The following is a 63083-nucleotide window of genomic DNA, read 5'->3' on the forward strand; positions in this document are numbered from 1 at the left end:
TTTTTTAGGGTCGCACCTGTGGCCTGTGGAAGTTCCCAGGCTAGGAGTCAAATCAGAGCTGCAGCTACAACATGGGATCCAAGCTGAGTCTGCAACCTATACCACGGTTCACGCAACTAATGCCAGATCCTTAACCCACTGAGTGAGACCAGGGATCAAACCTGAGTCCTCATAGATACTAACTGGGTTCGTTACTACTGAGCCACAAGGGAAAGTCCCTAGAAATCTCATTTTTAATAAATATTTAAGGTTTGACCTCATTTTTATATAATTTAATAAATGGTGATACAGCATGGGTATATTTAAAATGAAAGAAGGAGATAACAGATTTTTTTTAACCACCTAACGTAAAACTAGAAGAAGTTTTGTTTCCTAAATATATGTGAAATAGCATTTTTTAGTCTTCATCTGGAACCTTTTTTCCCCCTAGGCTGGAGGTAAAGCTGGAAAGGACAGTGGAAAGGCCAAGGCTAAGGCAGTGTCTCGCTCACAGAGAGCTGGGCTACAGGTAATGGATCCGTGCTGCTCCAATTCGTTATTACATTATTTTCTTTACTGTTGTAATTCATGACTCGTGAGTGTTTCTGTAATTACAAAAAATGGACTTGTATTACCTTAAATAATGACATTAGTTGATCAAAATATAAGTTACAGAGCAACTGTCTTTTAATTAGTATTCTCTTCTAATTGAAGACAAGTTATAAAAAGATCTTAAATGAAATTCGGTGATTTCATTCTCTTAAAATCTATTATTCTACATTATAATTGTATTCCTAGTTCTTTTATAAATTATATTGAAGTGAGTATGCTTTTGCTTTTATTTTTAAGAAGGTGTTTGTAGCAATACATCAGCTTTCAAGATGAGATAGAATTTTGCGTAGAATAATGTACCGTCTATCCACCAGTCCTCTGAATATTCTCCCAATATCTTCAAATGTAGATTGAATAATATACTCAAAACACTAAATCATTTTCAAATTTCATGTATTTGAATGGTTGCAGCTTTAATCTACAAACTCAGAAATTTCTGAATAAGTTAAGAATTATTCCCTACAGAGTTCCTGTCATGGCTTGGTGGAAACAAATCTGACTGGCATCCGTGAGGACACAGGTTTGATCCCTGGCCTTGTCAGCGGGTTAAGGATCCAGCATTTCCATGAGCTGTGGTGTAGGTTGCAGACACTGCTCAGATCCCGAGTTGCTGTGGTCGTGATGTAGGCCAGCAGCTGCAGCTCCGATTCAGCCCCTGGCTTGGGAACCTCCATATGCCATAGGTGTGGCCCTAAAAGAAAAAGAAAAGACAAGAATTATTCCCTACATATGAGACACTTTTTTAAATAGCACAGTTTGAAAGTCAGACTCTTGAGTTTTGGATTATTATCCTCTTGGCAGCAGTGAGCCATTGAAAGTTTTTTAGCAAGAGGATGAGATGATGCAGATGGTATCAGAGGAGGGGGGTGAGCACTTAACACTTGATGAATTGTTCTGTATTTTGGAGCCATTTTGGAAATCTCAAAATTTATTTGATGTGTCCTTAACTTGAAGGGGGAAGTAAAAAAGAGATGCAAGCTATTATAGTGATTTAGGACTAAGGTAATACATACTTGAATTTGAGTGGGATGGAAAGGACTAGAAGGCAAAAGTATGCTCCCAAAAAATGGGGGGAGAGGTATAGGGTTGAGAAGCAAGTCAAAGAGAAGTTTCTCTAAGACTTAGAACTTAAAGGGTGGAGGATTTTGTGGTAGGGACAAGGTATGAAATAATAAATTCAAGTGGCGGTATTTTGAAGTTCCACCAAAACATTCAGAAGTTGTAGGTTTGAGTCCAACTTTCCAAGAGAGGTGATTGAAAGAATTACAAATTTAAGATCACTTAAGTAAAATTGATGGCTTTTGCTGTGGGTGAATTTCCTAAGTAGAGCATGGCGAAAGAACAGAGGATATCAGTGGACCCCTCCCTTACTGTATTTGATGTGATATTTGAGTCACAACAAAAAGCCTGGGGAGGAGTTCTCGTCATGGCACAGTGGAAATGAATCCGACCAGGAACCATGAGGTTGCGGGTTTGATCCCTGGCCTTGCTCAGTGGGTTAAGGATCCAGTGTTGCCATGAGCTCTGGTATAGGTCGCAGACACGGCTCAGATCCTGTGTTGCTGTGGCTGTGGTGTAGGCCGGCGGCTGCAGCTCCCATTCAATCCCTAGCCTGGGAACTCCCATATGCCACGGGTGCGGCCCTAAAAAGCAAAAAAAAAAAAAAAGTGAGGAGTAGTCAGAGTTAGTGTCGAAACTGTGTACTCACTGCAGCCTGAGGAAGAGTGGTTTTTGAACTGCTCTGTATCAGACACCAAGCCAGTCGCTTAGGGCACGGAAGGGAGTTAGTCCTGGGCCCTGACCCTGGGGGGCTTAGAGTTAGGGAAGGAGTGGGAACAAAACAAAATAATCACGCCTTTTCTCCTAAGGGTGCCATCTAGAAGCAGCGGATAGATTCGGTGATTAAAATGCTACTACTGGCCTTTAAGAACGGTGTTCAGGAATCTGCGTATGGTACAGCAGGTTACAGATCTGGTGTGGTCACTGCTGTGGCACAGGTTTAGTCTCTGGCCAGGGAACTTCCACATGCCGTGGGTGAGACCGAAAAAAGAAGCAGTGGTGTTCAACAGAAGCCAGGTTTAGAGTGGGAGGAAATGGTTGACAAGAAAGTGCAGGGTTTAAAGTTTGCTTTTTTTTCTCTTCGCTTTTTAGGGTCCCACTTGCAGCGTGTGGAAGTTCTGGGGCTGGGGATCCAATTGGAGCTGCAGCTGCCAGCCACAGCCACAGCTACGCTGGATTCAAGCCACATCTGTGCCCTTCACCATAGCTCACTGCAACACCAGATCCTTAACCCACTGAGCGAGGTCAGGGATTGAACCCTCATCCTCAAGGTTACTAGTTGGGGTCATTACCACTGAGCCACAATGTGAACTCAAGGTGCGCTTTTAAATTTTGCCTAAAGGAGCCAGCAGAAAGGAAGTTATTGGAGCTGCTGAAATGATAGAGCAATGACAAGGTGAGGCAGGGTCCTTAAGAAAGTTGGGGGAGCGGGTAGTCGGAGGCCCAGACAGGTGGGATTAGCATCCTTCTGCAGTGAGGAAGCCCCTATTCTCAGAAAGTAGAAAGAGTCACCATGAGAGAATGGTGTTGGTTTTCTTGGCTTTTAGGTCACCTCTTGAACCTGAGGAAAGTAGAATGAAGTTGAGGCCTAAAGAAGGTGGTAGAGGTTCATGGTCACGTGAGCCTGTGAGGCCGAGGAATAGCACTGTGGAGTGTGTAGTTGGTGACAACTGAATTAGCTTCTCTTCCTTTTATAATGACGACACACTATGTAGAAATTAACTCATAAAAACCCCAAGGTTTGGTTTGGTTTGGTTTTTAAACTTATTCTCTCCTCAGGAGGGGTCAAAGCAGGCATGAAGATGTGGGACTGATTACTAGGACATGACAACATGTAAGACCCTGAGGACTGTTTATTGCCAAATAGATTTGGCTTCTGATATGTGTAAACAAATCTTGTATTTCATGCTTTACTCATATTATTCAGCCTCTGATACACTCAGTAGTGTGACGTTAAGGCTTCATTGCTTCCCATTTGGATGGTCTCTCTTGCAGTTTCCCGTGGGCCGCATCCACAGACATTTGAAGACTCGCACCACAAGCCACGGAAGGGTTGGTGCCACCGCTGCGGTGTACAGTGCCGCGATTCTGGAGTACCTCACCGCTGAGGTTAGTGGGGTGGGATATGTGGGACTCCCCGGGCTGTCCTAGACGCAAATGCAAGAATGGAGAATGGGCTTGAAACAAATAATAGCGGTATTAGCGGAATCTTAGCAGCCCGTTACCCAGTACCAGTGTCCCACGGAACTTGGGTATGCTTGTTTTTGAAGTCAAGCAAGGGTTGCCTTGGGTGCAGCTGAAATGGGGGAAAAATAGTAATAATAAAGTTAAGCAAGGGTCAGCAATCCTTATTTTAAAATGATGTGACGAACAAGTGTAAGACAATTTAAACAGTGCACTCCTCTAATTAGACTGAAGTATCTATGTGATCAATAAGCGATATTTGCAATATTACAGTGTAACTGTGAGTTAATAAAGATTTGAGATGGGATGGACTTTTTTCCATGATTCAGTGAGTTTTATGTATAGATGTGCAGCCATCATCACAACCTAATATTAGAACATTTCCATGAAGATGGGATAAATTTTTGCCAGTGTGGTGATCCCCCTTTTTTTTTTCTTTTCTTTTATCTTTTATTGGCTGTACCCGGGGCATGGGGAAGTTCCCAGGCCAGGGATCAAACTCCTCCACAGCAGCAACCTGTGACGCCAGATCTTTATCCCACTGAGCCACAAGAGAACTCGGGTTTTTTTTTTTTTTTTTAAGACAGTGCAGGAGTTCCCTTCATGGCTCAGCGGTTAGCGAACTCGACTAGCATCCATGAGGACGTGGGTGGCTTGGATCCCCCGTTGCTGTGGTTGTGGTGTAGGCAGGCGGCTTCAGCTCCCATTGGACCCCTAGCCTGGGAACCTCCATATGCCGCGGGGTGCGGCCCTAAAAAGACAGACAGAAAGAAAGACACAGTGCAAATAGCTTTTATTTTTATTGATTTATTTATTTATGCTTTTTATGGCTGCACCCTTGGCATATGGATGTCCCCAGGCTAGGGGGTGGAATCGCAGCTACAGCTGTCAGCCTACACCACAGCTTACGGCAACACCAAATCCCCGACCCACTGACCCAGGCCAGGGATCGAACCCGGATCCTTTTGGGTACTAGTCAGATTTGTTTCTGCTTCACCACAACCAGAACTCATGACACTTTTTTTTAGGGCTGTACCTACAACATATGGAAATTCCCAAGCTAGGGGTCAAATCAGAGCTGTGGCTGGCGGCCTACACCACAGCCACAGCAACTCGGGATCTAAGTCTCGTCTGCCACCTACACCACAGCTCATGGCAAGGCCAGGGATCGATCCTGTGTCCTCATGAATACCAGTCGGGTTCATTACCTCTGAGCCATGTTGGGAACTCTTAATACTTTTTTTTTAAATCACAAGTTTATTACGATGATACGAAATTTGGTAAAAGATCTAACCGGGCCTTCTGGTTCTCTGCGTGCTTGTGTGCATGAAATGCTCTACCTTGCTCAGTTCAACAGGTCAAGAAGGTAAGTTAGTGGGGCCATAGTTCCTAATTCTTGGGTCATGGACCACCACTTCTTCCATCCTAATTAAGGAAAACGGAAGGGAAGCCGTGAAACTCCTTCAGCTCCCTTCCAAGCCAGGGAGGTAATTTGCGTAGCACGCAAGCCAACCTGGTAGAAACAGGGACGGTTCTTACTTGGGAAAGATGTGGCTGGGAGCTGGTTTGAAAGATGTAGGTTTCACCTGTGTGTTAATCATCAGTGTTGCCATTTCATTACCCTCCAAGGCATTGTTCTCCCATGGGAGAGTTCACATTAAGAGTTGTAACTTTTCTGTGTCATGAGCAGGGATTTTGTGTTGATGATATTTTTTGTGTTGGTACTAGTCGAGAGTCTTTCTCCTTTATTACGCCAGTTTCTATTTGCTTAGGTAACAGACTTTTCAGAAGGTGTGCATTTTGTTCCCTCATGTGGAGGCATAGGCTTCTGGCTCAATGTTTAAATTCCATCTAAACTCCCATTTCCTTTATTCTTAGGAACTTTGATTGTAATTTTCTAGGTTGAGATTAAACAAGAAACATATATATATAAACAGTCAATGTGTACTCTCCACATTTTTCAGTTTGAGGTTTTAGTCATTCACAGAGGTAAGGAAAATACTGAAATCTAAGTCGGGGTAACCACTTTTCAACGTTGCCTTCACACGAGGGTCACTTGGGGAGCTTCAGAGACCGTAGTCCTGGAGAGAATGGAATGAGGTACTGCTGGTTTTCATAGCTTGCTTATTGCTTCAGATGTACACCAAGGCTTCCCACCACTCTTTTTAAGTGAGGAGACTCGGAGTCCCTCGGGGGTTTTTTGGTTTTGTTTTTGCTGCGCCTATGGCACATGAAAGTTCCCAGGCCAGCAGTCTAGCCACAGCAGCAACCCAAGCCACTGCAGTGACAACCCTGGATCTTTAACTTGCTGTGCCATAGGGAACTCTCTGGAGTTATTTTTCTGTTACTTCTATCAAAGGTTTTATAATGGCCAATATAGTCTGGAGGCTCCAAAAAAGAGAAATGCAGTTTTACGTCCAAGACGAATGTTGAGATTTCGCTAGTTGAAAATTCCCCTTATAGGAGTTCCCATTGTGGTGCAGTGGTTAACGAATCCGACTAGGAACCATGAGGTCGCGGGTTCGATCCCTGGTCTCGCTCAGTGGGTTAAGGACCCAGCGTTGCTGTGAGCTGTGGTGTAGGTTGCAGACGTGGCTCAGATCCCGCGTTGCTGTGGCTCTGGTGTAGGCCAGGGGCTGCAGCTCCAATTCGACCCCTAGCCTGGGAACCTCCATATGCCGCAGGGGTGGCCCAAAGAAATAGCAAAAAAAGACAAAAAAAATAAAATAAAATAAAATCCAGCTGTTAAGGGCTATGAAAAAATAGATTACATGAGTATATTAAAATATATTAGTATTTTTCTAGATCTTCACATTTAGAGTCTTGACTAAGGGATAGTATTAGCCCTTGTCTTTATTTCTTTCCATAAAAGTCATTTGTTTTTCTCATGTCTCTAGTTCTCCTGCAAAGGTTGAATATAAAAGGGCCAAATGAAGTAAAAAGAGTTCTGTGCGAGTATTATAGAAAGAGGAAAAGGGGAGTTCCCGTCGTGGCGCAGTGGTTAACGAATCCGACTAGGAACCATGAGGTTGCGGGTTCGGTCCCTGCCCTTGCTCAGTGGGTTAACGATCCGGCGTTGCCGTGAGCTGTGGTGTAGGTTGCAGACGCGGCTCGGATCCTGCGTTGCTGTGGCTCTGGTGTAGGCCGGTGGCTACAGCTCCGATTCAACCCCTACCCTGGGAACCTCCATATGCCGCGGGAGCGGTCCAAGAAATAGCAACAACAAGAACAACAACAAAAAAGACAAAAAGACAAAAGACAAAAAAAAAAAAAAAAAAAAAAAAAAAAAGAAAGAGGAAAAAAATGTGTAGGTTTATATGTATCTTCTGTTTTATGTGTAGATACTCTGGTGATCTTTTTAGCTTAATTGCAGGTCCGAATCAAATCCTTAAACACTTTGTGTGATGTGCTATCTCACGATGCCTTTCGTAGGTGCTGGAGCTGGCAGGTAATGCTTCCAAGGATCTCAAAGTGAAGCGGATCACTCCACGCCACTTGCAGCTTGCGATCCGTGGTGATGAAGAGTTGGATTCGCTTATCAAGGCCACCATAGCTGGGGGTGGTATGTAGTTTTCCTCTTCAGCATAGGACATAACTGGTCTTTTGTTTTTTCCTTTTGTTCTACCCAGTGGTGTGGAGGGTTTCTTGCCCTTTTTGAAGGTCCAAGGTCTCCTGCCGGCCTTGAGTAGATATGCCATGCCAGTCGTTCTACACAGAGATTTTTTTTTGATGTGTTCGTGGGAGAAGGCGAGCGCCATGTCTCACTGCTCCACCATCTTGATCTTCCTTGTAACTGGTCTTTCTAACTAATAAATAATTGAGATCAGTGATCCAGAACTTTTCTGTGGCCCACTAGAAAACTTAAATTCCAAAAGTGTTAAGTCTGTTACAATTCTGCTCTTCTTTTCATTATGATTTGAATAAATATTTCTTCTCCTTGTAGCCATATACGGTGCTGTTTCGATTTTAGCAAATTCTTGTCTAAATTTCCCATGAGACTTAAAACCTGGTATTTAAAATATTTCCCGTATCCTTTAAACTGTTTGAAAGATGATCTTGAGAAATGGCTTAATATGGTGCTCTGGAAAATTAAGACTAAGATAATTGAATGAGTCAGGATCAATGAAGGTGAGAGATATGCTTGGTGGTTCTTAATGCTTTTTGGATCACGTTTGGAGAACCTCTTGAAAGCTGTGGTTACTCTTCATAAAAGTATATAAAATCATACCATTTTAGGAGTTCCCGTCGTGGCGCAATGGTTAACGAATCCGACTAGGAACCATGAGGTTTTGGGTTTGATCCCTGGCCTCGCTCAGTGGGTTAAGGATCCGGCGTTGCCGTGAGCTGTGGTGTAGGTTGCAGACGCGGCTTGGATCCGTGTTGCTGTGGCTCTGGCATAGGCTGGCAGCTACAGCTCTGATTAGACCCCTAGCCTGGGAACCTCCATGTGCCACTAGAGTGGCCCAAGAAATGGCAAAAAGAAAAAAAAAAAAATCATACCATTTTATATATAGTTTTAGAGGGGTTTCCAGACCCCAAGATAGAGACCCCTTGGTATAGGTACTTTAACAGAATCCGAATATAAAAGGACTTGGCAAGTAAATTTCATTCTTTGTGTAAGCGCTCTTTTGGGTTGAGGCCCTGAGGTGGGGTGCTGTAGCCAGCTTAAAGGTATGTGTGTGTGTTTGCTTGCTTTTAGCTAATACTGTTTCTTTCCATTCCCTTCTAGGCGTGATCCCTCACATCCACAAGTCTCTGATTGGAAAGAAGGGACAGCAGAAAACTGCTTAGAGAGTTGTCTTAACCAACCCTCTTCCTCCCCGTCATTGTACTGTAACTGGGACAGAAGAAGTAATGGGGATATGTGGAATTTTTTAAAACAGTTCAGTGGAAAAGCTTAGGCAGTTACTGTAGACATGATAAACATTTGTACGTTCTTTGATAAAAAGTACCTTTTCATGTGGCAGCAGTCGTGTGTTGATTGGCTAGGTTTCTCCCTTGTGTTTTATACAAAAATGTGATTGAGTTCCCGTTGTGGTTCAGTGGTAATGAACCTGACTAGTATCCATGAGGATGTGGGTTCCATCCCTGGCCTTGCTCAGTGGGTTAAGGATCTAGCGTTGCCATGAGCTGCAGCATAGGCTGCAGATTCGGCTTAGATCTGGCATTGCTGTGGCTGTGGTGGAGGCCAGCAGCTGTAGCTCCAATTCGACCTCTAGCCTGGGAACTTCCATATGCCGCAGGTGCGGCCCTAAAAGGAAAGAAAATGGAATTGATGAACTTTTTTTTTAATTTGTTTCAGAACTTCTGTTTGTGCTGTATGTTGGCAATATTTTGCTCACACTTTGAAATTTTTAAAATTTCAATTGCTTATATATTCAGAAAAATCTTAAAACAGAAATTGGAAATTTACTGCAATCATGATTAATACCATATTATATTGAATTTTAGATGCTGTCTATTTTGTAGTATGCACCAATGATTTTACATACCACTAAAGAAAAAAAATGCCAATTAAACCATCATATGCCATTGATTATGAGATGCATCCCAATTTCAGAGATGTTAGAGTATGAAAATGTACGTTTAGAGTTGATGAAATAGGATAGCGGACTTTGTTTAATTATCTAATGAGCACTTACTGTGTGGCAGGCCCTGTGCTAAGCACTGCACTGGTGACGACGTTTTCTCACCCCCACTTTGAAGATGTGGGATTTGAGGCTCACGGAAATAAACGGCTTGCATTTATCTAGCAGGTAGAAAGGGGCATAACTAGGGTACGAACCTGGTCTGGCTGACCCCAGAGCCCACACTCTTACCTAGAATGGAAATTTATCAGAGTTTTCTGCTTTTGGCTTAAAATTCAAATTTTCAGTGGTCTTATTGATACAGTGACATTCAGTAATTTGTACAATATTTTAAAAATTCTTTTTCTCTGTCAGTTTCTAAGTAACTATTGTTAAGATTTAAGTTAATGTACCAGTTAATGGTCCATCAGAAAATTATATTTTTCTGCCTGGAAGTCTTCATTAAAAATGGAAATTCTTTAATGTTTTATAATACAACAGTATCAAAACAAAACTCTCATTTTTAAAAACTTATTTTATTATGGAAATTTTCAAAAATAAAGAGAACAGTATAAAGAATGCCCGTGTACTCATCCTCCACTTTCAACAGATGTTCTGTGGTCACTTTTGTTTTCCCTGTGTCCCCACCTGAGCCCTCGTCCCAGTGAATTGGTTTGAACCCCACGCCAGGCACGGTTTCAGCGTACATCTCTCACGACGGGGTACTGCTTAGCCTGCAAGCACGCACAACGCCATTGTCGTGAGCCAGCTGACACATTTTATAGTAACAGATACCCAGTCAGTATTCAGATTTCTCTGATGGTTTCATTAACTTAACGGTTGGTTGGTTTGAATCAGGATCCAAACACTGTCTTGTATTTACTGATAGCTCTTAAGGTTCTTGTTTTTTGGCCATGCCCTTGGCATGTGGAAATTCCAGGGCCAGGAATCAAACCCGAGCCACAGCAGTGACGACACCAGATCCTTAACCTGCTGAGCCACAAGGGTATTCCAAGTTTCTTTTTATTCTATAGGTTTCCCTTCCTTTTTTTTCTTATAATTTAATTTTTGAAGAAATTGAGTTGTTTGTCCTATAGATTTATCTCTAGGTGTGGACTTTACTGAATCTTGGCACATATTTTGAAGACGTTTCTATGTTGAGAGGAGCCACAATTATCTATGTTAGTAGTTTTTAGAAAACAAAGTAGCGATAGAAAAGAAAGTAAAAATAATTTAACAGAATAGGGTCCTTTCCTAGAGTTTTCTAGGTAATTGCTTCAAATATCTACTTCCATTTGGTAGTGTAATTATTTGACTGTGTTCCCAGGATTGTATTTTTGTTTTCTAATGGGAAAAAAATAGAGCAACCGAGCCATGTGCTCTGGGTCTCACCCCCACAATTTGGTTCATGTTGCCTCATCTGTACACCCCTTCTTCCCACTCGCTTGTTTTAAAGCATATCCCAGCTGTCATATTTCATCTGTAATACCTTAATAGCTAACTAAAAGAAAGCTTAAAGAAGAGGGTTCTGGAATTCCTATCGTGGCTCAGTGGTAACCAATACAACATAATATTCAAGAGGATGCAAGTTTGATCCCTGGCCTTGGTTAAGGATCCAGCGTGGCCATGAGCTGCGGCTTAGGCCACAGATGCAGCTTGGATCCTGAGTTGCTGTGGCTGTGGTGTAGGCCAGCAGCTGCAGCTCTAATTTGATTCCTAGCCTGGGAACTTCCATATGCCTCAGGTGGAGAGGTAAATAGAAAAAAAGAGGGCTTTTTTTATATTTAAAAAAAGATGATACCTCATTGTGGTTTAGATTTGCGTTTTCCTGATGAGTAGTAACTTTGAGCATCATTCTGTGTACCTATTGGCCATCTATACGTCTTCTTTGGAAAAATATTTAGGAGTTTTCTGGTGGCTCAGTGGGTTAAGGATCCAGTGTTGTCACTACTGTGGCACTGGTTCGATCCCAAACCCGGGAACTTCCGCTAATAGAAAATTGCTATGTTAAAATTTGGGTGCTCTTCATTTTGGCTGTTTTTTTATCTTGTCTCCTAGCTGCACATGCCCAAGACTCAAAAGATGCTCCTTGAAAAGTGTAAACTGCTATACGTGTCACGGGCCTTTGGATACGTAAGATCTAGTGAACCCCAGCCCAGGAAGTGTTTGCCTGCCTACTGTACTTCCTGTGCGGCACCAGGGCCCAGGAGTTCCACGGCCGTATCTGTACAAAACCAGCACTCCCTGGCTGCCGAGTGCTGCTTCCTGCAGATATGGTCACGTCAAATTTTTAGTCAGAATTTGTGAATATCATCTCTGGTTAATAATTACACAAAAGCTTCCTGTAGATTTTTTTTTTTTTTTTTTTTTTTTTTTTGGCTTTTGAGGGCTGCACCTGAGGCATATGGAGGTTCCCATATGCTAGGGGTCTAATTGGATCTGTAGCCGCCGGCCTACGCCATGGCCACAGCACTGCCTGATCCCAGCCGCGTCTGCGACCTACACCACAGCTCACGGCAACGCCGAATCCTTAACCCACTGAGCGAGGCCAGGGATCGAACCCTCAGCCTCATGGTTCTTTGTCAGATTTGTTTTCGCTGCACCACAAGAGGAACTCCTAGATTTCCTTTTTTTTTTTTTTTTTTTTTTTTTTTTTTTAATCATTCTACTTCTGTAACTAAGCAACTTGTACAGCCTCTGTAGAGCTAAAATCTCCACACTCACGTTTAGGCTAGGGTAATACCCAGATTGATATCTTTTGGTCTTCATCCATGGCTCATGGCTCGCAGCTCCCAAAACCCATGGAATTTCCTGAGTGGTAAGAGCAACAATGGGAGCATCTTTTGTTCTAACACTTGGTATTTTGTCCTCAGCTCCTGAAATCCCTACGGAGCATCGAGGGAAATGGAGGTCTTGTTAAGCCCTTTTCCACCACAGCTGAGTTTATGTTCATGGGGTGACTTTGGGACGCACCTAAGCAGGGGGACTGGTTGCCAGGGGAACTAACCGCGTCGCTAGAGGGTTGGAACTTTCAGCCCACCTGCTTTCCACTGGAGGCTGACGTTATCACAGGTGGCCAATGATTTAATCGATCATGCTTATGTATGAAAACCTCCATAGGGAGTTCCTGTTGTGGCTCAGGGGGTTAAGAACCCTGGCCTCTCAGTGGGTTAAGGGTCCGGCGTTGCCACACGCTGGGCGTTAGGATCCCACGTTGCTGTGGCTGTGGCTTAGGCTGGCAGCTGCAGCTGGAGCCCTAGCCCGAAAACTCCTATATGCCTCAGGTGCGCCCCTAAAAAGAAAAGTTCAAAACGACAGAGTCCAGAGAGCTTCTAGGTTGTTGGTCCAGAACATGTCCCTTTGCCAGGTCCCCAAACCCTTAGAGACAAGCTCCTCCAGGGCCTTGCCCTGTGGATATTTTCATCTGGTTGTTGATTCGAATCTTTTGGTGTCCTTTGTAATAAACTGGCAATCTAGTGAGTAAACTAGCTTTCTGAGTTCTGTGAGCCACTCTAGCAAATTAATCAAACCCAAGGAGGAGGCCCTGGGAACCTCTGAGTTACAGCCACTTGGTCAGAAGCACAGGTGACAATGGACTTGCATTGTGTCCGAAGGGAAGGGCGGTCTTGTGGGACTGAGTCCTTAACCTGTGGGGTCTGACGTCCCTTCAGGTAGCCCGTGTCAGAGCTGAGGTCAGTGGTAGGACCCAGGCTGGTGCGGGGGAAGTGCTTGCCTGTTGGGGGAAATCTGTCCATTTGAACTGAGTGCAGCCTTGGAACTAGTTTGTCCCGGCTTCTTTGGGGAATCCCAGTTTGGCCAAAAAAGCATCTTACTCAATCTCTCCCTCACTTCAATATCAGGAGTTCTCTGGTGGCACAGTGGGTTAAGGATCCAGCATTGTCACTCCTGGGCCTCGGGTCGCTCTGTGGTGCAGGTTCCAGCTCTGCCTGAGGAATTTCCGCACGCCGTGGGTGGGGCCAAAAAAAAGCAGACATATTTCCACCCCTTAGTTTCTCCTGCTCTTTATGTGAGTCCTGTACTTCTGGATGTTTCCTGTTTGAGGGACCTTTAGAAGCAGCTTCGGAGTTCCCATGGTGGCTCATTGGTAACGAACCCGACTAGTATCCATGAGGACTTGGGTTCCATCCCTGAACTCACTCAGTGGGTTAAGGATCTGGCATTGCCGTGAGCCATGGTGTAGGTCGCAGATGCGGCTCAGATCCGGCTTGGCTGTGGCTGTGGTATAGGCCGGTGGCTACAGCTCTGATTCAGCCCCTAGCCTGGGAACCTCCACATGCTATGGGTGCGGCCCTAAAAAACAAACAAACAAAAAGCAACAAAAAAAAAACATGAAGCAGCCTCTACAAAATGTGGATTTTTTTATTTTAAAATTATAGTTGATTTAGGAGTTCCCGTTGTGGCACAGTGGTTAATGAATCTGACTAGGAACCATGAGGTTGCGGGTTCGGTCCCTGCCCTTGCTCAGTGGGTCAACGATCCGGCGTTGCTGTGAGCTGTGGTGTAGGTCGCAGACACAGCTCGGATCCTGCGTTGCTGTGGCTGTGGCGTAGGCTGCAGCTACAGCTCCGATTCAACCCCTAGCCTGGGAACCTCCATATGCCGAAGGAGCAGCCCAAAGAAATGGCAAAAAGACCAAAAAAAAAAAAAAAAAAAATTATAGTTGATTTAAATGTTGTGTCAATTTCTGCTATACAGCAAAGTGACCAGGTCATACATATATTTACATTCTTTTTCTCATAGTATCATCCATCGTCTTCTGTCACAATGTATTGGAGAGAGTTCCCTGTGCTGTACAGCAGGAAAATGTGGGTCGTTTGGAGAGTCAGGAACACTGTATTGCATGTTAAACAGATTCCAAAGATTCACCTTAGTCTGGTGAACGTAGATTGGAAGTGCTTAGGATGCACTTTTGAAGATAAGGCTGTCTTTTTTTCAACTTTTTTGTAGTTAAAGACATTTCACTATTTGAATTGTATTCCTTTGGTTAAACCAAAACCGGTGATAGAGCCCATTATTTCACCGGTTTATTCAGGAGAGCAAAGATTTGCAACCTGAGACATGCAACTAGAGTAACCCACATGCACGTCCAGTGCAGCGAAGGAGAAGAGCCGCTCATAAAGAAGGGCTACTGGAGGGGGCGTGTGGACAGAAGGACCTTTGCAAGAGCCTGGGAATTTGAAGTGTGGTGGCTTTTCCTAGATCACGTGAAATCAGGCGGCTTTGGGGTGATATGGCCTTAGACTGCAGCGGTTTTCATTGGCTGAGTTGTGACAGCCTCTCACTGGCTTAGCTGTTGCCAGGCAAGGAGAAAATCTGTTTTCCTCCTGCACACTGTAGTAACGTGGTATCCATTCCTGCTCCAGATACAAATGATGCCTCTTCCCTGTGGGATCCGTCTACACCAGTGGTCTGTGCGGGAGAACTTCCCTTTTGACCTCCAGATTCATTTTAGTGAGGCTTCCCATTACAGGCCTACCTGAGAAATACCGCGGGTTCGGTTTCAAACCACAGCAGTGGGGACTTCCCATTGCGGCTCAGTGGGTTAAGAACCCAACGCAGTGTCTGTTGGATGAGGTTGCAGGTTTGATCCCCGGCCTCGCTCAGTGGGTTAGGGATCCGGCGTTGCCATGAGCTGTGGTGTAGGTGGCAGATGTGTCTCGGATCTGGTGTGGCTGTGGCTGTGGCGTAGGCCAGCAGCAATAGCTCCGATTTGACCCCTAGCCTGAGAACCTCCATATGCCACAGGTGCGGTCCTGAAAAGAAAAGAAAGAAAGAAAGAAACTACGAGTAACTGAATCCCCATGACTGCAGCGACTCAAGCAGGCATGACTGGCTGAATGCAGGCTGGCTCCGCTGCGTGCTCCGATAGGCAGCCCCAGGCATCCTCTCCGCAGCACCCTCTCAGGCCCTGCCAGGCTCCTCTGAGCACCCCGTGAGCACCTAGGGAGATTCAGGTATAGGAAGATGGCTCGACCTCCCAATGTCACATACCTGAGGGACAGAGCTGAGGAGCTGGCCTGTTGAGCTCCAAAACTTAGAATTTTTTTTTTCTCTAGATAAGGAAAGTCACTAAACATTTTCTTTGAAAACCCGCCACTTGCCTTATGTGGCTTTATGTCATTTAATCCCCAGAATAAATCTGGGAAATAAGTACCAGCCTGAGACAGAGGCAGAGAAGTTCACAGTCAGAGCTATTGGCGAGAGGGGCTCCGGCCAGGGGCACAGTTGGAATTTGAACCCTGATTAGTCTGAATGCCAATTAGTCCCAGGCTCTGTCGGAGCAAAGGGCACCACGGTGTGTGCAAGAGGGTTTGACCCTGGCCCTTAGATGTGCTCTGGCACTTCTCTACCTTGCTTTGCTTGAAGCGTTGGAACCTTGGAGTTCCCATCGTGGCTCAGTGGAAATGAATCTGGCTAGCATCCTTAAGGACGCAGTTTTTGGTTTTGGTTTTGTTTTTTTTGTCTTTTCTAGGGCTGCTCTTGCGGGATGTGGAGGTTCCCAGGCTAGGGGCCAAATCGGAGCTGTAGCTGCCGGCCTACGCCAGAGCCACAGCAACTCGGGATCCGAGCTGTGTCTGCAAACTACACCACAGCCCACGGCAACGCCAGATCTCTAACCCACCGAGCAAGGCCAGGATTGAACCGGCAACTTCATGGTTCCTAGTCAGATTCCTTAACCACTGCGCCACGACGGGAACTCCAGGACAGTTTTGATCGCTGGCCTTGCTCAGTGGGTTAAGGATCCAGCGTTGCTGTGGCTGCTGTGTAGGTCGCAGACGAGGCTCAGATCTGGTATTGCTGTGGCTGTGGTGTAGGCCCGAAGCTATAGCTCCGATTCAACCCATAGCCTGGGAACTTCCATATGCCGAGGGTGCGGCCCTAAAAAGACAAGAAAGAAAAAGCGAAAGAAAGAAAGGAGGGGAGGGAGGGAGGGAAAAGAAAAGAAGAAAGAAAATGGGATCCAGGTAGGTCTGGAAGTAACTCTGAAGCTGTTTTCTAACGTGTAGAGCCAGGTGGCCTTGGGGACTTGGGTGACTTTGTGCCTATTTATCTTCCAGGTTGCAACGACTGCATACCACGTGTACCCATGAGACCTATGCATCCATCTGGGAGGGCAGAGCGGAGCTCCCTATTGACAGTGAGGCTGAGAGGCTGGGCCACCGTGTTCCGCTGACTGGGCCGCAGGGGAAAAGCCTGCGAACACAGCCTGCTCTGGACTCTGGCCGGCCTGGGAGTCCCTTCCGGTCCCCGGGGCGGTCAGTGGAGGCCTGCTGGCTGGGACTCGCCCACAGGCCTGTGGCTCTGAAGCCCCTGCAGCGGGTGAGTGTTGCACGTGGGTCACTCTGCCCCCGAGGTGGCAGCAGAATCCCATGTGACCGTCGTCACCCTGGTGACAGGCAGGTCCCTTGCCTCCCACACCTGCCCCCAAAGAGCTCCTTTTGCTTCCTTTTTTTTCTGGTCCACACCCGCGGCATATGGAGATTCCCAGGCCAGGGGTCCCATCAGAGCGGCAGCCGCCGGCCTACACCACGGTCACAGTAATGCCAGATCCGAGCCGCATCTGGGACCGACACCGCAGCTCACGGCACCGCTGGATCCTTAACCCGCTGAGCGAGGCCGCATCCTCATGGTTCGAAGTCAGGCTCTTAATCCTCTGAGCCACAGCGGGAACTCCACGAGCTTCCTTTTCTTCCCATTTTCCATCAGTGGCATCCGTGCCCCCACCCCACCCCCCTTGCTCCCTCTGCCCACCTTCCCCTCTCTCTTCCCGCCAGACTGAATGCAGCCGCCGGGCCTCGCAGACTTGCCCGTTTCGGACACGCTTGCCCGCGTGTTACACTCACACTGCGTCGGTGCTCCTGAACCCGAGCCCGTTCCGACCTTCGGTTCTGGCACTTCTCCCTCAGGATCCCTCGGGTCCTCCCTTTACCATCGTGGTCACCTCCGAACCAGTCTCCCTGTTTTAACCCGTTCTGCACACCACAGTCAGAGTAATGGCCCTGCCGCGTGTCCCTTTTAGTGACCTTCCTGGAGGTGCCAGTGCTGGTCGCGTGCCGGGTGAGGAGGCCTCGTGTGCCCTGTCCCCACTCACAGGCGGAGTCAGCGGACCCCTTGAAGCTTCTTCCTTTCCCGCGTCCTCTGCCCCCAAATTCAGCTTTTCTTCGTCTGCAGCTGTGAGTTCTCCCCACCTCTGGTTCTTTCTCGTGGAAAGTCTGCCGATGCCACGGCCGCCCGCTCCTTAGTGACGCTCTCTGCCCACCCACTCAGGAAGCTCAGTGCCTTCGTGGAGGGACGGAGGTGGACGCAGAAGGTCCCAAGTGGTGGGAAGATGGGGGACGGGGTGCCAAGCGGTGCTCTTCCTTCCCACCGTCCAGATTATTCTTTTAAGCAACACTTTTTTTTTTTTTAAGGAGTTCCCGGCGTGGCTCAGCAGAAATGAATCTGACTGGCATCCATAAGGACGCAGGTTTGATCCCCGGCCTGGCTCAGTGGGTGAAGGATCTGGTGTTGCCGTGAGCTGTGGTGTAGGTCTCATTCATGGCTCGGATCCCCTGTGGCTGTGGCTGGGGTGAAGGGCAGCGGCTGCAGCTCCAATTCGACCCCAAGCCTGAGAACCTCTGTGTGCTGCTGGTGCTGCCCTAAAAAGACCAAAAAAAAAAAAAAAAAAAAGAAAGAAAAAAGAAAAAGAAAGAAAGAAATATATGTTTTTAAGTGTTCAAAAGGAAAAAAAAGATTTTGAAGTGTTCGAAAGTGCGCAAACATGCAGTTCTCCTGAGGCGCAGTGGGTTAAGCATCTGGCATCGCTGCAGCGACTTGGGTCCCTGCTGTGGCAAGGGTTTGATCCCTGACCTAGGAGTTAACACATGCCTGGCTGAGGCCAAAATGTGGTGTGCAAATATAAACACCTCAGAGTTTATCCTTTTTTTCCCCCACTTTTTAGGGCGACACCTGCAGCATATGGAGATTCTCAAGCTAGGGGTCAAATCAGAGCTGCATCTGCTGGCCTACACCACAGCCACAGCAACACCGGATCTGAGCCTCGTCTGCAATCTACACCACAGCTTGAGGCAATGCCAGATCCTTAACCCACCAATCAAGGCCATGGATCGAACCCAAATCCTCACGGGTACTAATCAGTTTCTTAACCCACTGAGCCGCGACAGAACTCCCACCTTAGAATTTAGAGGAGCCGGCTGGAGTGTGCTGGAAAACTTTCACCAAGTTAAGGGGGCGGGGGTTAGATCAGGGGCGAGGGTAGGAAGGAGGGGGTCCCCCAGGCCTGTTAGGAGGCCGAGGAAGTGTGCCTCCGCAGAGGCAGCGCATAAAGACTGGCGGAAAGGGAGCGCCAGGCGAGAGGGGATGGAACAGGATAAACTCTGATCCTCAAGCTTCTGCCTCCGCTGCGTGGTGTTCCCACATCCGCACACAGTGACCCCGAACGGGGAGCTTGTGGCCTGAGAGTAGGAAGAGTCTGGGAGTTCCCGTGGCTTAGTGGTTAATGAACCTGACTAGGAACCATGAGGATGTGGGTTCGATCCCTGGCCTCACTCAGTGGGTTAAGGATCTGGCGTTGCTGTGGCTGTGCTGTAGGCCGAGAGCTTTAGCTCCGATTCAACCCCTAGCCTAGGAATCTCTATATGCTGTGGGTGTGGCCCTAAAAAGTAAAAAAAAAAAAAATTTTTTAAAGGTCACGTGATGTCACGCTGCTGTGTGTGTTCAGTCCCTGGCCTGGGGACTCCCATATGCTTCCAATAAATAAATACGTAAATTTAAAAAATCATATAGGTGAGCAAATTTTGAAAAATATAAAGAAATGTTGGGTCCTTTTGCACAAAGCTTTTGAGCACAGCCCGATCAGAGCTCCCAGCCCTGTCTGGAATGGCTTTTTTCTGGTGGCAGACCTGGGCCCCGCCCTCCAGGCTCGGTTCCCAAAGGGATCGGCTTCCTGGGCCTCAGGCTGGCATAGCATCATGAGCCTGTGCAGCTGTCATGGCTCTGCTTGTGGGTTTTTCTGCAAGTTAGGACTTTCTGATTTTTATTAGCCTGAACACAGGTACAATGAGAGGGCTTTAGAGGCCAGACGCTCTAGCACTTTTTTGCTTCCTCGGCTGATGCCTCTGGCTCTTCCAGCCGGCCCTGCACAGGAATGGGGAGCAGTGGTCCTTCAATAAAAACATCAAACTTTAAGATGCATGGGTACCTAGATAGGAGTTGGTCATGTGACTCGTGTATGTACATTACTTCCTCTTGACATGTTTCGTGATGCATGTGATGGGAAGTAGTTACAATACACAGAAGCCATCATGTCCTGCGTGCAGGCAGTTTGGCTTTTAGTCACTGAGTCTGATTCCTCTTCTTGCCCATCAGTCGCCCTCGCTGGGGGCTGGTGCCTGGACCCCTGGCTTGCTGGCTCACCTGGATCTGAGCCCCCACAGCTGGTCCTCTGCCCTCCTCCCACCCTCTGTGGCCCAGAAAGGACGTTCCAACCACCCTCCTTTGCCTTCCTCCCAGGAGACTAGAGATTACAGGCCCATCCTGAGTGGGGTGCCCCAGGCCCCGGCTGGAAGAGGCCAGGAATGCTTGGTGGATTCCAGGGGGTGGTGTGTGGATGGGCAGGGGCCAGCGAGGCAGCGGAGGCCCAGTAAGCTGTCAGCAACTTCTCTGACTGTAAGTAGACAAAGGCGGCAAACCCAGGTAAGCTGAGCTTCAGGAAAAGGTCTCCCTTGCATTCTGTGTGCTTCTACCACCACCGACAGCTCTCTACCTGCTAGGGTGTGATTTCAGAGCTCTAATTTAGATCTAAAATGTTTCATCACTGAGCAGAACAACCAAGTTCCCTGGTGGCTCCTTGGGTTAAGGATTCAGCACCATCAGTGCCGTGGCTCTGGTTACTGCTGTGGTGCGGGTTAGATTCCTGGCCTGAACTTCACACATCATAGGGACAGCCAAAAAAATTAAAATACTTCATCAGAGAGAAAGTACCCTTGTGTTTTGCTGTAGGAAACAGCATTTGCTTTTTGGTTTTTTGCTTTTTAGGGCCACAGCTGCGGCATATGAAGTTCCCAGGCTAGGGGTCTAATTGAAGCTAAAGCTGCCGGCCGGCCTACACCACAGCCACAGCAACTCGGGATCCTAAACTCACTGATCGAGGCCAGGGATCGAACCCTCGTCCTCGTGGATGCTAGTTGTGTTCATTAACCGCTGAGTCATGATGGGAACTCCGGGAAAGGCCTTTGGATGCTGTGCTGTAAGCAGCAGCCCAGGAGTGGAAGAGAGGGGTCCTCCTTGACTTCCTACCTGCCTCATGTCATAGCACATACACATTTTCCCAGAAGTTTTTTTTCCTTCTTTTTTTTTAAATTTAATTTTGCCATAGCCTCGGCATGCAGAAGTTCTGGGGCCAGGGATTGAACCTGAGCCACAGCTGGATCCTTAACCTGCTGCTCCACCAAGGAACTCCTTTCACAAAATTTTTGAAATTACAGTTGATTTACAATGTTTTGCCAATTTCTGCTTTACAGCAAAGTGACTCAGTCATACACATATATGCATTCTTTTTTTTTTTTTTCTTTTTTTTTTTCTCTTTTCTAGGGCCGCACCTGCAGCATGTGGAGGTTCCCACGCTAGGAGTTGAATCGGAGCTGTAGCTGCCAGCCTACACCACAGCCACAGCCATGGCTACACAGGATCCGAGCCGCGTCTGCAACCTACACCACAGCTCATGGCAATGCCGATCCTTAACCCACTGAGCAAGGCCAGGGATCCAAGCTGCAACCTCATGGTTCCCAGTCGGATTCGTTAACCACTGCGCCACGACAGGAACTCCTGCATTCTTTTTTGAATATTACTTTCCATCATGGTCTATCCCAGGAGATTGGATTAGTTCCCTGTGCTGTACAGTAGACCCTTGTTTATTTGCCCAGTTTTACTCCTCTCTCGCCACGTGCATATTCCTTAGCGATTCCTTCCTTCTCCCTTCCTAACATGGAAAGAGGATTGGAGCCCAAGTAACTCCTGGTGTCACTGGCCTCGAGGAAACAACTGTGAAACAGCTGCAGCTGCTTTAGCAGCACAGACGGTAGCAAATGCCGCGGGAGCTCAGAGGAGAGTGCAGTGAATTTTGCCCACAAGAAAATCAAGGAAGGGAGGTCCCATCGCCGCGCAGCAGAAATGAATCTGACTAGGAACCCTGAGGAGGTTCGATCGAACCCGCAACCCCGAGGTTCGATCCCTGGCCTTGCTCAGTGGGTTAAGGATCCGGCGTTGCCGTGAGCTGTGGTGAAGGTTGCAGACGCAGCTCGGATCCTGCATTGCTGTGGCCATGGTGTAGGCCGGTGGCTACAGCTCCGATTTGACCCCTAGCCTGGGAACCTCCACATGCTGCGGGTGTGGCCCTAGAAAAGACAGAAAAAAAAAGAAGAAAAAAAAAAAAAAGAATGCATATATGTGTATGACTGAGTCACTAGAAAAGGCAAAAAGACAAAAAAAAAGAATCTGACTAGGAACCCTGAGGTTTGATCCCTGGCCTTGCTCAGTGGGTTAAGGATCTGGCACTGCTGTGAGCTGTGGTGTAGGTCACAGACTCGCCTCAGATCTGATGTGGCTGTGGCTGTGGTGCAGGCCAGCAGCTGTAGCTCTGATTCGACCCCTAGCCTGGGAAACTCCATATGCCGCATGCTGCAGGTGTGGCCCTAAAAAGCAAAAAAAAAAAAAAACAAAGTCAAGAAAGGCATCACCTGTGTGTGAAGACTTCTTCACTGACTCAGGCTGCGTGAGAGCACCAGGTTCCTGTCATAGCTCAGTGGTTAACGAACCCGACTAGGAACCATAAGGATGCAGGTTCGATTCCTGGCTCCCCTTCAGCAAGGTCTGGTATTGCCTTGAGCTGTGGTGTAGGGTTGCAGACCCAGTTTGGACCCTGCGTTGCTGTGCCTGCGCCTAATAGGCCAGCACAACCCCCAGCTTGGGAACCTCCATGTACCGAGGGTGTGGCCCTAAAACGCAAGTAAATAAGTACTCATACCACCATGATGTAAATGGTATTGGCTGACAGAGTTTCAATCCCTGGGTCCTGAGTTAAAGGATCCAGTGTTTCCCATCCTGCCTTAGCAGGGATGAATCAGAGATCGAATCCACAGGGGCACAGGTTCGATCCCTGGCCTCGTTCAGTGGGTTAAGGCCCCAGCGTTGCCTTGAGCTGTGGTGTAAGTCATGGACGCAGCTCAGCTCTGGCGTGGCTGTGGCTGTGGTGTGGGCTGGCAGTTTGTAGCTCCAATTCCATCCCTAGCCTAGGAACTACCATATGCTGCAGGTACAGCCCTAAATAAACCAAAAACCAGAAAAACCAAAACTATTGCCTAGTTCATAGCATCTTTCTGTTCTTTTCTGTTCATTTCTTACCAGAGATGCTTATGCAAGTAACATTTTAAGCATGTAATTCAGCTAATAATTATGTAAACCTCTTATGAAATAAGTTATAAAGGGGTTGTTTCTATGAAAAGTAGGTTTAGAAACAGCAGAATCCTTTTAAAGAAATGAGCTGCTGCAAGTTCCCTAGTGGCTCTGTGCACTGCTGCAGCTGTGGCGTAGGAGGGTTTGATCCCTGGCCCGGGGAACTTCCACATGCTCTGGGTGAGACAGAAAAGGAAAGATTTTTTTCTTTCCTGTACCTGCAGCATGCAGAAGTTCCCAGGCCAGGGACTGAACCCACACCACAGCAGCAACCTGAGCTGCTGCATTGACAAATCCAGATCTTTTTTTGCTTTTTAGGGCCCCACCCCTGGCATCCAAAGTTCCCAGGGTAGGGTAGCAGTTTAATTGGAGCTACAGCTGCCAGTCTACACCACAGTCACACACATCCAAGCCAAGTCTGCGACCTACACCACAGCTCACCACAGCTCACCGTAATGCCAGATCCTTAAGCCACTGAGGCCAGGGATTGAGCCCAAGACCTCATGGTTCCTAGTCAAATTCATTAACCGCTGAGCCACAAAGGGAACTCCCAAGGAAAAACTATTGTGTTTACATTTTGCAATTTTTAACCCACTCTTCTCATCACCTTAGAGCCTTACTGCCAGACTTCTGTTTTGCCCCTTTGCAGACATCTGACTGAAGGGTTGACCAACACAAGGTGAATAGCCAGTGTGTATTATCTTACCCACAATCAGCAATGATTCCTAGCTTTTGTTCCAGAAAACTGCCTGAATACTCATAAAACTAATAAGCGAACACGTCAAGTTTTCTGAGCAGTATATTAAACATTCCAAGGTGAGGCAAATACAGTCGTCCCTTGATACCCATGGGAGATTGGTTTCAGGAACCCCACACATATCCAAACCCACAGTACGTTCTCAAGTCCTTTATATAAAATGGCATGGTTAGAATTCCCTGGTTGCTAGTGGTTGAGGATCCTGCATTGTTAGTGCTATGGTGCAGGTTCCTTACCTGGCCCAGCAATTTCTGCATGTTGAGGGCATGGCCTGCAAATTTGAACATTTAAATACAGTAGTATAGCATTTGCACATAACATCCAGACATCCTCCCATATACTTTGTAACTTCTACAGAATACATTAATATATATATAGTTGTAAATACAATGTAAATGCTTTATAAATAGTTGCCACTGCAGGGAAATCCAAAGTTTTGCTTTTTGAAATTTTTAGGGCCACACCTGAGGTACATGCAAATTTCCAGGCTATGGGTTGCATCAGCACTGAAGCTGCTGGTAGATGCCACAGCCACACCAGATCTGAGCCATGTCTGTGACCCAGTGAAGCTCAAGGAAACTCCATATCCTTAACCCACTGAGCAGGGACGGGGATCAAATCCGAAAGTCTCATGGATAACAGCTGAGCTGTTAGCACTGAGCCACTACAGCAACTCCTAGTTGACTTCCAACTTAACTTTGATGGCTTTGGACACCCCCCCCCCAATCTATCAAGGGAGAATTTCCTTCTCTCTAAGGAGCCCTGGTCCAAAAAGGTCATGACCTTGAAGGTCCATCTTGTCCCTCCCACAGCTTTGGTGTTCCATTTGCAACTTGTCCTCGGGATGCTCAGTCAACAAAATCAAAATAAAACTTACATTGGAGTTCCCCTCATGGTGTCTCACCAGCAACAAACCCAACTAGGATCCATGACAATGCAGGTTTCAATCCCTGGCCTTGCTCAGTGGGTTAAGGACCCAGCATTGCTGTGAGGTGTGGTGTAGGTCACAGCTCTTGATTCAACCCCTAGCCTGGGAAGTTCCATATGTTGCAGCTCTGGCCCTATAGAGACAAAAAAAAAGCAAAAAGAAATGAAACCTACATCAATACCCTAACCCATACAAGGACAGACAGTTGTTGTTTAGTTTTTATTTCATAATCATAAACTTAACTTTGCAATCCAGCTAAACTTGGAGGGGGATGAGGAAATGGAACCCAAGGAACTGCAGTGAGAGCACAGAGATTATGGGCTATTTCAAGCAGGTGGGGGTAAAGGGGTGCTCTCCTGAGCTACAGAAGGAATGGTCTGATGGTTAAGATAAAACAAGTCAAATTTATTAGATTTGTCCACAGTCAGCAATGGTGATCTTCTTGCTGGTCTTGCCATTCCTGGACCCAAAGCGCTCCATGGCTTCCACAATATTCATGCCCTCTTTCACTTTGCCAAAGACCACATGTTTGCCATCCAACCTGGAAAAAACAATCATTACCACCTGTAACCAGAGATACACCCTGCATTGTGCTTTAAGATGAGAACACTGCCCCCAAATCAGTTTAGCACACCCAAGAGGGTGGTCCGCGCAGTCTTCAACCTTAGCTAACGCTGACTACATTAATACTGAGAACATTATATCAAAAAAAAAACAAGTGCGGCAACACCACATATTACTTTAAGCCACTATCAAAAAGGTGCTCAAAGGTTCTCCAATCATTGTTAAGAAGGCACCCCTAAAAAAAGAGCCAACAAGGAGATCCCATTGTGGCCCAGCAAAAATGGATCCGACTAGGAACCATGAGGTGGCGGGCTCCATTCCTGGCCTCAATCAGTGGGTTAAGCATCTGGCACTGCTGTGGCTGTGGTGTAGACTAGCAGCTGTAGCTCTGATTGGACGCCTAGCGTGGGAACTTCCATATGCTGCAGGTATGGCCCTAAAAACCAAAAACAAACAAGCCAACAAATCACATGCAAAACTGATTAAACTAATTAATTAACAAAGTCCCGTTTTGCCTCGAGAGTATCTTTGCTTTCTATAGCACACTCCTGCACTCTGCAGCTAGGCATGCCCTTCTACTGCATCAGAGCAGGAACCAACAGCGGGGCACAGTTGCCTTTGCTGTGATCTGCTCTTACCACTCAGTCTTGGCAGTGCAAATGAAAAACTGGGAACCGTTTGTGTTGGGGCCAGCATTTGCCATGGACAAGATGCCAGGACCCGTATGCTTCAGGATAAAATTCTCATCATCAAATTTCTCTCCATAGATGGACTTGCCACCAGTGCCATTATGGCGTGTGAAGTCACCACCCTGTGAACACAAAAGAGGAACCTGTCATTTTTGGCAACACAAGCAGGAAAAACAAAACCAACCATGCCGAGCCTTTAAGCTCAAACTTGAAAATTCAAGTTTAATTAGAAGGGTTAAATGGAACCAAAATGGTAGAATAACAGTTCCTAAATGTACATCCTGAAATAGTCCAGCTCAACCCCAAATCAGTACCATAAATTTCATACCTGGCACATAAATCCTGGAATTATTCTGTGAAAGCAGGAACCTTTATAACCAAATCCTTTCTCCCCAGTGCTCAGAGCACGGAAGTTTTCTGTTAAAAGAGCATATGTGTATAGACACACAGCAATTAAAACAGGAATACCTTTGTCAAACATTAAAAAGACCATAAAGACCCCCACTAACCTGCTGTCTTTGGAACTTTGTCTGCAAACAGCTGTAAGAGAAAATGACAGTTAATTAACAACATCTGCTTACACATTTTGTTTAGTATCCTTGTCTTTAGGGGCTTCTGAATCAAATTCATTTTCTCACTAGAAGAGAATGCTGCTTCAGTAATTACTTTGAATCCCAAATAAGAGCTATCCCTGACAGCCTTAAGGTCCTGTGGGGTTGGGTTACGCAACATAAGACCCAGAGACATGCCAAAAATTCACAACCAGCAATGACTCAAATAGTGTGAGGCTTCTAAAAAGTGACTAGAACTTTTATTTGTATCACACCTACTTCTAAACAGATATACAGCTTCTCAAATGTACATCACCTCCCCCAACTTCAGTTTGAACCTAAGTACAAGATTTTCGGGAACAGCAAGTACTCTTGCATGATCAGGGAATTTAGTCACTGGTAATGAAAATGCTACTACCTCCAATCTGTTAACATAGCTTTATGGATTGGATGAGCAGTCACTTCTTGGTTTCCAGGTCCCTTACCTAGTAGTGGGGTAAAAAATAAAGATTGATTTCTAGTACAACTGCTTCCTTTCCTGCATATATAAAACATTCTGGCTAAAAAAGCTTAAATACCAGAGAAAGCATTTATAAGCCCTTTCATAAAGACAAAGTATTTTACTGACTATTCCAGAGATGTGTGACTAAACCACCTATTGAGATCCCTGAATATTTTTAGGACGACCTTCTAAGTGTGAGTGAAGTAAATGGTCTCAAGTGCCGACGTTCCTCAAACCCTTGTGCTGCCCTGACTTTAAGACCCCTCCTGATGTTCAAGTCGCTACCGGCAGTTCCACCTCCATTCTCACCAGAACCCACGCCAGAGCTCCTATCGCATTTCCCTTAGCGCTCTGGCTCACCTGAGACAAGCCACAAAGCCTCAGGCTCGGGCCGAGTTTCCACGTGGCCTCTGGTCAACTATCAGCTGACCGGATAAAGCGGGGTGTGCTCGATTGGACGTATTTCTCCACGGAGTATTTATCTCAGGGCAAGTTTCCACGTGGGCCCTATCAATTCTTAGCCTTGACTACAGTAAGAGGGAGGGACAGATTGACTAGGACGCAACGTTTTCTCCAGGAAGAGTTTAGGGGTTGACAAGATAGGAAACCCCCTGCATGGGGTGGCGGTGGGGGATACATCTGTTCTCGGAGTAAGATCCTCATCATTGGCGGCTTTTTGAAAAGTGGTCCCAGGGATGGAATCTCTGACGGCTCCACCCCAAGGCCTACCACGTTAACTCCAACAGAACAGCATTTACCGACTCGTGAGCACATCGACTTGGCTGCCATCCCGTGACTACACACGAGAACTCCCAGCATCGGGGAGGCCTACCGAGCAGCCAGTCTCGACTAGCCCTGCGTGGGGACAGCCGGGAGTGGCCGGGCGCCTCCCACCCACCGTCACCGCAGCGGAAGGCGGGCCCCGGCGCCAGCGGAGGGAAGGCGGCCTGCACATTTCCGTTCGGGGTGGGGGCGGGGAGGGCGCGTGGGCCCTTCTCCGACACCCACCTCGCGATCTTACGACAGCGGGGAAGCCCTCCACTCGGCTGACCCCGCCAGCCCTAATGAGCAGCCGCTCCTCCGGGGTCACGGGAGGGCGGGCCGCCACCACCGGCCCCGGCGCGGGAACGGCAGCCTTCTGTTGCGGCTGCCGCGTCGGCGCGAGGCGACCGGCCTCCGAGCCCTCGAGGGCCGCCCCAGGAGGGTCGCAGCTGCCTGGGGCCGGGACCCGCCTTCCGTTTGGGGCGTTGCTGACCCTCGGGGGCCCGCGGACCCGCGCGGCGGCCAACTGCTCGCGGCCCGAGCACGTGCGCGGCCGGAAGGGCGCGGCCGCCCCTCCCCCGCCCGCCCCGCCTTTGTCTGCCCGCCGCCCCCGGCCTCCCAAAATGGCCCCTCGTCAGGAAATGGCGACGCGCCGCCCGCGTTCCTCAAGCGGGGTGCCAGCACCCGGACCCCCGGTCGCCCCCCACCCCCCGCCGGGGCCCACCAGGCGCACTGCCGCCCGCCCCAACCTCGAAGGAGACGCGGCCCAAGGGCTCGCCATCGACGGCGATGTCGAAGAAGACGGTGGGGTTAACCATGGCTGAGCAGCACTGAGAGATCCGGGGCGGCGGCGTCTGCAAGGCAGCACGAGCCCCGCCGCCGGCTCTTTTATAGCCGGTCTGGGCCCCGCCCACGGCCGGTCGCGTGCCTTGTCGCTGGCCAATCGTGACCCAGGTCTAGTCGGAGTGATGGCGCGGCTGGCCTATGGGTGAAGATGGCGCCGGAGAGGCGGGACGGGAGACGCGCGTGCGCGCTGGAGGATGCAGGCAGGTTCCCGCCCGCGGGCTCCTTCTCCGCGCTGCGGCGTGGGGTCTGGTGCCAGCGACCGGAATGGACACCCGGACAGGGCGTGGTGAGCGCCATGGAGAGTCGGTGGGCACCTGAGGGGGGCGCATACCCCCGGCCCGGCGGACAAGACCTCACCCCATTGCTCAGAGGGGGTAACTGAGGCGAACGCAGGCCTCAAGGTCGCGCTATCGGCCAAGGTCGCTCGGGGTCCAGGGCCCGCGCCTCTCTGGGAGGCCAGGTGGCTTTGGGCATCGGGCATCACCTTTTTCTTACTGCAGTTGAGGATGAGGGGCAGCCGTCGCCCCCCCCCCCAGTCTAAGAGATTATGAAATGCTTCCAAAATGCCCTACTTTCCGAAAATACCCTGCACACTCTGAATTTTCTCCAGGAGGAAGACGTTAAAGCACGAGCCTGGCGGACTCTTAACCTATAAAGACATGCTGCACACTTTTGCCGTCTTTTTAAAACTTTTAAAATCTCTGCCCCACACCCTCTTTCAAAAGCAGAATTTTGCTCTGCCTTCTGGGTGAAAGACAAAGCAACCATTTAAAAGTGAATTCCCTTAGGCTAATAAATTAATGATAGTTTTATTGCTAGTACTAAGTGCCCTTATGTGACCCTAGTCATTTGTTCAGAAAACCTTGAAAAGAAAATTTATGTATCCTCTGACACTTGGTCGAAGTATTCAGAATGTTATTTAGTATCTGTAAAACTCAGGTTCTTCGGGGGATGGAAATCCTGTGAAATTGGATTGTTATGATCGTTACACAACTACAGATGTGATAAATTCATTTCAGTAATAAAAAAAACAAAAAACCTCAGGTTCTTCATCTGCAAAACCAGGATAGGGTTGTGAGAAGCAAATCAGAGGTTGGTGGGTTTGTTTTTGTTTTTTAGGTTTTTTTTTTTTTTTTTGCTTTTTAGGGCTGCTCCCGCAGCATGTGGAGGTTCCCAGGCTAGGGATCTAATCCGAGCTACAGCTGCTGGCTTTCACCACAGCCACAGCAACGCCAGATCGGAGCCATGTCTGCAACCTACACCACAGCTCACAGCTCATGGCAATGCCAGCTCCTTAACCCACTGAGCAAGGGCAGGGATCGAACCCGCAACCTCATGGTTTTTAGTCAGATTCGTTTCCATTGAGCCACAATGGGAGCTCCCGCCATCATTCTTAATATTGGCATCGTGAGCCCATATGTGTTTAGGATTTAGAGCGTGTGATTTTGTTCTTGCAACCCCTCCATCATCCCCTTTACAGATGTGGAAAGGGAGCATCCTCCATGTTAAACAGGATGCTCAGAATAAGTAGCTTCGGAGCTAACACAGAGCCTGGAGTGGAACTGCCTGTTCTGCTCACCTCTCATCATCTGCTGCATTGTGACCTTGAGGAAGCTGCTTGTCCTCTGACACGGAAAAAAAAATGACCTGAGGCCCTCAGGCGGAAACGCCCCCCAACTTCTCTCTCCTCCACTCTGAACCTGAAAGCAGTTAGGACCCCCTCCTGAGATACAAATGAATGAGCGATAGATAGTGTGACTTCCCTCGCTATTCAAAGACCTGCTTCTCCTCTCTGTCGACTCTGTCACAACGAGGTCCTCCGCTCAAGTAAACGTGCATGTACTTTGTGAAACGGGGAGCAGTGCCGTGAGGGATCCTTGATTGGCATTGTCTGTTCAGCCGGACTTCCTAACCAAGTACGGTTCTCGGCAGGCACAGAACCTCGGGAATGTGGGGCTGACTGTGCCTTGTTTGGCCGATTCAGACCCAAAGCATGTCCCACGGAGTTCAACAGTGCCCTGACCTGGCTGGCTGAAGGTGATCTCCACCAGCAGGCAGAACTCTGGAACTGTGTCCCTGTAGCGTATTATAAACACGTTTCTCTCAAAACGTCGGAAAGGGAGAATGGAAGAAGGGGGAAAAATCAGGTTAGTCGAAGTTATAAAAACAGTCTACTTTGGAAAGGGGTGACTTGTCTCATTGTGCCTCTTGCCTGGGGCCTCATTTGTGACTTGCCACGTGGCTTCCGCTGAGGCCCAGTGACGTCACAACCCACAAATGCATGGCTTTCTCCAGGCCATACCTCCCCTGAGCCTCCTGTGTCTTCCCTGATGGACTGGACTTTTCTCTCCCGTTTCGCCAGCTATGACCTTTTCCCCTTGAACTCTTTCACAGATGTCTGCTGTCAGAGTCGCCTGTTTGGTCTTGTTGAGTTCCTTTCACACCCACCATAGTGAGCCTCTTCTGTCCTGATGGCTCAGATTCTCAGGTAACTTCTACACCACACTCTAGCCCCGAGCTTACTCCAGAGCTCCAGCTGCATCCTCCCTGCCCACAGGATCTCTCCTAGGTCTGAACCCCTGACACAGGGAGCTCTGGCTCCTCTCATCCTGGTCTGCCTTTGTGTGTGTGTGTGTGTGTGTGTGTGTCTTTTTAGGGCAGTGCCCATGGCATATGGAGATTCCCAGGCTACGGGTTGAATCAGAGCTGTATGTAGCTGCTGGACTATGCCACAGCCACAGCAACGTGGGATCCAAGCCGCGTCTGCGACCTGCACCACAGCTCACAGCAACACAGGATCCTTAACCCACTGAGCGATGCCAGGGATCAAACCTGCGTCTTCATGGATGCTAGTCGGGTTCGATAGCTGCTGAGCCATGACGGGAACTCCTGGTCTGCTTTTTTATTTATTTTTTTTGGCTGCACCTGCTGCTTATGGAAGCTCCCAGGCCAGGGACTGAATCCAAGCCACTGCAACCTACACCACAGCTGGAACACCAGATCCTTAACCCACTGCTCCGGGTGGGGATTGAACCCATGCCTCCACAGCAAGCCCAGCCACTGCAGCCAGATTCTTTTCGAACTCAGGGCATATGGTAGATCACAGGCTAGGTAGGGGTTGAGCCACAGCAATGCACCATCCAAGCCAAGTCTGCAACCTACACCACAGCTCATAGCAACACCAGATCTCCAACCTACTAAGTGAGGCCAGGGATCGAACCCACATCCTCATGGATACTAGTCAGATTTGTTTTTGCTGCACCATAATGGGAACTCCCTGCACTCGGGTTCTTAACCTGAGACACAGTGGCAACTCCCTGCTTGACCTTCTGCAGCAGCTCCTAACTGATTACTTGACCAGGTTCTTCTTGGTACTTCCAGAATGCTCATTTTCAGAATCCTCTGATTTTGTAATGCCTATGTCTTTCAAGCTCCCAGTCACCCACAGAATGGCACCCTCAGCAGCCCCTTCGAAGTCTAGTTCCAACTTGCTTCCATCTCCTGGCTGACGTTTTTACTGCAACACCAAATTTCTCATTACCGCCCGCCCTGCCTTTCCTCGGCTCCTCCTTTTTTTTTTTTTTTTTTTTTTTTCTTATTTTGTCTTTTGTCTTTTTTAGGGCCACACCTCCAGCATATGGAGGTTCCCAGGCTTGGGGTCGAAACAGAGCTGTTGCTGCCAGCCTAGGCCACAGCCACAGCAACGCCAGATCCAAGCTGTGTCTGCGACCTACACCACAGCTCACGGCAACGCTGGATCCTTCCCCCACTGAGCAAGGCCAGGGATCGAACCCGCAACCTCATGGTTCCTAGTCGGATTTGTTTCCACTGTGCCACGACAGGAACTCCTTCCCAGGGCTCCTCCTTTGCCTGTGGCCTGTTCAGTGCCTCCTGCTTCTCCACCTGCAAAGCTCACTCCTGTGGTCCCCAGAGGCTTCCTCAGCTCTTCCACAGTCACAGTCTAGTCTGAAGCATCAAAACTCCGTAGAGGAGTTTCCATCGAGGCTCAGCAGTAATGAACCCAACTAGTATTCGTAAGGATGAAGTTTCATTCCCTGGCCTCGCTCAGTGGGTTCAGAATCTGGCGTTGCCATGAGCTGTGGTGTAGGTCCCAGATGCAGCGTAGATCCTGAGTGGCTGTGGCTGTGGTGTAGGCCGGCGGCTACAGCTCCCATTTGACCCCTAGCCTGGGAACCTCCATATGCCGTGGGTGAAGCCCTAAAAAGACAAACACAAACACAAAACTCGGTAGAAGTATGCTGAATGAATGCACGAATGAGGTCAATAGCCAGGCCGGTGTGTGATGAAAGGGCCAACCAAAGCCTGGTCCTAGAGTGTGGCTTCCTGGTGGGTGCTGTTAGTGAGTTTGCCTGCACCGCGCAGACGCAGTGACTGTGCTCTCTTCTCCAGGCTCCTGACACACGCCGTCCCTTGCTGAGCACTCAGAAGATCGGTCTGTTCACCTCTGATCCGTGAATCCGCAGAGGACACCTGCCCAGACCTTCGCTTCCTTCCCTGCTTCATCCTCTCTCCTGTCCACAGTCTATCCAGGCCTGTCCTTCAGGTGCCTTTGCCTGGTGTTTTTTTCCCGTTCTCTCTTATGTCAGCATCTCCTCTTCCTGTAGCTCTTCGGGCTGCCCTGTCCACCCGTCCCTGAAGCACACATCCTAACTCACTTAGGAGCGTAGTCTACACTACTGTGTCCTACCTAGTCATTCTCTCCACCGTACACAAGGTCACCCCTGCCCCGCCCTCATCCCCAAACTGCTCTGGCCAAGGCCCCCTGGGAACCACTAATTTACAAACACATGAGATGCATTTGCTTTATGGCCGCTGACATTTGATTCCATCAATGACACAGGATTCTTGGCTCTAAGTTGCATTTACACATCCTACCATTCAGAATATGTTCAGCTGGATGAAGAAGATGACACACACACACACACACACACACACACACACACACACACACACACACAGAGGAATATTACTTAGTCATAAAAAAGGAGAATCCGAAGACAATAAAATAGGGAGTTCTCATCATGGCTCAGTGGTATCGACCTGACTAGGATCCACGAGGATTCGGGTTCGATCCCTGGCCTTGCTTAAGTGGGTTAAGGATCTGGTGTTGCTGTGAGTTTTGGTGTAGGTTGCAGATGTGGCTGGGATTTGGTGTTGCTGTGGCTGTGGTATAGGCTGGCTGCTGCAGCTCTGATTCGACCCCTAGCCTGGGAACTTCCATGTGCCACAGATGTGGCCCTAAAGACAAAGACAAAAGAAAAGAAAAGAAAAAAGAAAAGACTTCTGGTTGCCAAGGAGGAGAGGGGAATAAGTGGGATAGGCTGGAAGTTTGCGATTAGCAAATGCAAACTATTATGTATAGGAAGGATAAACACAACGAGGTCCTACTGTATAGCGCAGGGAACAATATTCAGTATCCTGTGCTAGGGTGTTCCCGTTGTGGCTCAGTGGTTAACGAATCTGACTAGGAACCATGAGGTTGCAGGTTCGATCCCTGGCCTTGCTCAGTGGGTTAAGGATCGGGCATTGCCATGAGCTGTGGTGTAGGTTGCAGATGTGGCTCAGATCCTGCGTTGCTGTGGCTCTGGCGTAGGCCAGCAGCAAGAGCTCTGATTAGACCCCTAGCCTGGGAACCTCCGTATGCTGCAGGTGCATCTCTAAAAAAGCAAAAAGAAAAAAAAAAAAAAAGAAAGAAAAGAAAAAAATCCTGTACTAAACCATAATGGAAAAGAACATGAAAAAGAATATATATATATATGTCTATATGTGTGTGTAACTGAATCATTTTGCTGTACAGCAGAAATTAACACAACACTGTAAATCAACTATACTTCAATTAAAAAAAAAAACCCAAACAGAATATGTTCAGCAGCAAGCAGGAGAAAGCTCAGATGGGACTTTGTTTCAACAATACAAATCCAGGTCAGAACGCCGCTCAGAGGGGCTCTGAGTAGATGGGGCCTACTGAGTGGTGTAAGAAGTCAAGCTGTGTGGAATGACCAAAATTCCATTGGGGTCACTTTCCCACCCCTAAGAGTTGTGTGGGCCTGAGGAGTTCAGAAGGCCGGTGAGGGGCAGCAATGATCACACAGGGACAGAAAAGGCTCTCACGGGAGTTCCCATCGCGGTGCAGCGGGAACGAATCTGACTAAGATCCACGAGGATGTGGGTTCCATTCCTGGCCTTACTCAGTGGGTTAAGGATCTGGCATTGCCCTGAGCTATGGTGTAAGTCTCAGGCATGGCTTGGATCTCTCATTGCTGTGGCTGTGGTGTAGACCTAGGAGCTGTAGTTCTGAGTCGAGCCCTAGCTTGGGAACTTCCATATGCTGCAGGTGCAGCCCTGAAAAGCCAAAAAAAAAAAAAAAAGGAAGGAAGGAAGAAAAGAGAAGAGAAGAGAAAAGAAAAGTAAACGCTTCTGCAGAAGCCCAAGGGGCCGCCCTCCATCCGCGAGGGCTGGCCATGGCCATGTTGACAGGAAGGCTGACTGTGTCTTGTGCAGGCCCAAGAGACTGGGGATCTCTGTGGAGTGGCAGGCACGCAGGAATGGCCTAAAGGTTCCTGTAGTCAGGTCAGCCTGGCCATTACTGACCTGAGTTAGGTGTTAAAATGTGCAGTAGTTTTATTTTTTCTCTCTCTGACTTATTATGCATTTTCTGACTTATTATGCATTTTCTTTCTTCCTTTTTCTTTCTTTTTCTTTCCTTTTTTTTTTTTTTTTTTTTTTAATGGCCACACCCTCCGCATATGGAAGTTCCCAGGCTAGGGGTCAAATCAGAGCTGCAGCTGCCGGCCTACACCACAGCTCACGGCAATGCCGGATCCTTAACCCACTCCCATGGTACATATGTTTTATGGCGATGTAGTTTACATACCATAAAATTCATTTGTTTTAAGCATACAATTCACTGATTTTTAGTAAATCCAGAGCAGGGCAGAGATTACCGCAGTCTAATTTTAGAATCTTTCCCTCACCCCAGAGAGAACCTCGTGCCCATTTTTAGTAACTCCCTGTTCCCACCCAATAATTGCTCTAAAAACTGTGTAGTTAAAAACTGATTTAGGAATTCCTGTCGTGGTTAAAGAACCCGACTAGCATCCACGAGGATGCAGGTTTGATCCCTGGCCTCGCTCAGTGGGTTAAGGATCCAGTGTTGCCGTGAGCTGTGGTGTAGGTCGCAGACGAGGCTCGGATCCCTTGCTGCTGTGGCTCTGGCGTAGGCTGGCAGCTACAGCTCCGATTGGACCCCTAGCCTGGGAACCTCCATATGCTGAGGGTGGGGCACTAAAAACCAAAAAAGAAAAAAAAGGTTCGATCCCTGGCCCAGGAACTTCCACATGCTGTGGGTGTGGGGACATAACTACATAATAAAACGGTAGTTTAATAAATTAAATATCAGTTGTTCAAATGTAACAAAATAACCCCTGAGCAGTCTTGCTACACAAAAAATCTTTGGGGCTTCAATTGTCCCTGCAGAGGCTCCAAGGGACCTGATTCTCCCATCACTTCAGGGCTCCAGATGGTGCCACCGCCTCCCTTCCCCTCCCACGTCCCCCGGGTTCGAGTTCAAGATCCTCGGGCTGCCTCACAGCTGAAGGGAGGCAGCGAGAAGGAAAAGGGCCGAGGGCTGGAGGGACGCCACCACAGGCCTATTTGCAGAGCTTTCCCAGGAGCCCCGCCCGGCGCCTGCCACCCTTGGCTGCAGGAATCCAGGAAGATGAATATTTTGATCTGGGCACATTGCCACCCAAGCCACCGGCTTCTGTTCATAAGGAGGAAGGCAAGATGGATGCTTTGGGGAGACAGCAGGCAGCAGCCGAGTCACCAACTCTTGCTGACCTAGCAGAGACGGGGTGGGCTGGGAGGGACCAGCTGCGTGTCAGAGCACAGGGGGAAGCCCACCTCAGCCTGGCCTGGAGGAGGGCTCCCCGCACCCCCTGAAACGTTGGATTTGATGACAGTGCAGTGGGGGGGGGGGGCAGATCCTCCCTGATCTCCTGGAGAAAGGTGGTGCCTGGTACTTGCGTATCCCCCCATCATAAGGTGGGGAATTTCCCTCACACCGGAAGAGGCACACATGCGGGACGTGAGGCCTAAGTTAATTCCGGATTCCAGAAAGTATCGGCTGCCCTCATGGAGATCATTATTTACTTTGTGCAGCCGTCTTTTGAAGTAGATACTCCTGTTTTTGCTATTTTTCACAAGAGGAGACAGGGGAAAAAAAAGAAAGAAAGAAAGGAGTTTCCATCCCTGGCCTCACTCCGTGGGATAAGGAGCTGGTGATGCCGCAAGCCGCGATAGGGTTGCAGGTGTGACTCGGATTCTATGTTGCCATGGCTCTGGCGGAGGCCGGCAGCTGCAGCTCTGATTCGACCCCGATCCTGGAAACCTGCATATACTGCAGGTGGAGTGTAAAATACAAAAAAAGGAAAAACAAACAAAAGTCCCCACGAGGGGACAGAAGCTCAGCAAGGTTGAGTAACTTCCTCAGAGTCACATGGCTGCTGAGAGATAGAGCCGGAGTTGATGCCCATTCTAATTGGCTCTGGATCCTGTTCCTACCACTCTGCCATGTCCTGAAATTTTTAACAATTATGGTAAAACAGGAGTTCCCAATGTGGCAAAGTGGTTTAGGGATCTGACATTGCTGCAGCTGTGGCGTAGGAAGCGGCTCCACCTCAGACTGGGAACTTCTGTATGCCATGGGTGCAGCTGACAAAGAAAAAAAAATTATGGTAAAACATACATAATATAGGAGTTCTCACTGCGCAGCGGAAACGAACCCTACGAGGCACCATGAGGTTGCGGGTTCGATCCCTGGTCTTGCTCCATGGGTTAAGGATCTGGTGTTGCTGTGAGCTTCGGTGTAGGTCGCAGACGCAGCTCGGATCTGGTGTTGCTGTGGCTGTGGTGTAGGCCGGCAGCCGTAGCTCCAATTAGACCCCTAGCCTGGGAACGTGCACATGCCGGGGGTGCAGCCCTAAGAAGCCAAAAAAAGATACATAACGTAAAGTTCACCACTTGACTATCAAGTGTACCATTCGAAGGCATGAAGTACATTCCTACTGTTATGCAGCCATCACCACATTTCATCTCCAGAACTTTCTCATCTTCCCAAACTGAAACTCTGTCCAAATTAAACACTAATTTCTCATCTCCCACCCATTGTTCTGCTTTCTTTCTTTCTTTCTTTCTTTCTTTTTTTTTTTTTTTTTTTTGATTTTTGGATTTTGCAGCCGCACCCACAGCATATGGAGGTATCCAGGCTAGGGGTCCAATCGGAACTGTAGCCGCCAATCTACCCCAGAGCCACAGCAACTTGGGATCCGAGCCATGTCTGTGACCTACACCACAGCTCAGGGCAACACTGGATTCTTGACCCACCGAGCAAGGCCAGGGATCAAACTTGTGTCCTCATGGAAGCTAGTCGAGTTCGCTAACCACTGAGCCACGACAGGAACTCCTGCTTTCTTTCTCAATGACTTTGCTTATTCTAGGAATTGCATGTAAGGGAATCATGTGGTTTGTGTTCTTCTGTGTCTGGCTTATTTCACAAGGAATAATGTCTTCTTTCACCTTAATATTCATTTACGGCTCCTACATGTCTTTTTATAGCTTGATAGCTCATTTCCTTTTTCAATTTTTTTTTTTTTGGTTGCACCAAGGCATGCAGAATTTCCTGGGCCAGGGATCAAACCCTCGCCACAGCAGAGACCTGAGCCGCAGCAGTGACAACCCTAGATCCTTAACTTGCTGAGCCATATAGGAATCCTTTTTAAAATTTTTTTTTCTCTTTTTTTTTTGTGACTGCATGCATGGTATATGGAAGTTCCCAGGCCAGTGATTGAATCCAAGCCACAGTTCGTGGCAACGCCCAATCCTTAAGCCACTGTGCCAGGCTGGGAATTGAACCTGTACCTCTGCAGTGACCCGAACTGCTGCAGTCAGATTTTTTTTTTTTTTTTTTTTTTGTATTTTTAGGCCTGCACTTGTGGCAAATGTAAGTTCCCAGGCTAGGGGTCAAATCGCAGCTATAGCTGCCAGCCAGTGCTATAGCCACAGCAATGCTAGATCCGAGGAGAGTCTGCGATGCACACCACAGCTCATGGCAACGCCAGATCCTTAACCCACTGAGCAGGGCCAGGGATCAAACCTATGTCCTCATGGATATTAGTTGGGTTCTTAACCTGCTGAGCCACAGTAGGAAGTCTCGCAGTCAGGTTCTTAATCCACTGCACCATGTGGGAACTCCTCGTTTTTTTTTTTTTTATTATTAAAATATAGTTGAGCTGCAATATAAAAGTGACAGGTATACAACAGATGGCTCATTTCTTTTTTTCTTTTTCTTTTTTGGCTGCCGGTAGCATGTGGAGTTCCCAGGCCAGGGATCAGATCCAAGACGCAGCCTCAACTCCTACAACATGGGATCCTTAACCCACTGTGTGGGGCCAGGGGTTGAACCTGCATCCCAGCACTCCAGAGAAACTGCTGATCCTGTTGTGCCCGTGGCTAATTTCCTTTTAATGCCAGATAATATTCCATTGCTTGTACCGTAGTTTATTTATCCAGTCACCTATTAAAGGGCATCTTAGTGGCTTCCAAATTTTGTCAATTTTGAATAAAGCTGATACAAACATCTGTGTACAGGTTTCTCGGTGAACAGGTGGTATGAACATTTTCCAATCCTTTGTGTAAGTACCAAGGAGCTGATGGCTGGATTGCATGGCAAGAGTATGTTTAGTTTTTGTCTTTTTTTCTTTTTCTTTTTGCCATTTCTAGGGCCACTCCCGTGGCATATGGAGGTTCCCAGGCTAGGGGTCGAATCGGAGCTGCAGCCGCCGGCCTACACCAGAGCCACAGCAATGCGGGATCCGAGCCACGTCTGCAACCTACACCACAGCTCACGGCAACGCCGGATCCTTAACCCACTGAGCAAGGCCAGGGATCAAACCCGCAACCTTGTGGTTCCTGGTCGGATTCGTTAACCACTGCGCCACAACGGGAACTCCAAGAGTATGTTTAGTTTTGTCAGAAACCACCCAACTCTCTTCCAAAGTAGCTGCATTCACATCAGCAGTGAAGGGACGTTCCTGTTGCTCTGGTGTTTTATTTTTTTAATCATGAGTATGTATTTACTATACCAAAGTCTCCCACTCACATTGCCAGAACATCAAGAGGACAGTGACACTGTTGGGGGGGGGCGGTGATTGCAGCTCCACCACTGACTCTTACTTGGGCGTCTGCAGAGAGGGTGGGGGCAGAAAGAGCCGACCCCAGCCGCCGGAGACCTTGGGCTCCGTGGTCCTGAGTGGTTTCCGTCAAGAGTTTTGGCTACAGACAGAAAACACCACTCAACGCCCGCTCGAGCCACTCGAGCCACGTGGACATCTCTTGACCACAGTGGAGTGGGTGGGCCAGTCCAGGCTGGCCTTCGCAGGGGCCAAGCTGCCCCTTCCTGCTCAATCCATCACCCTCCACCCCATCCATGGTCGAGTCCTGAGCGCCTTCCACATCCAGCTGCAGGAAGGAAGAGCAGCTCAGAGGAGGCGGCCCGCCTCACAATCAGCCCGTGTCCCGCCACCGGAAGTGGGCCATGAGGAGCTGCAGTGGGGCTGGGAAGGGAGCTGCTTCTCCTGGGGCCAGGAGGCCAGCTAAAGGGCAGGGCCACTCTGCCCAGGTCTCGCTCTGCCATCCATCATGGAAGCAGATGGCCAAACGCTTCCCCAAGTGAGCCAGCAAATGCTCCCTGGACACCTGCTGACCCTTCTAGAGCAACCCTGCAGGGCACCGTCTTTAGCAGGGGACCTTTGCAGACTGAGTAGAGAAGGTGCCTGCAGGAGCCTGTGGGCAGTGGGGAGGGGTGGGGGCCCTGGCGAGGGCCGTCCAGACCACGCCCTCTTCCTGAACACAGCTTAGAGCCCAGGCATTGTTGGCTGAAAAAAGGGAGGAGCCAGGATACCTAGGAGTTTTGCAGCAAAAACCAGGGTGTCAGGAACATCAAAAGGTTCCTGGTAATTAAAGGACACACGAATATTCAAGTTAATCAATTTAGTGCTATCTCTATGTATGGGAAGATGAAAGAGTCTGAGCTCACGAAATTATCCTTTTTGTTTTTGTTTTTTTGGTTTTTTTTTTTTTGCTTTTTAGGGCCATACGAATGGCATATGGAGGTTCCCAGGCCAGGGGTTAAATTGGAGCTACAGCTGCCGACCTACACCACAGGTCATGACAACGCCTGAGCAAGGCCAGGGATCGAACCTGCAATCTCATGGTTCCTAGTCAGATTCCTTTCCACTGTGCCACAAAGGGAACTCCTGAACTTATCCCTTTGATGGGCACCTTAACCATCTAGGGCCAGAAGCCTGCTCTTCTCCATCCTGAATCCCCTCAGGGGGCACTCTTAAGGGGCAGCTGCTGAGGCTGATGGCTTGATGGCCTCCACATCCTTTATTTACAGCTATGGCAGGTGACATTCTTCATTCATCCATAACATTCACCCCACTCCCCCAATTTTTTTTTACTGTCAGGGGGAAAAAAAGCTAAGGACCATTCTAGATGAAACGAAACTAAAGAGATAAAATAACCAGTTGCAAAAATGCAACTTGATTGAATCCTGGATTGAAAAAAAAAGTGATAAAAGGCATTTTAGGACAAATGGGACATTTGAATATAATAGTCGATGCTATGGAATTAGTGTTTGTTTTCTTAGGTGTGATAACGGCCATGTGTTTATATAAGAGAACATTCTTGTTTTTCCAAGATGTGGACTGAATCATTTAGAGATGAGTGTTTGTCTGCAATTTATTGTCCAAAGTTGGCAATAAAAAAAAGCAAGTGTGTGTCTTAAAGATACAGATACATGGAAAGAGCAAGAGGGAACAGTCACGCAAGGTGGCAAGACATTGACAGTTGGTGAATCCAAAGTTGTGTAGATGGTCTCACTGTACTATTTTTTAACTTTGCAAACTATTTAATTGTGTGAAATTGATAAACTATTTAATTGTCTGTAATTGATCACCCATGATGGGAACCACCAAGGCAATTCACAAGGTGACCTGTGGCCACAGCCAAAGGACACCGCCCGATTTATTCTGGGACCCAAGGGCTCCCTGGGGAAGGGGTAATTTAGCCAAAGCCGGAACTAGGATTAAAACTATGAGAAACGGAGTCCCCATCATGGCACAGGGGAAAGGAATCCGAACAGGAACCATGAGGTTTCAGGTTCCATCCCTGGCCTCGCTCAGTGGGTTAAAGATCCGGAGTCACTGTGAGCTGTGGTGTAGGTTGCAGACGCGGCTTGGATCTGGTGTTGCTGTGGCTGTGGTGGAGGCTGGCAGCTGTAGCTCCAATTCAAACCCCTAGCCTGGGAACCTCCATATGCCACAGGTGCAGCCCTAAAAAGAACAAAAATGGACTTGATGAAGGAAGCTGCCTTGAAGAAACACTCAGGGAATATTCTCTCCTCTTCAGTGTTTACAAGAGTGTGAGAAGGACCGGGGCCATCCTTTTTACGTGTTTGTGAGGATTTACCAAGGAAGCCATCTGGTCCTGGCCTTTTCTGTGTCGGGGTGTGTGTGTTTGGGGGGGTGATGACTAATTCATTCTCCTTACTCATAGGTCTATTCGTATCTTCTATTTCTTCCCAGGACAGTTTTGCTAACACATATACGTTTTAGGCATTAGCCCTTTTCATCGAAGTTATCTCATTTGTTGGTGCACAACTGTTCGTGTATCCTCTCATCATTCCTTTAAGGGAAGCTCAGTAGTAATTTCCTGCGTTTTATTTCAGATTTGAGTAATTTGTGTCTTTCCCTTCAGCCGATTTAAAGGTGTCAGATATTTTTCCTTTTTTTGGCCGCCCCACAGGGATCAGATCTGAGCCACAGTTGTGACTTATGCTGCAGCTGTGGCAACATCAGATCCTTAACCCACCGTGCTGAGCTGGAGATCAAACCTGGGTCCCAGCACTTGCAGAACACAGTGGCAGCTCCTGAAGGTTTGTTCATTCTGTTGCTTTTCAAAGGAACAATTTTTTGCTCATGTTCCTACTCTATTGTCTCCCTGTTTTCTAATTTCATTCCTTTTACTAGCTTTGGATTTGTTTGTTTTTGTCTTTTTAGGGCCACAGCCATGGCATATGGAAGTCCCCAGACTAGGGGTGGAATCAGAGCTGAAGCTGCTGGCCTACACCATAGGCAACACTGGATCCTTAACCTACTGAGCGAGGGAAGGGATTGACTCCTATTCTCATGGATACTAGTCAGGTTCCTAACCGGCTGAACCACAGTGGTTAACTTCTGGGAGTTCCCGTTTTGTCTTTTCTAGGGCCGCACCCGCAGCATATGGCGGTTTGCAGGCGGGAGTTCCCTTTTCAAATGTGGACATTTCCCACTATACATTTCCTGCTTTCACACTCCTTTCACTGCTCCTTAAATCTTGGTGTGTGTGGCTTCTTTTTTAATCTTGTCATTTCATTTGTGATTTCTTCTCTGGCCTGTTAAAGAATAAACACACGTATTGGTGTTTTCCAGCTCCCTTCTGTCATCTAGCTTCATTCCACTGGGGTCAGAGAAGGTACTTTGTATTTCAAATTTTTTGAGACTTTTATTGAGACTTGCTTTGTGGCCTAACATGTGGTCTCTTCCGGAGAGTGTCACATGCACTTGGAAAGAACCTATGTTCTGCTGCTGTTGGGTGGAGTGTTCTTCGCCTGTTAGGTCTAGATGGCTTTAAGTTGCCAATTTGGTAAGAACATGTAACATATGAAGCGTACAGTGAAAACCTATGAAGCCACTGCTCTTCTCTGGGGTCAGAATGCCATTGACACCACCATTCTCCCCCGAGGCACCCCGGGGCCATCCCCACGGGGTGCGTCATGGCCACTGGGTTGACCATCTTGCTTTCACTCATTACTGTCACCTGCGTGTGAAAGAAACCCAGCATTACTGGGTGTAGTACTTTATAAAAAATGGCATCACAGTACACCAATTTCCATATTTCGCTTTTACCCCAGTTTGAGGCCAAGGTGGCATCAGGGCCCTGATGTTGCAGCCGTCACGCTTCACAACTTTCCCTACTCCTCTGTGGGTGGAGTTGAGTGGCTCACAGGCTCTGGCTCATCCCCATCTCCCACTCCACCCAGCGTCCAGAATGGAGCAGGCCAAAGTGAGACCACACAATGACACAGCCTCCTAGAAGGAACCCCTCACGCCCACCCCGGGGGGGTGTGCTGGGACTGCTCTTGACCTCGCCAGACTGCTCACTCCTGGGCTGGGTTTCTAGGCCAACCCTGGAGCCTGCCTCTTTGCTCCCAGCAGCACAGGCAGTGCCATCCCTAAATTTTTCTCCACTTCTTTTTCTCCGGCCAGAAAAACTGGAGAGGAGGCTGCAGAAGGCCGGGAAGGCCCACATCTGGGGTTCCAGAATGTCAGCGGGCAACTTGGAGCCCACCCACACTGGACATGTCCCCCCATCACTTTCAGTGCCACATGAGGCAGATCTGGGGGGGGGGTTTCCCCCATCTTCCTTAAGCCCCTTCTGATGAATAGGAGGGCCCTCAGGGCCACGAAGTGGGGTCACTTGGGTAGTTACGACACAGATGAATTAATGCTGAGCTGGTCAGGCCTTCAGTCCCAACCCTCCCAAGGCCCTTGGCCCCACAGCTGGCTCCCTGCCCTAGGCAAGCCCACGCAAAGTGATGTGGTGGCAGATGTGTCTCCCAGCCCTGGTGACACTTCACAAAAAAGCTCTCCAGCCAAAGCCAACGTGGAAAATTCCAGGGACAAGGAAATTTACCACGGGCAGGAAGAGCTAGGCCTTGGCTTGAAACAGGGAGCCCCGCCCAGGTCAGGACGCAGGTGGAGCAGGAAGGAGGGATTGGCCAGGCCCACCACGAGGGAGTCCTTTAATCGAGACGGGCAGACGTGGGACACAGCTGGGCCCTGCACAGGTGTGGTGCCTCCTCCTCCTCCACCTGGTGTGGCCCCAGGGCGGACACAGGAGGTGGTTTTAAAAAACACAGTCGGACCAATTCTTCACTTTCACGGAAAAGGGGAACTTGGGGGAAGAGGCTGCTGGAGCATCTGTACATGGGGCTGAGTCGGCGCCCCTCCTCCAGCAGGAGGAAGCTTTTGCTGCCCCTGTCTCCCCCACCCCTGTCTGCACATGGGTGAGGGCAGGAGCCCCAGGAGACCCTGGCAGCACAGAGGGACCAGCCACCCTACGTCTATTAGTGTTTCTTCACTATGTACATGGTTGTGCTTAAGAGCCCCTGCCCCCACCCTACACAGCGGGCTGGGAGTGATCAGGCCCCAGGACAGAGTAGCCCCACTCCTCGCCAGCCCGGGGCCAAGGGGTCACTGAAACAGAAAGGTCAACACCGGACAAGATGCAGGTCAGTGGGAGCAGGCAGGGGTGGGGAGCCCTGGAGCAAGGTTGACAGGTCAGGGGTGGCAGGTGTGCATGGACCAGGTGGGGCCGACAGGCAGGAGCCCGGTGTGGATGGGGTCAGGGCAGGGACGGGGCCAGGGCTGCGCTTCTCATCACACACAGTTCTGCAGCTGCAAACTGGTCCAGAGAGTGCCGCTGTCCCGGGGGTCCCCTCCTGCCTCGGGGCCAGGCGTCAGGTGTACGCGTTGGGAGGGCCGCTGGTGTCAGGTGGGGCTGGGCTAGAGAGAAGGGTGTGTGCCATCTGTGGGCGTGTCCTCGCCAGCCAGGTGGGCAGATCAGTTGTTCTCGAAGAGAGAGAGCAGGTCATCGTTGCTGTTTGTGGGGAGGTCAGGTGGGCCCAGGTAGGAGAGCAGCTCATCGGGGTTGGTCAGTTCTGGGAGCAGCTGAGGACAAAACAAATCTGTCAGCACCTCTGGCCTCAGACCTGCCACCGAGCCCAGCCAGGTCCCCAGGCCCAGCAGGGATGTGGGGCACCCCTCCTCCCACACACAGGCGGCACTGGGGCGCCTCCGTCGGCTCCGCACAGGGAGCTCTTCCTGCAAGAGACTGCTCTGTGACCAGGAATCACTCATGACAAGCTGTCCGAGGACAACATGGGACAGACAGGACCATGTGGGGCCCCTCGTGTGAACAGACCCCAGTCCCTGGGATTTTCTGCTTTGAGCCCTTCTGTTTCTCACGCTGAATTTCGTGTTCATTTATCATGGCTGAGGCCTGGTCACCTGTCTCTCGTGCACTGATTCTGACTCGCACATACGCCACCTGTGAGTCACACAGGTCTAATCAGATCTGGTGAGGCTGGTGTCGTCAGCTACAAGCCAAATCTTCTCGGGGACTCTGCGTGTGCCCCAGAGGGCCAGGTGCATGGACAGAGTCACTCCACAGGTACCCTGGATACCAGACACTCTCCCTGAGGTGTCAGTGTCCTCCCTCCTATGAGGATTCAGGGGACAAGAGATAAGCCACCCCCAGCCCTGGCTCCCAAGTGCTCCCCAGAACAGGGCCCAGTACTCACGTCCAGGGCCGGTTCCGGGGCCTCCCCCGCCCCAGACATGGGGGGCCCCATCATGCCTGTGGCAGCACTGAAGGCCAGCTCGCCAATGGGCCCCGAGCTCACTGGACCCAAGGGCTGCCGGGATGCTGGCGGAGGGTTCGGATGCTGCAGCTGAGGCCCTGGGGGGCCTCCGAGGTTGGGGGCGTGCAGCCCCGGTGGCCCGGGGTTATGGGCTGGGTCCAGGTGACCCGCTGGTGCCATCTGAGGAAGGAGAGAAGGACCTAGGAAAACGGTGCCAGGGCTCCCTGGGGGGATGGCTCCTCAGCCCCTCCACTTGGCACTGACCTGGCCTGGGAGGCAGGGGGCGGACTTCTCTGACGTCAGGAGGCTGCTGGGAATGTCGGATTGATAGGAGACAGGGGGTGGCCCCGGGGTGAACTCAGTGAGGGTTGGGGTGCTGGGTGTGGTGGGCGGGAAGGAGTCGGGGAAGGTCCCGGGTCCCAGGAAGCTGGAACCTGAGAGGAGAGTCAGGTCCTGGGTGAGGGCGGGGGCCCGAGCTGGCAGAGCTCCAGGAGGGCAGGCCGGCAGCCCCAGCGGGACTCACAGCGCTCACCCAGGTAACAACGGACTTTTCTTTCGGAAAAGGGCATTTCTTCTCTTTGCTGCTGGGGGAACTGGCCCATGACACTGCCAAGGAGGCTGAGAAGGGACAGGAAAGGGACGTCCCCACCCCCAGGGTCAGATGGAGCCAGTCCACCGCCGTGTGCCAGCAGACAGACCTTTGTTCCAAACCGCTGGGGAGGTGGGCTCAGCGGCAGCTAGAGGCCCTGCTGCCCGTCCCCACCGGCTCAGCTGAGGCTGCGCCTCTGCCGCCAGGGCCCCAACAAGGCCCCCGGGCTCGTGGCCCATGTGGTGGCCCCTTCACAGGCGGCAGGCTGGGTGGGGGCACGGATCACTTGCCCAGGGCCATCTGTTCCTAGGCCGCATCCCCATACTCACCCTGGCTGGGGTAATCGCCAGGGGCCGGGGCTGAGGGGGGCTGCAGGGGGGCGAAGGGAGCGGCCCCGGGGCCCAGGGCAGCGATCATCTCCATCACGCTGGGCATGAGCACGTGGGCAGGGCTCACGGTGCGGCAGCGCTTCAGCACCGGCCCGTCTGGCTCCTCCTTGACGTGCACGTCAGGCTTCACAGGCACCGGCTTCCAGCTGCACGTCGGGTCGATGGTGATCTCCTCGTGGTCAGAGCTGGGCAGGGACAGGCAGGGCTAGTCACCCCCTGCCCGGCTGCCCCTCCTGGCGCTGGGTCGTGTCTAGGCAGACCTTCCCCTCAAATGCTCGGGGGCACCCAGCACGCTCCACGTGCCCTGAGGGGGGCGGGCCTAGGCGGGATGAGGATCCCATCCACGGCCTGGAGTCGAGCCTGCTCCACGTGGATCAGCAAGGGGGCCTCCCCGGGCCAGGGTGGCGCTCTGTTGACCACGGGACGGTGGCGGGGGGAGGGAAAGAAGACTTACTTCTGGATGTAAATGAGGATGCCCAGCATGTACTGGTCCACCTCCAGGCCCTCCAGCAACGCCGTCTTGCTGTGGAAGACAAAGGGGACACGGCTCAGAGGCCTGGCCCAACCTCATCCTGGGCACAGCTGTCCCTGTCCAGCTCCCAGTGTGCCATGACCCTGTGCGAGGTCACTGCCTCGAGCTGCCCCTTCTTCCCCCCCCATGCTGGGACTCCCACACCTGGCCTGGGCATTTCTTGGTGCTGTTGGAAGGAAACGCCTGTGCCACCCCCAGAGCCAGGGGGACCACCTCTGACAGACTCACTTGCACACGGGGCACCTCCAGGTCCCTCGCTCACAGTTGAGCTGCAGATAGGACTCTAGGTCGAAGCACTGCAGAGAAGGGGAGAGATGTTTCGTCCTGGGGCAGGTGGGCTCTGGGCGCTCGCATGATTGAGAGGGCAGGGGGGCCAGGCTTTCCCGAGACTGCAGACAGCCTTTGCAGCCCTCACGGGGCCTGGACCGCCACGCAGCCAAAGCAAGAGTCAGGCAGCCGTGCTGACAGCTGACCTCCAAGGCTCGGTTGGAAAGGTGCAGTAAGAATATACTGCTGGAGTTCCCGTCGTGGCGCAGTGGTTAACGAATCCGACTAGGAACCATGAGGTTGCGGGTTCGGTCCCTGCCCTTGCTCAGTGGGTTAGCGATCCGGCGTTGCCGTGAGCTGTGGTGTAGGTTGCAGACGCGGCTCGGATCCCACGTTGCTGTGGCTCTGGCGTAGGCCGGTGGCTACAGCTCCAATTCAACCCCTAGCCTGGGAACCTCCATATGCTGCGGGAGCGGCCCAAGAAATAGCAAAAAGACCAAAAAAAAAAGACAAAAAATAAATAAATAAATAAATAAATAAATAAAATAAATTAAAAAAAAAAAAAAAAAAAAAAGAATGTACTGCTCACGTAACCCGAAGCAGGTGGGGTGGGGAGTGCGTGTGCAGGGACCTGTGTGCACGCAGAGTGTGTTTCTACAGAGACAGAAACTAAGGCGCTGCTCCTGGGGGCGCCCTGCATCCCTGACGCCTGAGAAATCCGAGTCAGGTCCGTGTGGGGAAATGAATGTTACATGTAGAGTAATATGAGAAGAAACAAAATCCCAGTCTGAGGGGAGAGAGCAGGGGAGCCAGGCCACTGTCACCTGCCTACTGGCTGGCCTGGCCTCCTCAGCTGAGGTGCTCAGAGGCCATGTCCGCTGAAATCGGTTAAATGCGGCAGAGGTTTTGGCAAAGCTCTGCAGTGACCACACACCTGTATGTGGCGACAGTCGTGACCTCGGGCAGGGAGCTGGATCCTGCGGAAGGTGATGGGGCACTTGAGGGACACCTTGATGGCCGTCTGCTCCACCCCATCCTCTCCGTTGGGCCCAGGGGTGCCGGGGATGGTGCCGCTGCTGAAGTTCCGCTTTACTGCCATGGACAGGGCAAAGGGGGACCTGAGCAAAGCCAGGGGCTGGGCGGAGCCCCTGCCCGAGCGGAGACAGCCCTGAGGGACACGGGGACGGGATGCACGCAGCAGTGGCCGCTGCTCGGGTGCGGGGTGGCTGCTGGGGCGGGGGGGCAAGGAGGGCAAGAGCCACTCACTCTTGGTGATGCAGTGCTCGGCCGGCAGGAGGCGCTTCTTGAGGAGACCCTGCAGCACGGAGCGGACAGACGGCCGGTGCACCAGCTGCAGCACGAAGAGGTGGGACTGCAATGGGGGGAACCCAGTCAGCGGGACGTGGCCCGGGGGGAGCAGCGCAGGCCCAGTCCCTCCTCCCTAACTCAGGCAGGCCACCTGCTGCCCCTCCCCCAGGAGCCCAGGGGACCACGTCCATGCCCACATGTAAAGCCCACCACGTGTCTGCACCACAGCCTCTCCATCAACTCAAGAGGCCCCTGAATGCGCCCTGCCTACAGCTCCCCACTGTGATCTGCGCTGGCTCCACGTGAAGCCATCCTAAGCCCGCAGCATTGCATGGGGGCTGCCCTGCCTACAGCACCCCTCCCTCCCACCCAGGCTGCTCTGTGCTGCCCATCTAAGCACATCCTGCCTCTTCTAGTCCTGGATCTCAGAGCCTGCTGGAACCCAGGTGACTCCTTAGCAAGGATTCAGGGTCAGCTGGGGACTCGAGACTCCACGAGCTTCCTCCAGGGAAGACACAGGCTCAGCTCGTTTCTCTTATGTAATTTACATGAGCGCCGAATCTAGTTGGGGAACCGAACCAAAGAGCAGCGAGGCCGTTCATAACCGGGGCCCCTTCCTTCAAGGGCCGGGGTGGGAAGGAGAGCTGTGGAGCCCCCACCCCGGCCTGCGAAGGCACTCACGCAGCAGCAGGCCGTGACGGTGATCTGGATGGTGTTGCGGCCGGGCTGGCACACGTGCTTCAGGTAGAGGGGCTTGTGGGAGGTCTTGTTGTCGCCGCGCTCGATGGTGAGCGGGGTGGCGTTGACGCTGACCTGCACGGAGGCCGGCCAGTTGGTGTTCATCTGTCGGTCCTCGTGGTGGTAGCACTTGAACTGCAGCTCCAGGTCAGGCCTGCGGGGGGAGGACGGATGCTGAGAGCGAGAGGGCGGCACGAGGGGCTGCGAGCTGGGGGCGGGCGCCCGCTCACCTCAGCATCAGGGTCTTATAGACGGAGTCGCGGAGCTGGAAGGCGTGGTTGCTCACGGCCAGGTTGTGCTGCAGGCGGAAGGGCTCCAGGACCACCCCATCCCGCACGGGGAAGGTCAGCCGCAGCTCGTCACAGGGGCCACTGCCTGGAAGCGGGCCACGCTGGTGTGAACGGGCCGTCTGCGCCAGATGCCACCGGGCCGGACAGGCTGCCCCATCCCCATTGCAGGGACCGTGGCGAGGGGAGCACGCACCCCGCTTCCATGGGCCTGGGTGGCATCTCTCCCGGGAACCTGGGCTTGGCCTTCACCTCCAAAAGGAGCAGAATCTTGGCGTCCCTCCACCCCGTCCTGTCTCAGCTGCCCAGTCAGTGATCCCTCCCCATGGCTTCTGGTGCCTTCAGAGGCGTGTGTGGACCACCTGCCATCCCCCTAGTGCTCAACTAGGGTTAGGACCCCAACTGCTGCTGAGTGGTCTCTCAGAAAGCAGTTGTCCTTAACCAGGAGGGGGCTTCAGGGGGCCCGTAGGAAGTCCCTTGAAATTATACACAAAATTCTGTCCGCGTGGCTCGTTTTCTAGAGAGAAGATCCATACTTTGAATTTGGTTTTGCAAAAAGGTCCATTAAGAGAAGATAAAAGTGAGGGGCTCCCCCACCCCCCAAGTTCCCTGCAGGACTCTCCGGAGCCCTGCCCACCTGTGCTGAGAGCAGATGACACTTACCAGGGGGTGACGGGTGCAAGCTGCTCACGGTGGGCTTGAGGTCAGGCAGGAAGGGAGACTTGACCTCCTGGCTGGTGGACATGTAGGGGACGCTGCTGCTGGGGGTCATAGGCGGCGTGGGGCTCCCTGGTAGTGGGGAGCTGGGGTAGCCAGGGATGGAACGAGCGGGCTGTGGGGTCGAGCAAACAGTCAAGGTGGAACAGCATGGGGTGGAATCAATGCTTGGAGCTCCCGCTGGGAACAGTCAGGCCGGAAACGGGCAGGGGGTAGGCCCCGGGTGCCTGCCTGGGCGCCCTCTGTCCACGTGCCCACCCTGTGTGCCTCCCGCCCATTGGCCCATCTGCCGGGCCGCCCATACCCCACTCAGGCCAGGCTGGCTGAAGCCGACGCTCCCCCCGTTGAAGCTGGCACCCTGCCCGTTGAACTGTTCTGCCGGCTGCGGGAGAGAAGACCGCGCGTGCCTGGGGCTGCGGCCTGCCCCCGAGCGAGGCCCCTGGACTCGACCCTAGGAGAAGGCTGGGGACAGTGAGCCCAGCGCACACCCAGAGTGCTAGCCTTTATTTTCTTAACACGTTTTGTATTTTTCCAAATAATCTGTAGGGAGCACATACTGATTTCACAATTTTAAGAATTACCGCTACAGAAAAAGAGCTGAGCCCACACATTGGAGGGGTTTCCAGGGGAGTCACGACGAGACTGCAAGGACACGGGTACGCCCCTTCTCCCCCCCGCTAGTGGCACCCCTATCGCTCAAGCCCCTCCCCTCAGGTGCTCCTGACCCCTCTGACTGGTCCCCTCACTGAGTTTGTCTGCAGCAACCAGAGGGAATGGGGACATTTTTCTCTAAAGGACATTCAAGTGGCTTGGGTGCCTGCCCGCTGCTCCCCACACCAAGTCCACTGAGACATACAAATCTCACAGAGGGTCCTTTCAGACCAGGACCCCCCCCTCCTGGGAGCTGCCCTAACTGGTCAGGACCCCTGGGAAGCTCCCGGCTGCTTTGTCCCCCAATCACACAGGCCCACTCCCCAGCCAGCCCAGCGCTTGGCATGGGGCCAGCAGAAGCCCCAGAGGAGCCGGCCCTACCTTGTAGTGCAGTCCCACGGGGCCGGAGCTGGACAGGGACTGGCCCGCGCCCTGCTGCAGGGGCAGCCTGTGCCCGGGGTAGGCGGAGGGGGCGGGGGGCTGCCCGGCCCCAGCTGCATACTGGGTGGTGCCAGGGGCGTACTGGCCTCCTGGCAGGTATTGCTGCCCGGGACAGACCTGAAAGGAAAGAGGCAAAATGCCCAGGAGAACAGGTGTCGGGGAAGCCAGTTCCTGGGCAGGGACAGTGGGGCCCACCCTGCCAGGCACAGCTGGTTCTTCCCCACGTGAGGCCGCTGGGGCGAGGGAGGCTCTCACCTCACTGGAGTAGGCTCTCTTGACGCCCTGTCGAGGCAGTGGCTGGGCCTGGGGGGGCCCAGGGTACCCGTGCTGGGGAAGGCGTTGCCCCGCATACAGGGGCGCCATGCCCGCTGCCCGGGTGGGGTTCAGGCCCATGGGGCTCATGCCGGAGGGGCCCATCAGCCCTCCCACGCCAGCAGGGTTCATGCTGCTGGGGACACTGGGCCCCCGGGGTCCACCATGCTGCAGGAACTGGCTGTTAAAAGACTGTCCAGCCCCCATCTAGGAAAAGAAGAGAGGAACCGTCTAGGCCTTGCCCACCACTGTGGGTGCCGGCCCCAGACCTGCCCCTTGCCCCGGCCCCTCAGCGGCCCGCTCATCCCCACCCATCGCCCTGCAGGCCCCAGGCCCTGCACCCTGGCTGTCTGACTAGCCCCTGCCTTCCGGCCCAGCACGCACGGGCCCGCGAAGGAGCTGCCACCGGGCCTCACCGCTCCGTACTGGCTCAGCTCCTGGCTCTGCTTCTCCTGGAGGGCAGCCACCGTGGCTGTGGCCGTGGCCGTGGCTGTGGCGGCAGCAGCAGCCACAGCAGCAGCTGCTGCCGCCTGGGTGAAGTCGGTGGAGGGCCGAGCGGCATGAGAGGGGAGGCCCAGGCCCCCCGGCCCCCCAGGGCCACCTGCATACCTGTAAGAGACAGAGGGCTCGGCTCAGAAGGGCTTCCTTGCCATCTCCTGGGGGGCACCCGGCACCTATGGGGAGCGCCAGTCTTTCCCAGACACTCCCTCGTTGGCGGTGGGAGCCAGCAGGAGCAGCAGAGACGCAAATCGGTACTGCCCAGTTCCCAAGTGCCCACCAAGCTAGGAGCATCGCCCCCAGAGGGCTCCCAGAACCCCTGTTGGGGGAGCGGGTCCTGCTTACCCAGTGGTGAAGCTGGGGGCCCCGGGGTAGCCCCCTCGTCCGTACACCCCTTGCTGCACGTAGCCCTTGCTGGCGCCACCCTCGCCAAACGCCTGTTGTCCGAGGCACTGCGGGGAGTTCAGGGCGGAGCTGCCACCTGCCACGCCAGGCATCATGGAGCTGCCAGGGGGGCTCCCTGCGGGGCCCATGGGGTTCCCTAAAACCTACAAGGAAGCAAGAATCACTAAAGGGAACCACTGAAACAACTTGCAGCACAGGGTGGTTCTGCAGAGCCGGACAGGAGAGGGGGCGCTGGGGGGGGGGGACGGGCGTGACGGGTGTGGTGAGCAGGTGAAGGCGGAAGGAGGAGGGGGTCCAGGCCACGCCTGAAGAGCTAATCTCTGAGGACGCGGGACACTCTGGAAGCCCTGGCGCCACATCCCCGAGCTCGGAGGTGGCTCTCAGGGGTGGGGCCCGGGTGCGGACTCACCTGGCTCTGTGCCGTGTTGCCGACTCCCCACACGGTCGTGACCACAGACAGCGATCCTGCTGGCTGAGTGGCACTCTGTTGCCAAGGCACCGCCTCATAAGCGAATGGACCATCACTGCACAGAGAGGCAGGTGGGGAGGCCGGGTCAGGAGACCGCAGGTGCCGAGAACCCCGCCCGGGAAGAACCAAGAGTGGGGAGCAGCTGGGTCCCGCCTCCCACCCACCTGTGCCCTGGGGCTGAGAGGAGAGGGCAGCAGGGGTCCCCACTCACCCATGTGGCGTGGGGGGCAGGGCAGGTTTCATGGGGTTCATGGGGTTCATGGGCTTGGGAGCAGCCCAAAGGCCAGGTCTGTGCGTGGCAGGAAGCGGCCCTCGCCGGTGCTTATGTGGGACTCAGCTGCTCTGGCTGCTGAGACAGGAGGGAAGGAAGTCAGCAGAGAGGCAGCAGGGCAGACCCTGGTCAGGAGGGCACAGGGCAGAGGGAGCCCCAACACCAACTGATGGAGGGGAGGGCAGGGCAGCCTGGCATGGGCCCCATCCTGCACTGCCCATCCTGGCAAACCTCTGCCCTCCTCACCCCTCAAACTCAGCCTGGAAGCCAGCATTAACGCTTTCTGGCCACGCCCTGCCTCCAGGACTCCGGGATGGTCTGGAAGCAGGCTTTCTGCTCTGAAGCACTTTCTCTGTTCCCCCAAAGGCCTGATTTCCACAAAGTCATGGAACCCGATTGGACCCACCTGCCAGAACAGCCTCCCAAGGCCCTGGGGTGGAGGACAGAGCCAGGGGTGGGAAGGAAAAAGGAGGGCCAGCCAGGGTACATCGCCTGCTCAGGTTCTGGGCTTTTCCGCCATGGGGAGGAGGCTCTGGAGGCCAGGGGTCTGCAAGGTTAGCCATCCTCCAGCCTGGCCTGGAGGAGGGGTATGTGGGACGCCTGCTAGAACTGGGTGTGGGGCCAGCAGTCCATCCCTGGCTGGCAGCCCCCACCCCAGGGCCTCTCTACAGGGCCATGTGCGCTCACCCCCTCCTTCTGAGGCCAGTGGGGCTTCCTGGAAAGGACGTGGGCAGGACAGGCAGATCCAACCCCCACAGACTGCAGTGACATCCATGGTGAGTTCCCAACAAGGCAGGGACACAGACACAGCGCAAGGGCCAGAAGTTGGCTGGCACCCACCGACATGGCAAGGGGCCAACGGGGACACAGCAGCAGTGGCCAATGGACACTCATGAACCTGTGTGCCAATGCTGGGATGAAGGGCAGCTTCCTCGGACTATGCGTCTCTTCTCCCATTTTGCGTCTCAGAAAATGAGGTTAGCTGCTCCTCCAGGTTTGCCAATGCCCTCTGACACCCCCAAAGCAAGCCCTTCACCAACCAGGCCTGGGGCCTGTGCTGGCACCTCCACCCTGGGCCACCTCCCATGCCCACCGCCACACAGCCTAACCACACAGCACGCTGGCGAGGGTTCTCTGCCTTCCTTGTGTCCAAGTTCCTTCCTAGAGCACCAGTGCCTTTCCCGGACTGCAAGGCCGGATACGTGGACACGCCCCCGCCCCCTGGTCAGGTTCACCTCTGGTGGGTCAATCCCACCACCCAGCAGTCAGCGCCTCCCTTTGGCCCGGGCACAAGAGGGGGCCCCAGTACCCATCCAATTCCAAGGCTCACATTCCCGCGTACTGACCAGGGACCTCATGGACAGGGCAGCCCAAGGGGCAGGGACTGCATCACGTCCTCTCCACACACAGTCCTGGAGACACACGGAGGAGGAGTCCCTCCCTCACCAGGGCCCCAGAGCAGGTAAGGGATACAGTGGGGACAGCGGCTTGGGCCCAAGGCCTCCCACAGAGCATGGGGGGAAGAGCTTCCCAGAATTGCAGCAGAGCCAGGGCTGGCAGGGAAGACCACTGATCAGACAAGAGGAAGAGGGAGGTAGCTGTGTGCTTGCCCCCTCACACCTGGCCCTGCTCCCCCCTTCCTTCCCAACGCCCCTCCCGGAGGAGTCAGAGCCTGGCTCCTCTCCTTCCCCGACCAGGTGCCAACCAGGAAGCAGAGGCCAGAAAAAGCAGGAGGCTGGTGGTTCCGGAAGGCTCAGGGCATCTGGACTCCAGGCTCCTGGATTCAGGCCTAGGGGTCAGAACTGCCCAGCCAGGCCAGGGAAGGCTGGTTGTCCCCAGTGCTCACTGACCAACTCCAGGATGGAGACACTGGGATGGAAGATTCGGGGCGGGGGCAGGGGGTGTCCTGCTGAAAGTCAGAAACTCTCCTCAGACCTGCTGGTGGGGCCTGGTGCAGCATGCAGCATTTTCAGCACTTAGAACACAGGGGGGACTAAGCCAGACCGTGGGTGTTGATTGAGAGACAGACACACAGACCAACAGAACAGACCAGTGAACCCAAAAGAGACCCATACACATGCACCCAACTGGTTTTTGGCAAAGGTACAAAAACTATGCATTAGAGGAAGAACAGCATTTTCTTTCTTTCGCTTTTTAGGGCCGCACCTGCAACATATGGAAGTTCCCAGGCTAGGGGCTGAATCCCAGCTACAGCTGCCAGCCTACACCACAGCCACAGCAATGGCGGGATCCGAGCAGCATCTGTGATCTACACCACAGCTCACAGCAACGCTGGATCCCTAACTCACTGAGCAAGGCCAGGGATTGAACCCACATCCTCACGGACTCTCGTCGGATTCGTTTCCATTGCACCACGATGGGAACGCCAAGAACAGCATTTTCAATGAATGGTGCTGAAGCAATTGACATCCACGGGCAAAAGAAAAAGACCTGAACTTTACATCTTACATAGAAATTAACTCGAAGTGGGTCATAGATTTAAACGTGCAGCGTTAAGACCTTTTTTAGATTTGACACCAAAAGCATGATCCATAAAAGGAAAAATCGAAAACATTGGTTCTGAGAATGACCCTGCTAAGAGGAGGGAAAGACAAGCTACAGCCTGGGAGAAATTACTTACAAGCCACATAGCTGATAAAGGACTAGTATCTAGAATATAGAAAGAATTCTCAAAACGCAATAGGTTAAAAAAATTAGAAAACAGGCAAAAGACATGAAGAGACATTTCACTGAAGAAGATGTACAGATGGCAAATAAGCGTGTGAAAAGATGTTCGACCTCACTGGCCGTCTGAGAAATGCAAATTATAACCACACTGAGGTATCACCACACGCCTATCACAATGGCGAAAATAAAAAAACACAATGACACCACCGAACGCTGGCGAGGAGAAACTGGATCTCTCTGCAGGGCTGGTGGGGATATAAAATGGTGCAGCCACTCTGGAAAATGGTTTAGCAGTTTCTTATAAAATGAAGCATTCAGCTATCATACAACCCAGCAACCTCACGCCCAAACCTTTATCTCAGAGAGGGGCAAACCTCTGTTCGCATACACATCTCCTGGCAGCTTTACTGCTAAAAACCAAAGAATGGAAACCCAGAGGTCCTTCGGTGGTAAAGAGTTAACCACCTGTGAGCCTGGAGGCGCAAAAAGGAACTGCTACCGACACAGGCACCAACCTGCAGGGATCCCCAGAGAACCAGGCTGCGTGGAAAAAGCCAGTCCCCAGAGGTTACGCACTGTACGCTTCCCGTACGCTTCCCTTTATATTAATGTTCTTGAAATGATGAAAACACTGCTGGTTGCCAGGGGTTAAACCTGGGGAGGAGGGAAGCCGGTGGGGATGGAAATATCTGTGTCTCGGCTGCTGAGGTGGTGGCTCCTGTGAGGCTGTGCTACAGTCTTGCAAGATGTTACCACTAGGGAGCCGGTAAAGGAGACAGAGCTGGCTCTCTGCTGCTTCTCATAGCTGCTTATGAATCTGTAATTCTCTCCAAGTAAACATCTATTTAAAATGCATCCGCCAGCAGCCCTCTCTCCCCACAGAGATGCCCGGGTGATCCTTTCTCACGCAGAAGCTGGCTGGATGGGCCGGGCCCACTCTGCTGTCCCAGAAGCAAAAAGATGGGAAGAGCAGGAGGAGGACAGGCCCCCTGGTGCAGGTCAGAGCTCTGGGGCAGGCAGTGTCCATTCAGAGCTGCAGCTTCTCCAGCTCCAGCACACCAGAATCCGGAGGGCTGGGGACAAGACTGCTCAGCCTCACGTGGAGTTAGGAAGCTGAGCGGGGCCTAGGACCTGCATTTCTGACAAGCTTGCAGGTGCTGCTGCTGCTGGGACTGGGACTGCAGTTTGAGAGTCCTGGGGAGAGCTGGGAAGGAGGGGTCGGGGCAGGTGCAGGGTGGGGGCCTCTATGGAGGCTGCTGGTCTGGGGCCCAGGGCCGCCTCCTACATCACATGGGTTTGGGGAATTCCACCCTCAACTACTCTGCTGCGGACAAGACCACAGGCGTTCCCAGTTCCCTCTGCGCTTACGGAGTGGGGGCAGTGACTTCCTGACTTCCTGCCAAACTCCTGAACTAAGTCTAGTCTCCTCCCTGAGAAGCCCTGAACTCTCCAGGTCGGGGACCCTGTGACCCTCTACTCCCCACCAGGGGAGAGGTGTGCCATGAGCACAGACCCCACTCCCACCTCCTGGCCTCAGAGGCAGAGTTAAGAAGGAGCCTGGGCTTGTGCAAGGCTGGTCCCAGGACACCCATTGCCCACTGGAAGCCAGGACCTTGGCAGAAATGCCCTGGCATAAGGTCAGTCAAGAAGGCCACATGGCTTTCTGAGGGTCAGATCACATCTTCCTCCAAAAAAATAACAATAGACAACTCCCTACCTGGCCCCCACTTCCCCCGGACCTCAGAGCATCTGCACCCCACTCTCCAAAGGCAGACATTAACTAACATAGATGAACCTCCTTCTGCTTCCGTGCCCCATGTCTAGTCACCCGGGAGCAGCACACCCTGCAACACCCGAGGAGGGTGGCCCCACTCCACTGTCACAGAGCAGGGACCTTGCTGCCTCCCACAGCAGCACCGAACCCACAGTTCCCCCAGCACCAGTGACAGGCCACAACCAGGGCACTGGCTGACCCTGGAGTCAGGCTCAGAGAAGGGAGAAATGACAGCTCAAGTGGGGCAGGAGACACAAAGTAGAAGCTCATGCGCTCAAGTGGCTGAAGGCCTGCCCCTCTACCTAGTAGGTCACGCACTGACTGGCTTAGGTTTTAGAGTGCATCCCAAATGCTCAAGAATGAGTATTTCTGGGAGGTTCCCTCGTGGCGCAGCAGGTTAAGGATCCCGTGTTACTGCAGCTGTGGCACAGGTCACAATTGCAGAGCGGGTTCAATCCCTGGCCTGGGAACTTCCAAATACCACAAGTATGGCCAACCCCCCCCCAAAAAAAAAAACAAACAACAACTGAAAAAGAATGAGCATTTCTTAACGGCCTGGGACATTTCAGAGAACAGCTGAAGGGTTTCACTACTCTGGTCCTCAGTTTACAATGTGTAAAATGGGTATGTGGTGGCCAGTCTAGGACTGAGGAGAGGGGAGGACATGCAGCCACCTTAAGTTGTTAGCACAGGCTCCCATCCTGGACCCGGGACCAGTGGCTGCCTTTGGGGATCTGATCCAGTGATCAGGAGTTCTCCCCAGGCATATGCTACCTGTCCTTCTCGAATGGCCCTGAACCTGTCATTCATTATCTCACCTTCCTCTTCTCAGCCTGGAATCACCCCCGGGGTGTGAAAGGTCCCCAAGGCCAGTACTCACTGAACTTGAAATTCTTTCCCTCAGTCCTGCTGCCTCGCTCAAGCTTCTTCAAGGGAGGCCCTCAGATTCTAGTATGACAGGATTTGGTGGGTGAGTCTGTGTTCGCCCTATCAACTGTCTTATAGATTGAGTCACATGTTCTGCGTATGTCCCTGTGAAATCTTGTGAGATAATACAAACGACTTAAAGACATTCCCCACGGATATTCTGCAACTATCGGGAAGAGAGGAGGAGGAGCGGGATACAGAGGAGCAGGTCGGGGGAAGCAGGAGAGGGGGTAGAATGGGGCAGGGTTTGGGGAGAGGAGGTCCGGGTCGGGGGAGGGGGAGGTCCAGAGGAGCAGAATAGCCAGCCGGGTAGGGGGAACAGACCAACGGGAAGCAGGAGGGGAGGCCTAGGGCAAGACACCCCCGGGGGCAGGACACCCTCCCTGAGTGTCAGTATGTCCTGTTTGAAAAAAGGTACCTTCACCAAAACCACGGCTGGGCACCGAAAGGTCAGGGTCGCCGGCCCCAGAGCATACCTCGGCGGGTGGCGCGCATGGCCCAGAGGAGCCCGGAAGGTGAGCCCTCTGGCCAGGGCAGAGGGGCAGCTTGGGTGAGGGCCCGAGTCAGCCTTCTACCCAGACCCCGCCGGCGCTCGGCCGGATTCCGGCCAGCCCCAACAAAGGCTCAGGTGAGGTTCGCCCCGGCGCGCACCGAGCCAGTCGGCCCGGACCACGACGCACGCGCGGCAGGTAGGGCAGGTGGGCTGCAGGGCCGGCTCCAGCCCCGCCGCGGCCCCGCCGAGGCGCCGCAGCGCCAGGCCGAGGACGCCGCACCTGCCGCCGCCCGCACCTGCCGCACCTGCCTCCCCCGCCGCCCGCACCTGCCCGCCAAGCATGCTCACCTCCGCGCGGCCCGGCCCGGCCCTTCGCCGCCGTGGCCCCCGGTCCGCACTGCTCCATGCGCTCAGCCCGCCCTCAGCGCCGCCCGCCGCCCCGGGGCCGCCGCCACCCGCGCCATCGCGCCGCCGCCCGCTCCGAGGGCACAATGGAGCCGCCGCGCCGCTCATGCATATGCATGACGCCGCGCGCCGGCCCCGCCCCCAGGCCAGAGCAGTGGAGCCCAGAGCCGGCGCTCAGGCCGGGATGGCCTCCGGCCTGCACAGGCCAGGGCGGCGGCCCGGGCGGGCTGGGCAGGGAGGGAGGGCGGGCCGGGGACGACCTGCGCTCCCCGCCCCCTCCACACCTTTCCGAATGCGGCGTCCACGGAGTCACCCGCGCTTCCTCCTTCTAGCTCTCCGCCGGAGCTGGGCGGAGGAGAAGGGGCGGGGCCAGAAGGAGGGTGGAGCCGGGAGGGGCGGAGGGAGGGGCCTGGAGGAGGGCGTGGTCTCGGTGGGCGGGGACTGGGCGGAGTCCGGGCGTGCGGAGGTGACCCGGTATTATCTGGCCACTTCTGCGAGGGGTCTGGTAGGAAAGACCACAGAAAGACCACAGGGAACCAAACAAGTCACTTTCCTCGCTATTCTTCTCTCTTCCCAGAGGGCGGCCCTGTTGAAACATTCTTAGTCACTCAAGTTCTAGCCAGATGAAGCAACCTCTCTGATCAATTGGCATCTTCAGGTGCTATTATCACCCTTTCAAGTTATTCTCTACTATTTTTTACCCTTCCTCTGGGAAAACCACATTTTCCTGATTACCCACAATTAGGTTTGTTTGTTTTTTTTTGCTTGTTTGTTTTTTGTTTTGTCTTTTTAGGGCCGCATCCGCGACATATGGAAGTTCCCAGGCCAGGGGTGGAAGCAGCTGCCGGCCTACACCACAGCCACAGCAACGTGAGATGCGGGATCCGAGCCGCATCTGCGACCTACACCACAGCTCACAACAACGCCGGATCCTTAGCCCACTGAGTGAGGCCAGTGATCGAACCTGGGTCCTCATGGATACTAGTGGGTTTTCTTGACCGCTGAGCCATGACAGGAACTCCCACAATTAGTTTTTTGTTGTAGGAAAATACACATAACAAACCACCATCTTAACCAATTTTAAAGGTACAGCTCAGTGGCATTAAGTAGATGCATCCATCACCACCATCTATCTCCATAGCTTTTTCATCTTTTAAAACGGACACTCTGTAGGCATTAAGCAATAATTCCTCCTCCCACCCACCATTCCACTTTCTGTCTGAATCTGATTCCTCTAGGGACCCGATAGAAGTGGAATCATACAGTATTTGTCCTCTTGTGGCAGGCTTATGTCCTGCAGGTTCATCCACATTGCAGCTTGTATCAGAATCTCCTTCTTCTTCAAGGCTGAATAATGTTCCATTGTGTGTGTATACCACATTTAGCTTATCCATTCATCTGTCCATTGTCCACTGACGCCTCGCAGTTCACGTTCAATATTGCTGAACTTTCTTCCCTCGAGGCTGTCTGAATTCTCTGCTCTGTTTCTTTTGAGAACCAGTACTTCATCAAACAAATGGGGCGGGGCTGCTATGTGTCAGGCACTGGTCTGGGCTCTGAACACTGATCTGTCTCAGTGACCACGACCGTAAGCCCTCTCTGCCTCCAGTGAAAAGGACAAAACGAAGGAAATGACTCACGAGGTAACAATGTCCATCAGGGTGAGGGTTAGGGAGAAAAATGAAGCAAGACCAGAGGATGAGAAATACTGGAAAATGGGAGGGAGAATTCTCTGGAGAGCTGGCTGCAGAACAGAGCCACACGAAGGGGGAGAGTTTGGGGGAGCTGCAAGCAGGTTTCCGGAAGAGGTTGGAAGTGGCCACACCAGAGTCTGAAATTTGAGTTCTGCAGGCAGCCTTGTTACCTCCCAAGTGTAAGCCCTGCCCAGTGCCCCCGGAAGTGACTTGGTGCCCACTCCCTTTTTTCTTTTTTTTTTGTCTTTTATCCTTCTATGGCCACACACATGGCGTATGGAGGTTTCCAGGCTAAGGGTCTAATCAGAGCTGTTGCTGCCAGCCAGAGCCACAGCCATAGCAATGCCAGATCCGAGGCGTATCTTCGACCTACACCACAGCTCGTGGCAACGCCAGATAATTAACCCACTAAGCGAGGCCAGGGATCGAACCCAAAACCTCACAGTTCCTAGTGGGATTCCTTTCTGCTGAGTCATGATGGGAACTTCCCCATTCCCTTCTGAATAGTGTTTTCATCTCTGACTCTCTGGATTGTTAGAAAAGTCTTCCTGGAGTTTCCGTCCTGGCTCAGCAGAAACAAATCTGACTAGTATTCGTGAGGATGCAGGTTTGATTCCTGGCCTCACTAGTGGGTTAAGGATCTGGCATTGCCATGAGCTGTGGTGTAGATCGAAGATGCGGCTTGGATCTAAAGTTGCTGTGGCTGTGGTGTAGACCAGAAGCTACAGCTCCGATTCAACCCCTAGTCTGGGAACCTCCATATGCTGTGGGTATGGCCCTAAAAAGACCAAAAAAAAAAAAAGAAAGAAAAAAAGTCTTCTTTATTTACTGGAACAAAGCTACTTCCCTAAAACCTTCCTTAGGAGTTCCCATTGTGGCTCAATGGGTTATGAACCCAACTAGAAGGCCAGGTTTGATCCCTGGCCTTCTCATGGGTTAAGGATCCGGTGTTGCTGTGGCTTTGGTGTAGGCTGGCAGCTGCAGCTCCAATTTGACCCCTAGCCTGGGGACTTCCATATGCTGTGGGTGAGGCCCTAAAAAGAAAAAATAAAATAAAATAAAACCTTCCTTCTACAACCGTATAAAATGAGAATCCTCGCTTTGGTATTCAACAGCTCTTCAGGTATTAGAAGAATCTCATCGCCCTTGAATCTGTTGGAAGACAAACACGCTCAGTTCTTTAAGTGGTACCAGTTGTGTGATTTCTAGA

At 51.7% G+C, this 63083-nt stretch overlaps 3 protein-coding genes across 18 annotated transcripts in view; 1 reads left to right on the forward strand and 2 right to left on the reverse strand.

Annotated features, from left to right (window-relative positions):
* The window catches only part of LOC100512448 (histone H2A.V), a 14960-nt gene extending 4987 nt beyond the window's left edge, over positions 1-9973 (forward strand). Inside the window, exons 2-5 of the mRNA XM_021078658.1 lie at positions 431-508; positions 3646-3759; positions 7267-7396; positions 8564-9973. Coding sequence (XP_020934317.1) covers positions 431-508; positions 3646-3759; positions 7267-7396; positions 8564-8625 — 384 coding nt within the window. The 3' untranslated portion in view covers positions 8626-9973. The remainder of the gene's footprint in view (positions 1-430; positions 509-3645; positions 3760-7266; positions 7397-8563) is intronic.
* PPIA (peptidylprolyl isomerase A) lies at positions 24762-28489 on the reverse strand. 3 transcript variants are annotated; one of them, XM_013985800.2, is made up of 6 exons: positions 28377-28486; positions 26782-26848; positions 26322-26352; positions 26141-26229; positions 25762-25934; positions 24762-25100 (listed from the first exon to the last, which is right to left on the reverse strand). In XM_013985800.2, the coding sequence occupies exons 4-6, from the start codon at positions 26147-26149 to the stop codon at positions 24968-24970; spliced, it is 315 nt and encodes a 104-aa protein (XP_013841254.1). In that variant the 5' UTR covers positions 26150-26229; positions 26322-26352; positions 26782-26848; positions 28377-28486; the 3' UTR covers positions 24762-24967. The 3 variants fall into 3 exon arrangements, with proteins under 3 accessions (XP_013841254.1, XP_020934178.1, NP_999518.1); NM_214353.1 differs by lacking the exon at positions 26782-26848 and having other exon boundaries at positions 24957-25100; positions 28377-28449; XM_021078519.1 differs by having other exon boundaries at positions 26141-26848; positions 28377-28489.
* ZMIZ2 (zinc finger MIZ-type containing 2) lies at positions 41282-60553 on the reverse strand. 14 transcript variants are annotated; one of them, XR_002340264.1, is made up of 20 exons: positions 60123-60432; positions 53833-53967; positions 53562-53676; positions 53093-53295; positions 52666-52858; positions 52193-52456; positions 51878-52054; positions 51150-51296; positions 50792-50960; positions 50072-50216; positions 49785-49995; positions 49062-49167; positions 48730-48887; positions 47757-47824; positions 47451-47519; positions 46937-47181; positions 46542-46636; positions 46283-46452; positions 45959-46198; positions 41282-45326 (listed from the first exon to the last, which is right to left on the reverse strand). XR_002340264.1 is itself a non-coding variant. In XM_021078664.1 (20 exons), exons 2-20 carry the CDS (start codon positions 53880-53882, stop codon positions 45219-45221), a joined length of 2964 nt encoding a protein of 987 aa, XP_020934323.1. In that variant the 5' UTR covers positions 53883-53967; positions 60464-60553; the 3' UTR covers positions 41282-45218. The 14 variants fall into 14 exon arrangements, 13 of the variants coding, with proteins under 13 accessions (XP_020934323.1, XP_020934324.1, XP_020934326.1 ...); XM_021078664.1 differs by lacking the exons at positions 46542-46636; positions 60123-60432 and adding exons at positions 45580-45705; positions 60464-60553; XM_021078665.1 differs by lacking the exons at positions 46542-46636; positions 60123-60432 and adding exons at positions 45580-45705; positions 60464-60547 and having other exon boundaries at positions 53833-53970.

The sequence above is a fragment of the Sus scrofa genome, chromosome 18 (assembly GCF_000003025.6).
Source record: "Sus scrofa isolate TJ Tabasco breed Duroc chromosome 18, Sscrofa11.1, whole genome shotgun sequence".
NCBI lineage: Eukaryota > Metazoa > Chordata > Mammalia > Artiodactyla > Suidae > Sus > Sus scrofa.

Bases quoted from the DNA above. Each gene is read 5' to 3' on its own strand.
- PPIA (NM_214353.1), bottom strand. From the start codon at position 28,445: ATGGTTAACCCCACCGTCTTCTTCGACATCGCCGTCGATGGCGAGCCC. The intron at 26,353-28,376 runs GTTGGGGCGGGC...TTTCTCTTACAG, and splicing joins TGGGCCGCGTCTCCTTCGAG to CTGTTTGCAGACAAAGTTCC. The intron at 26,230-26,321 runs GTTAGTGGGGGT...CTCTTTTAACAG, and splicing joins CAAAGTTCCAAAGACAGCAG to AAAACTTCCGTGCTCTGAGC.
- ZMIZ2 (XM_021078664.1), bottom strand. From the start codon at position 53,882: ATGAACCCCATGAACCCCATGAAACCTGCCCTGCCCCCCACGCCACAT. The intron at 47,182-47,450 runs GTAAGTCTTCTT...GTCCCTGCCCAG, and splicing joins ATCCTCATTTACATCCAGAA to CTCTGACCACGAGGAGATCA. The intron at 45,327-45,579 runs GTCTGTTCACAC...TTTTGTCCTCAG, and splicing joins AGAAAATCCCAGGGACTGGG to CTGCTCCCAGAACTGACCAA.